Consider the following 72,089-nt stretch of genomic DNA (forward strand, 5'->3'; position numbering starts at 1 on the left):
TTTAATAAAAGGGGGTAGGGTGGGAGGTGTTGAGAATTTTAATAAAAAGTTGGATTGAATTTTTTTTCTTTTAAACTCTATATTTATTTCAATCAATTTGTAAAAACTTCCGATCGGATGCCATGTTACAAAATAAGTATTTTTTTTTTTAATTTTCAGTGTACAAATCCTAAATGATATTATTTAGAAAACGCGCGTAAAACTATTTAATTCTCGCGTGGCTAAGAGTCAAATGCTTGTTTTCAAACAGGTATTTTATCAAAAAATAAGTAGGGTTTAATATGGTGATGTAAGTTTTAAACTTAGGTGAGAAATAAACCAAAATTTTCGACGCATCGATATTTTTCATTTTCTTCATTTTTCAATTTCGACCTTTTTTTTCACATTTAATTTTTGACATATCGAGATTTATTTTATGTCGACGATTTTTAGAGCCTATTTACACTGAAAGTTTTTGACTTTATTGGTGACTCAAATAATTATTTTTAATATATATGATCGATTTTTAATATATAAGATTTAAGATATAAATTTTTTGTTGATAACAAGTAAAAAAAATAAGCGGGGAGGGGAGGGGGTATTAAAAAGCTTAAAGTGCGTAGAAAACTCAGAAGTTGGTAGTTTGCTAGTCTAATGAGCAACATTAGTATGGAAGAAGACGTAAACTTATAGTTAAATGCTCTTTTAACGTGCTTTGTGATAAGACTATAAGGGAGCACCTAAGTAACCACAAAAAAAAAAAAAAAAAAAAATACTTGTACGTGTGAACTTTTTAATATTATTGCAGCACAGAATACTGACAAATTTAATAAACAGCTTCAGAAACCAATACCGCTTTGTAAGAAACCAATGTCGCTTTCTTAACTGATTAAAAAGAGTGCTCCTGGATGATATTTTATTATTGTTAAATGCTGTTCTAAGAGTTGTTTCACAAGGATCATTACTCGGATCTTTACTTAAAGGTCCGAGTGCAACAATTAATAGTAATTACTATTCATTGTTTATATTAACGATTTGGTACAATAAAGTTTATCTGGTACAATAAAGAATAATTGTAAACTATATGCCAATGACATTAAAATCATATTAAATTTGGATTCCTCAAATAATGGTTCACTATTACAAAATAATTTAAAAAATGTTTAATTGGTCTAAAAAATGGCTGCACAGTGGGCCAGGTATATGGGAAGTGGTGGACAAAACCTAATTATTACCCAATTGGTCCACAAACCTATTTAGATATATAAATAATCATTATATATGAAATAATATTTATTTTTAACAAGAATATTTTAATTTTTAATAAAATAAAAGACATTTAATTGGCTTAGGTAGTAAAAAAATATTTTTTTCAATATCAACCTTTTTTAAAAATCAAACAACAAATTGTGTTTAGCTACAAAGAAAAAGAAGAAGGTGGAGCTGATTCCCTCAGCAAAGCCAAAACTTCACTGGGGTATTTTTTTAAACTCTTACCATTTTTTTTTATGACACTTTCTTAATGATGTTATGACAGGATCACTAGATACAAGTAGCCTGTTAACTAGGTCACGATTTGTGTCAATTCTGGAAGTCTTTCTACTGAAATCTTCCCTAAACTTTTTAAAATCCTTGTTACAGGCCTCTTGGGCCTCCTCTGACATCAGTCCAATTGGCAAGTACAGTCTAGCAATGATGGCATGGCCATGAACTAAAATTTTGTGTACTGATTGTGCCATGTAATACCAGGAATACTTAGATATGTAAAGTTTAAGAGCAGTAATACAGAACTCTTTAAATTTGACAGTGTCAATTTCAAATCCAGATGATAAAGTGACTAGTATGATGTAAAAATAAAATAAAAGAGTTTCATCTACTTTCAAAATTTTGGCAGTTGATTGATAGTTTGCAAGGGCTCGTCGGGCAGTGTTACCATCATTACTGGTACCTACAAATTGTATATATGTGATAGTAACCTGATGATTTATATAAAAGTATTTATGTAATTTCACTTACCAGATCCTCCACTTTTTGGGAAATCCACAACTAGTCCCATTTGGTTCATAAATTCTGTCTGTATACGTTTCTTCACTTGCATAACATTTTCTTTATCTTCTATAGCTCTAGACTGCCACTTTTGAGTTTCTAGTTTATATCCAATATGCAATACCATCTCAAAAAACCTAATCCAGGCATGCAGGCTAGAAAGACCATATTTCAATTCTAAATTATTAGAATTGTCCAATTTCAGCACCATTTCTAAGTTATTCATGTTTTTTGGAGACACACCACACACAGAGCAACATTGAGTTGAGTTAGTCACATGAGACAGAATAGTTTGAATTTTGCCATCAATCATGGTCAGTTCAATAATACTTTTGACAACCAGTTCCTTTCCATTAAAAGTAAAATTAAAAACACCACATTTTTTGATTTCAGATTCTAAATATTTTGCTTCTTCTATAACAACTGCTTTGCTTTCATTTTGAAAAGAAAATCTTATTGGACGACAATATGCAGTAGATGATGGCTTTTCATTTCGCCATAATAGTACTTTTTTGTTATTACAGAACCCACTGAGTTCTAGTGGTGCTAAGCAGGTAATGAACAGAGATTCTTCTTTTTTTAAGTTACGATCTCCAGCTTCCTCACTACTAATTTGCTTGTACATGCTTTGCCCAGTAGCCCCATCAAACCCAGCCTTGCAACGCAAAGTCAACCGGGTCAAACCATCTAGCATTGTGCTGATCACAGGAGCTTGCACCTCACAAAGTCTTTTTACTGTATGTTTTAATAATTCTTGTAGTGGTACATGTGCTGAATAATCATCAACAAAGATGTTCTCTGGATAGCACTTAGCTTTGGACAATCTTATGTTGTTGTATGAAGGATATATATGGCAGTCACGTTCTTCAGCTCCATTTCTCATAAGTTGGTAGATTGATTTTGACATGCCACCATCTATAATTAATGCCAGACCTTCATCAGGTGTATACTTTTTAAATTGACTAGAAGGTTCTGATATCTCAGCAACTTGCTTGGCAGCCTCATAATTATACTCATTTCTTAATTTAAGCCTTGCTGAGTGGAGCAACTCATCACTAGAAAAATTATTTATAATATCATTAAGTCTTCTCCTTTTGGTTTTGTCAGAAGCAACTTTAAAGGAACAAGTTGGTCTTCCACCAATCTTATGTAATTGACTAGAATTATCAGGCTTAGATATATTATTACTGTATGTAGATTTAAAGTCCTGAGTCAACCAATTTTTATTTTTACTCTCAAACTTTATGTTTCCTCGGTTTGTATCCTTCCATTTCTTTTGATAAAGTTTTAAAAATGCAGCACACCCAGTAGAACCCAAATTCATAGAGACTAAAATAGCTTCTACAGACAAAGAAAATGATTTATCACTCGGATTTAGTTGGTCATGCCGTATACGGTTATGGACATCACTTATCTTCATATCAACTACAAAAAAATTAATTTAAAATTATTAGTGCAACCACTATAAACTAATATAACATGAATATGGCCATTATTTTTATTTCAGATATATTTAATTAGGCCAGTACAATAAGCACAACACCTAATAATGACAACAAACCAAAAAATAGGTTTGTCGCGAATAGCATTTTACAACAATATATATTTTTTAAATGTTTACCAAACCTAAAGGGGCAGCTATGAGCAGAATAAAACAGCACCAACAGGCTGTACATATATTGTATTAACTTATTCTAACATTAATATGCTGTTCCAGCAGGTTCTAAACTATATGAGCCACTTTTAACATAATATTTTTATACTATAAACAAGAATCTTACCTTTATATTTCAAAATAAAACTGTGACTTTAATACAAGACCTTGGAATTTGTTATGGTATTTTTTGAAAAGCTATCAAATTAAATTTTAATAATATGTCAATTAATTTCGCATATGTTAAATAATTTAAAAGTTATTTGTTGTTATAGTTATGTTGTTATGGTATATTAAAAAAAAAAAAAAAATTAATTCATCATTATATTCAATTGTAAATAATAATTGTACATTTATGATGTACAATTAAACTACAAATAATGTTTTAAACCATACATTATGCTCTTATAAATATAATGTACTAAGTAGTTGGAAGTTTTCGAAATTTTTTTTTTGAGGTTTTGTCTACCACCTGGCCCACTGTGGGCTGAGTTAAGTATAATAAAATATTTTGTAATGCATTACGGTTTAAACACCGTAAGCAATTATTTTATTAACAATATTCAGTTAAATGTAAAAGTGAGCGAACGAGATTTGGGTGTGGTTTTTACAAATGACCTAAAATGGAAATAACAATTAATTGCATGCATCTTTAAAGCGAACTCTATGTTTGGTATGATTAAACATGTTTTTAGTTTTTGAAGTATTTGGAAATTTTGTACTATATATATTAAAACTCTAATCAAGTTCTCTGTTTTAGTTTGGTATATATTTATAAAAGCAGTGTAACAGGCATGATTTCCGTTTTCATAGCAACGTTGGGATAAAGGCAAAAAAGAGGGAACTGATGTTCATAGTTGATTCAGATGTTCAAAGTTTTTATAGATATTATCTGTGTTAAACTGGGAAATTGACTAGTTTTTAAATCTAATGCCACAACAAGTGGTCACAGTATGAATAATTCAAGAGGAATATGTAAATATGAACCCCAAAATAAGTTTATTACGAATAGAGCAGCGAACGATTGGAATAATTTACCTAGTAAATTAGTAAAGTCGACTTCAGCAATTGAATTTAAAAATAAATTGAACAACTTTTTATTAAATTATATACCGTTGATGTTATGAAATGGGTGTCATAGAGTTAATGAAAACACAGCAAGTATTGTACTGATATTTTCAACGTTTTCTGTTTTGCACAAAATTGAATTTAAACCTAAAGTATATACTCTTCCTTGTTTGCATTTAGCAATTGCTCCGTACAATTTTCACATAAGGACATACTAAATTCAATATTAAGTTCACACTATTGCGGTAATTTTTAATTCTATATACAATTAAAAATTACCGCAAAATAATTTGTAAGAAGAAATATTGTAAGGTTTTTTTATCCAATAACTTTCTAGTTTTATCAATTTTAAATTTTTGGAAAACATTTTGTTCAGTTAGCAGTCATATGGCGCCTTGCGCTGCTCATTTTTAGAGGTTTTAAGTTAAAGTTACTTTTACTTCAGATTTTTTATAACAACTCTTTCGAGCAGGTTGGCAGAAATAAAAACCGTTGAAAACCTATTAAAAACCGCAGCTTTTTTGATTTTTTGACCATTTTTCTAAATGATTAAAACCTTCGAAAATGACTTATGTGGCTAGACTTTATGTGGCTGTATCATTTGAGCGTCAAAAGGCATTTTGATAAAATTTAAAACCTAATTATAATTTATGTTTGAGTTCAAGATAAAGAATTTTTGTTTTTCAAAAATTAATTTCACTCAACCAGGGGGATGCAGGGGTCATTTTTCAAGGGAATTCCTACCCCTGTGATCTGACTGCCGTGAATTTTAGCAAAAACATATTCATTTTAATAAATAATAGCAAAATAATAGTTGCAATTATCTTCTTGTTAAAAATCTATTAGGAATGCAACAAATTTTCACACGCAAAACATGAATAAATCTCCGATATCTCAAATCAGACAAGTGAAATACCACAAACAGTATTTTAAAGATTATAATATTTTACAAAAATGAAAAAGAAATAATAATTTTTCAATATAAATATATTCTTGAAAAGTCTTCTTACATTCTCGTTGAACTGTATTCAACAACCTTTAGGGTATATCATACTTGAGCCAAAAATTAAATTTTCAGAATTTTGACTAACACGCTTGGATTCCTATGTATTTGGGTACGGGAAATTCAAATATAATAATATTTTTGAAAAATATTGATGTCTAGCTACCGGGAAACTAGTTTTAAAATTAACTTTTTTTTTAAAAAGATAGTCTTTTACTAAAGCTTATTTTTTAAATGTTTTTAGTCAATTAATAATAGAAATTAAAATAATATTAGGTAAAAAATAAACCATTTCTTATAAAACACAAAATTATCATTTAGCTTCCAGGATTCTTGAGCCAGAATGCACGGCTAGGACTTCCGCCCCCGTCCCTTCTATCAATATTAGATAGTTTTATTATGATTATAAGATCAAGATATATTACAATTAGTATATATATATTTATACACGCACTGGTAGGAGATAGAGTAGGTAGAGTAGGAGCAAGGGGCTTAGTTGCAAAAGCCCCCTCTCCTTACACTTACTCAAAATACTAATTCAAATTATAAATCTGGCTGCCTTAATTTTTGTTTCAGCTCCCCAAAGTTCTTATAAAATCAACATTAAAACCAAGTATTTATTTAACATTTAATGTTATGCACAACAAAGTATAAATAAAAACCAAAAATACTAAATTAGTAATTAAATAAATTACTTAAAGTCTTTTCTTGATTTAAACAAAGGCATTAGTTTACGATTTTGCAATTGAGTTCTTATAAAACCATCTCTTTTATCCCAACCACAGAATGACTGAGCTGCTTTTGTGACTAATTTGACTGCTCTCTCACAACTTTGGGTATGTAATGAGTATAGAGGTAGCTGCAGGGGAGAAACTATTAATGCATTGAGTTGGACTAACGACATATTTGCAGTGAAAATTGGTTCAGTGATGACCTCTTTTTCCCAGTCGATAAGTTCTTTGATGTCACAAGCATTAAGATTTATTGTTTGTGGAACTTTAAATGGTCTAACATCAGTTGAGCCAAGTTCACTTCCCGCCCTAACTGCCAATATGTCGACGGCAAATAACCTTTGTTCTGAGTTATCAGAACAGAGAAGTGAGACAAGTATATTCTCAGGATGAGCCCACCAAGATTCACTTTTGAGATAAAGTTTAGATGCTTCTTTAATCCTATCATCTTGCTTCTGCCAAAGTTAAAACAGCTTTAAAAGATGACAAGAACCATATTTAATGTCATGCTTAACTTTAATCTCAAAGAACTTTGAAAAATAAACCTGAGTCACCCATGTTGCAAGCAGTCTTAAGATTTCTGCATTATCAGGATTAAGATCATGTTTACTCATATAGAGAAGCAGGCATCTCATGCCACAAGTAAGCCATCGACTGTGAGACAATTTACCACATTTAAGAGCTGCTACTTCAGGATCGAGCTTTTCTTTCAATATTGCATTTAAATACTTCCATGCGACCAAACTGTCAGTGCTCATTTGCTTTAAGAAATCTTCACTTATAGTAACAAGAGGCTCCAGAAGCGGAATTGGCGTAATTTTAGTAATTCTTTCAAGATTTTCTACTTTGGAAAACAGTTTACCTACTGCTCCACTCCATCCTTTATCTGAAGAAGTTGGTCCATCAAGTTTTTCCATAATATGACGGAATGGAAGCTCATTAATGAGAAGCCAGCAAAAAGACCTAAAAAGATTTCGATTGAGAAGTTCTTCCACAAAATGAAGCATTCCACCTTTCCATCCAGACATTTCATTTGTAGTATCACTGCCAATTAGTTGGAGATTAGAATCTTTACCTCTTTCCATTAACCAGTCGAATAATCCAATAGCACATTGCTTGGCTGGTTTAGATATTTCTGACTTAGGTTTTGTTAGGTCACAGTTATATGGTTTTCTTTGATAATTTGTTTTCTTAAGGTGCCTGTTGTTTTATCATGGATAAGAACTAAAGTTTTATCTTTTCTACCATCAACAAAAATTCCAGTAATTATATTTTTTTCACAGTCGAAATTTTCTTCTACTCTGGAATACTTCATAGCACACTCTTTGGCACGAAAAACTTTCATACTATCACATATGAGACTTTTTTTATCTTCAACAAGTTTCCCTGCCTTCATAATATCTTTCAGTAGACCATTAATGATAGCAGCAGTAGCAGTCGTAGCAGTAGCATTACTAATATCAAGGTAGTTTCGTTTGACATAACTCTCTTGATTTTCAATTGTCGAGTCCTCTTCGCTATCACTGACTTTATCGCTATCACTGACTATCACATCATTGGAATTATTATTAATTTCTATTGCAACACCCGTACTTTCATCATCAAATCTAACATCAGTTGGATAAATAGAGAATGATGATTCTAACTTATACTTTGAAACTTCTTCACGTTGTCGCGTGAGTCTTGCTTGATCAGTTGACGTAAGCGTTTTAGCCTAAGTTTGGCAGTCTCTTTAAGAGACTGCCAAACTTAGGCTACGCTTATTTGGATAAAAACGCTGGGTTTTTATCCAAATAAGTTCTTTTTTAGGAATTCTTAAATTAAAGTCACATTTGCAAAAGCAATGAGCACCGTCATCACAAGATTCGTTGCAAGTGGCATCATTATCACTGCAGTAAACGATTCTGCATTTGCAAAAAGCAATATCTAAAAGTTTATCAAGTTTAGGTTCCCAGCGTTTTTTGTTTGCCTTTTGAGATTTGTGTCGAGCTATCTTAGAGAACGCAGACCAACTTCTATTAATTCTTAGTGCTATTTCCAACACAGAATTTAAAGAACTCATAGTTCGTTCCACGAACTATGAGTTCTTTAAATTCTGTGTTGGAAATAAGCCACCGTTCTGTAACTTCATTAGCAACATTAGAAAAAATTTCTTGCATTGATATGTTACGCGGATTTTTTCACAGACTAGTATTCTGTTTGCTGCAGATCTAGACATTGCTGCTAACAATCACGTAGTGTTGGAGATTCAGTTTGGAGAAACTTTTTAGGACCTCTAAGATACTCACTTAGTTTGGTGTTAATCGATTTTCTGGTTTTCTTGCTAACTGATAATGCCATTTTTCTTTTTTTAATATATTATGAATCTGGAAGATATAAATACAGCAAGTATAGCAATTAATTTGAAATGAAATATAAAATGGTAATTATAATATTTTCAAAGTATATTTGAATATTAACTGATACTTATACACAAAATAATATTGTTAAAACTCAAAGCATATTATAAAAATTAAGCATAAGGTTAAACAATATTTTAAATAATTATTATGTACATTTATAACATAAACAGTCATCATTTAGTAAAAAAACACAATATTTTTGAAAATTAAAAACGTTTTCCCGGTAGCTAGACTTGTTTTTTCCACCTAAATAAATTATACCATTTAACTCAGGGTTTATGAATACATAGGAAAAGTGACATACTGAATGAAAATTAAAACATGCAAAAGTATGATATGCCCTAACAACCATAGCTCTTAGATTTTCACCGAGATGGACGTTTTTTTAGACACAACGAAACTTTTCAATGTCTTCTTTAAGTTTTTATGTAATGCTTCAGACGTTTGTTCTGATGTAATACCAAGAGGGATTTTCTGCCTATCGAGATACTCCTTGAGATGGAACCTGATTATGTGAAACTTCCATCCAAGTGAAATTTTCATTGCGAATACATCATGGACATATACTTTTAAGTGAAGCATGAACTCCACAAATTATTCTATTACTTCTTTGTAGGATATATCGAGTTTTTTTTTTTTTTTTTTACCTCTCCATTTTTGCCGCATAAAAATATAAATACAACCAATATTTCCAATATACAGATGGCGGGGGCAAGAAGAAGACACAATTTGTCTTATCGCCAAGCCCCGAGATTAATTCCTTAAAAAATAAGTAATTTCGTATAGAGTATATAAATGTTACCAATATATATAAAATAAGACTATATTTTAAAAAGATGAAACAAAAACAAAAAGTTAGAGGATCATAAAGGAATTTTTTTCTAAAAAAAAAATAAGAAAAAAAAAGTTTTTAAAGTAATAAAATAATCAATAAAGAGTAAAATAAAAAATTCTTTGAAATAAATATTAAATAAATAAGTATATAAAGACTAAAATAAATTTGCACAAAGTAAAACTTGCAATAAAATAAAAAAAAAAAAAAAAAGGTTTTTGACAACTTTTTTTTTTTTTTTAATTAATTAAGATTAAATACTAAAATTATTAATAAAACACAGAATTGAGAAGAAATTGAACTTTTCCATTTAAAAAATATATATATATATTTATATGTATTTAAGCATGCTTCAACCAAATCCATAAAAGGGTTGACACAGATAAACTTTAAACTAAATCGAAAAAACTTATCTGTGTCACCCGAAAAAGTCAAGCACTCCATCACTAACTAGGAGCATTTGCTTCAATTTTACTTTAAATTCGTCAAGAGTTTCAAGAGTTTTAAGTTTATTAGATAGGATTTTATTCCATACTTTTGGTCCTCTAATGAATAATGAATACTCAGTTGCGGCAAAAAAACTTTTGGGTTGAATATAGGTGTTGTTTGAGTATCTAGTTAAGTATCTATGTTTATTTATTTTGAATAACGAATTGAAAATGTTTAGTGTTGTTCTTTTATTAACTTTATGCATGAAAATTAAAAGATGGAAAATATTAATTTGGTAGAAATTGAGTATATTCAGCTTTATAAATAGTTCTTTGGAGTGAGTAAAACGGCCAACATTAGATATTATTCTCATTGCATGTTTTTGTTTATTAAAAAGTTTTTTAATTTTGTTTTGATTTGTGCTACACCAAACAATGTTTGAGCAATTCAGATAACTATGACGAAGGAGAAATATTACAATTTTAAACTAGATTGATTTAAAAATGGCCTTGCTTTATATAGTAGGCCAATACTTCTTGAGATTTTACTTTTAAGATAATATATATGTTTTGTCCAAGTAACGTTTTCGTCAAGGAGTACTCCTAAAAATTTCAGTGATTGTTCTCTTTTTATAAATTGACTGCCAATATAAAGTTTTGGAAGTTTTAAAGGGATTTTATCGCGTTCATGAAAGCGATGGAAAAAAGAATACTTTGTTTTATCTAAATTAATTGATAATTTATTTGCACTAAGCCATTCTGTGAGTTTTATGAGTTCCATGTTAACTGAATTAAACAACATTTTAATATCATGACAAGCGTGAAACAAATTTGTATCATCCGCAAACAAAAATGTGTCTAGTAACTTACAAGATTTGATTTAATTCATTAATACGAATTAAAAATAAGAGTGGTCCTAAAATTGACCCTTGTGGAACACCACATTTTATATTCATATGATCAGTTTTTCCGAAGCTTAATGAAATGTATTGTTTCCTATTTGACAAATAGCTTTGAAACCATTTAAAATTTGAGTGCTTAATCCCGTAATTTTATAGTTTATTTAATAGAATATAATGATCAACAGCGTCGAACGCTTTGCTAAGATCAATAAATACACCTAGCGTATATTTATTTTCATCAAATGCCTGAAAAATATTTTGAACAAGATGAATATTTGCTTGATCTGTGGAGTGATTTTTTTAAATCCAAATTGTTTGTTATAAAGAATATTGTTATTTTCTAGAAAGGTAAATAGTTTATGATACATAATGTATTCTAATAGTTTTAAAAGGCATGGTAGTATTGAGATTGTAATTGGAAACGCTGGTATCATCTCCAAATTTAAAGACAGATACCACCCTTGCAAGTTTAAGCTTATTAGGAAAGATTCCTTGTTGAAGAGACAAAGTAAAAATATGCATGAGCGGAGATTTTAAATAAATTAAAAAAATCGATTTTAATATTACATTACTGCAAACATCGTCTTTCATCCCAGCACAGAATTCAGCTACTAGATCAAACAAAATTTAACCAAAATTAACTTGCTAAAAATATTAGTATTAACGTATTTGTGTCTCCTAACTTTATTAACATTGGTAGGTCAATGGTCCCCTATCTGTACTAATTGAATTAAAAACGTTCTAAGAAGTGTTAAAAAATTTAAAATGCGATGGAGTACCTTCTTTAAATCTCCTCAGGGTTTCAATTGGAGAATAAAGTGTCATTTCGTCCAATAATGTTAAAACTTTGGCAAAGTTAGGTCCATCAAAACCACCACCTTTATAGCCATGCCTGATAACCTTTTTCTTTTCAAGTATCACCATCAAATTTTTATCAGTGAAGAGAAGATCAATAATTTTACTAACATGGTGTTCATAAATATCATAATCAGGTGGTGTAATTATGTTGATAATTTTTTTAGTCAATTTCTCATCCAACAAACATGCATAAGTAACATTTTTATAATATTGCATCTGTATACAAGGTTTGTTATCAAATTGGTATTTTTCGAATTCATCTGCTAGTAATCCGAAAGTCCTTTGAACTCCTTTTTCATCGTCGGCCCACCACAATAACAACACGAGTATTTTCCACCTTGACCCTTCATTATAGAAAATAACTTATAGGTATTGCTTACTTAAAATATAAAATAAAAGTAAAATAAGATACTTACTGATAATCCAATGATTATGTTGATCAATTTGAGGTCAAAAGCCAAGGTAAACTTCAATTGATTGAGTTGAAGGAGTTGAAAAAGTGTTTTCAGATTGTGATGATTGTGAAAAGTGTTTTCAGATTGTGATGATAAGTAATTAAGGCGTCAAGATTTTGAACAGTTTTTTTTTGGGTCATTTTGAACTTCTTTTTTTTTTTTTGATCATTATTCTCCAAAGATAGACAATTTTTGTCTTTACCAACACAACAGAAACATTTCCATTTCCTATTTTCTGAATGAAATCTTGCTTTTTGCAGACTCATTTTGTACAAAAACGTTTTTAATTAGTATTTTCCGTAGTAGATATTTTAAATCTTGTAAATCAATACTCTTACAAATAGTTTAATTTAAACAAATTATCAGACGATCGACGTAATTTATTGAGACTAATTATCGTGTTTATGCCATTAATTTGATATTAGATCATTTGTAATTAGTAATATTAAAAATATATTTTGACGCTTAAAAGACATAGCTATATAAAGTTAGGACCCCCTCATTTTTTGAAGGTTTTTAATATTTAGAAAAATGGTCAAAAAATTAAAAATGATGCGGTTTTTAATTCGTTTTCAACGGTTTCTATTTCATGTCACTGCTCGAATGAGTGGTTAAAAAAAAATCTGAAGTAAAAATAACTTCAACTTAAAACCTTTATAAAAGAGCAGTGCGTACCATTGTCGGTATTTTCTAAACTATTTTTTTCATGTTCTAAAAATAAGTTCTCTAAAGGAAAGAGTGTCTATCTTGTTATTAAAATTCGATGATTTCAGATTAGCCATAAACAGCTGATTACAAATGGGTTGATATGACCCGTTGTTTTAAAAAAGATGGGAAATACTCAAGTTTTAGAGAAGTGGCTATTTCCTGAGATGACTCCCAATTTTAATTGGTTTAAAACTTATAATTACGTTTAGTCCGAAACAATTTCGTTTCGAATGCCGGTGTCACTTTAAATAAGTAGATCGTTAAATAAGTAGACAAAATGATATTCTGGGCATGCGTTAGTTTACGGATACTTATTTAACGTATTATTAAGTCAAGTTAAATAAGTAGATAGTTAAATAAGTAGAAAAATTGAACAATTAAGGCATTTTTCGCTAACTCAGACGAACAAATTAAAAAAAAAATACGTTAACCGAACTAAAAGCATTAACTTTGTAATGCGAATTGTTATTATTTTACGGCATTTTTGTTGTGATAATTTACTACTTTTAATAACATTTAACTCACGACGTATATTTTAGCAGTAATTTATATCTTTATAGTATAGTATGACAAGAAACATATTTTTTAAGGTAAGGTTTTTTTTAGGTCATTCACCCGTAATAATAATATCGAATAAAATAGTCATTTCACAAGGAAATTTATTGTATTCCTAAATAATTTAAATGTTCATTTTAGCAAAATGTTTCACGTTAAATTATTTTCTTTAACCCTTAAACCCAACAATTGTAAAATTTGTAATTGCTACGCAGATAAATAGTAAGGACAGTATTCTGATGTTATCGTAGAAAAAAGAAAAGAAGTGAATTTATTAATTCGTCTGGCTTTATTTTGTGTGTTAATTTACTTCCTCAAGGCCAAAAGTCACTACAGTCAAGAAGACTGTTTTAGTTGTAGTTACAGCCCTCTCTCAACTCTATAACTCCGAAACACAAACCCTGACGAACAAGACCGCTACGCGGAGAAACAAGATGAGCGCAGTACTATCGGCGAGATGGTGGTGATTGAACTCGGAATTTCTCGATTATGAGGCGAGCGCTCTACCACTACACCACTACTGCACTACCGTTGAATAACAACCTAGACTGGTATTATTCGACAATTTTAACGGTTTTAATGTATGTATAGCACAAGAATAGTTTACTATTTCTTATTATGTGAATGTCTTAAATAAAAATGACATTAAAGAAACGACACACTTCATGCTACACTAAAACTTTATTTTGAAAATAAGATCAAATAATCCTTACACAATATGAATAGCAAAACAACATGGCCTTTAAGTCTTTTTGAAAAAAGTTAACTTGGTTGAAACTTGGGCATTTTGGATGAAATTCGATCTTTCCACATGGAATTACAAGCCTATATAGTATAGAAATATAGTATAATATAAATAGTATCATAAAATTGCAATGAATAAAAAATAATAATAATAAAAATACCTACTTTTGTGCAGAAGAGTACTTAATAAATGCATTGTTCAATATATGTCATTGAATTGATTTACAAAATGAACTCTAATTGTGCCGGAAAGATTTGAACTTTTAAATTATATAAATGTTAAAAATGTTAAAACAGCCATGGTATCAACATGACAGAATAGTCTATACTTTCACAATATTCTATAAAAAATTGATCAAATATCTCATTATAATTAAAATTAGCCATAATTTTAAATACTACTTTTGGTGTAGCTGTAACAGTAGCTATAGTTAACTGCAACTGCAACAAATGTATGTAAATAAAGGACAGACTTTAATAACTGTACCTATTAACTATATCTTATATCGATAACCCTAGCTGATAAAATGAATAACTGATGACAGTAAGAAAAAAACAACTACAAAGTGAGCAAAACAAATCATCATGCCAATAACAAAATAAAAACAAGCATTAGTTAACCTAAATTAGCCAATTATATAACTTTATACATCTATAATACACTTAATATAATGTAAAATAAAATGTGTAATGAACATTTTAAATAACAACTAAAACATGAATTTTTAAAATATTAACTAAAATATATTTTTAAATATTAACTAAAACAAACCAACAATAAAAAACAAAAAAACATATTCATTTATATTGATTGAATTTAAATATCTAAATAAGTCATAAAAACAAAAATAATAGGCAGCAGAAATAATAGGATACATTCACAACCATGAGTACTAAAGGCACACCTTTTATGGCAGTATAAAACAGTAACAAAAGAAACATCTCTAAATTACCATTCCGAATACATTTCAGGTAATGTTACCTAATGTCATTATCTTTTTATATAATTAAACTTAAGTTAATACTGCTACAGAAAGCTATTGCATTTCATTTTAAAAAAAGATCACAATCATTTTCATGTGCAACTCTATGCTTTTTAAAAACCACCTAAATTAAAACAACTGAAAATGCAAAAATCCCAGATATTTTAAACTTGGAAACCTATATGTTTTAGAGAAATGACAAATGAGTCTCTTAAAATATCTAAGGCCTTGTCTTTAGACTGTATTGACAAACTTTAAAGAAAACTTTAGAAAAATTTCAACTTCGACATCCCCTTTTTACAATCATACTATAATTAACAAGCAGTTTTTTTCAAAGCTTTACCATTACCAGTTTAAATACTGAACCTTTTTCTTGTTGATTGGTTTGAGGAAAATAAGCAGACTTTATCTAATAAATAATTTTAGAGTTTTTTGAGTACCAAAAATTTATAACAAAAAGTAGTTACATAAATTGTTAATTTTTCAATATATTTACTTCACTGACCAGTAATTGCAATAATATATTTTTTTCGAAGTTTTGTTGAGGCAAGAGGTCCAATAAGATCTAGGGGAAGTTTGTGTACCTATGGCCAGATATTTTCAATGCCCAAATTCAAGGCCCCAGACTTGTCTAAAAATGAAAAAACTGATACGATCTCATCTCTATACTAATTACTTTGTATTAGTATAAGTATATTGACTATAAAATAAGTATAAAATTCCATTAAGTAGAAGAGGTTAAAAATTAGTGGCCCTAGGTACAAAAAGCTTTTTTTAAACTGTGCCAAGGGTCACTTTCTAAAAATTAGGTTCAAATCCATAATAAATTTACAGTTAATTTAATCTTAGATTGTTTTCAATAAATATTTCTAGTAATACTTAATAACAAAATTGACTAATAGTTCTGAGCAAAATTGACAAATAAGTCAATGCATAAAATGGATGTCCCAAAACTACTGTGGATTTTGAGATGCTGAGGCATAGTACAAAATTAACTTCAGAAACATAAAATAATATAAAATATACAATAATAATAAACTCTTATTCATAAATTGTATAAAAGTTTAACTTAATTAGTGGGTTATATATGCACATACCACAAAGTTGACATTTTTTTGTTAATGAGAGACATATTGCTAAACATCTTCAATAGAGTAATTATAGGCTGGCATTTTAGTTATGTAATTTTAAAAAATTTAAAAATATGATTACTTTTATTTTTTAGTTTATATCTAACGGAAACGGTTAGTGCTATATCCTGTCGTTCTAAAGTACAATTCCCAATTCACTAAAATCGCAGATCTCAAAAACGTTCACGCATGCGCTATTTTCGTGTAATTTAAAACGATAATAAACATAAAAATAGTGCGCCAACTTAAAGCTTAAGGTAAGGCTTAGCTTTGTCTTTAAACTTAGCTAAACAGATTAATAAAGATATAAAGTTATAATTTAAAACATATAGTTATATAATAATAAATATAGTTATATACTTACAATATAAAAAGAAAATAAGGCTTTTATTGTTTGTTGTTGTTAGAAAATGTCATCATCATCAGATTCTGTAACAATTTCCTCATCTGGTAAGAAATAGTAAACCATTTTTTGTTTTGTTTATCAATCATTTATTTAAATTGTAATGTTAATGTAAAGTTAGGATTAATAAAAACTTGTTTGACATAAACGTTTGTATGAAAATAAATAAAAGCATAAAAGTTATGATAACTCACAGAATTTTTATATGGTATTTTATATATATACATATATATATATATATACAATATATACATGTATATACAAATTTTGATTCATTTTTAGAAGATGATCAACCTTGATCTTCTAGATTATGATCTGGAAGATCATCCTGGAGATTAAGTATATCTTTTAATATATTTTATAAATATATATATATATATATATATATATATATATATATATATATATATATATATATATATATATATATATATATATATATATATATCAAAAAGTAAAAAATCGAAAAAAGGTATTTTTTCAAAAACTTAAATTTTGTATATTTAAAAGAGATATATTAGTTATTAATAATTGATATTGTTGATAATATTATATTATTAAGAAGTTTGTTTATGTATCATTAATTTCCAGTAGGAGAAAGGAAGGACTGACTTAAAGTTTTATGCTTGCTTTATTAGTATTGTTTTTTTACGCATGTTTTATTAGTTTAGTTTATTTTAATATCTTTAGTTTTTATTATTTCCAGTAATAGTTTACCAAAATGTATCTTTTCAATTGTAACTTATTCAATTATATATATATATATACATATATATATATATATATATATATATATATATATATATATATATATATATATATATATATATATATATATATATATATATATATATATATATATATATATATGTATGTATATATATATATATATATATGTGGTGTGTGTGTGTGTGTGTGTGTGTGTGTGTGTGTGTGTGTGTGTGTGTGTGTGTGTGTGTGTGTGTTTGTGTGTGTTGGTGTGTATGTGTGTGTATGTGTGTGTGTGCGTGTGTGTGTGTATATGTTTATATGTGTTTATATGTATACACATGTATATATTGTATATATATGTGTGTGTATATATATATGTGTGTGTGTATAATTTACTTTTATTCTTTTTTTATCGTTATGTTATTGAATTATTAAACCGTATTAGATATAATAATAAAATTTTATTTGTCTATTTGTAGATAAAGAAAAAATGCTGGAAAGTATAGTACAGGTGAGATTTTTTTGTTTGTTTAGATATCATATGTATGTTAGCCAATAATCAATGCCTGAAAAAATACAGGTATTATTAACCATTGTATTTTTGTATTTGAGCAATATAGCTTGTGTAGTTGAGATAGGATGAGCCAACAAGAGTGTGGTTGTATTAAATTTAGCTATTAAATGGTCGGTTTATAATATAGCACTGGTTGCAAAAAAGTGCAAGAGAGTGAAGGGCTCATTGTATATGAAGACTTTATTGGAAATGCTTGTGCATTCTGATTGAATATAAAATTTTAAAGGAGAAAGTATACATTGCAGTCAGTAATGTATATTTTATGATCAAAGGTTAACATCAAATTCTTTATTCGATTCCAAGTGCAGTACATCTTAATCATTGAGAAAAACGCTTAACTTGGAAAATAGGTGGTTAAATAAGATTTAGAAAGCCTTGCGCATGTTTATATTAGCTTATATGCATAACTGGTTGTATGATGTCAATTAACACAGTACAATTTTTCTAACTCGAATCTTATGGGCAAAAATTAATGTTCAAATTAGAGAGATTTTCGAATTATAAAGTTTTTTTCACATAAGGGCATTTCACGGTGACTTTGCATTTATTCGAGTTATGGAGGTTTTTGAATTAAGGAGATTAAAATTAGAGAGATTGTACGACAGGGATGCGAAGTTCCATCGAATTTTCGGGACTCCGGGACTCCGGACACCGTGCTCAAAAATTACGGACTCCTTGGACTCCGACTCCGGACTCCAGAATTAATGTTTTTTTCTTTTTTTAAATTAAATAAGGATTTTTATTATCTGGAGTTTTTATGTATAAATGCTGAAAAAAAGTGATAGGTTACCAATAATATTTTTATTATGAATAACATGTGTATATATATTTTAGGTGCCCTAAGTAGTGCCCTAACCGATGTCACAAAACTTGCCCAAAGGTGGGTTTGAACTACTGATCTCTTACTTTTTAGGAAAAATAAGGGATCCTCAGGTTTATGTAGCCGAGTGCAACCACTGCTTAAATGCAAAAGTCGATTTGTCCCGCTTTTGCTGGATAACAATTAATAAGAATAATACAACTCCAAAGATAACTTTTATTTATTTTGTATTGTTGCATGCACAGAATTCTCAATTTCTCAGTTCATTTGAAAACATATGTTCATAAAATTATAAAATGATTTTAATGTTTATTTACATTAACTACACTCTAAATTATACAGTTGCAAGAAAAAAATATTATAATATCTACATTGTCAAAAAATATTCAAATAAAAAACTCGTTTGTTCGTAAAAAAAGCATATCGTCAATTTTCTCAGATGTAAATCGACTACGATGATCTGGGGTCATGTGCTTTGAAACTGAAAACAGTCGCTCAATACTGACTTGAGATATGGGTAGCGACAAAGCGACTCGGCAAGCATCCCGTAAAACCTCAGGGAACTGTTTGATTGCTTTTAATGGGTTGAGTTTTAAAAATTCGTCTGAGTTGGAGGGGGTATCTTTAAACATTGATCGAATTTCAGGAATTGTTTTTAGAGCTTGTCGAAACTCCGTTTCAATTACGTCTAGTTGAACCTGCATTTGTTCATTTGAACAATTCTTTTTAATCTCCTGTTCACACAGCATAAATAAATTTGGTCGTCACTTTGCGACTGGTGAAGCATCCTCTTCGTTTTCTGAATTAGAGTCGGCAACATGAGCTGAAAAAGAGTTGCGCGCTACTACGTTTTTAAATTTGTCGAGTTCATCATTCAAAATTTTATTAACCAGTTGAATCAGTTTGTAATTAATTTTCCAAAGTCCATCAGCTGCAGCTATCTATAGAAATATTAATAAGTTTTTGAATATGAATTTTTAAAGTTAAATTTTCAAAACTATATATATATAAATACAATTTGATTAAAAAAGACAACTTTATTTTCAGTCGCTGTTAGGATACAGCCATGCCTAATATCGAACTAAGCTGCTGCAAAAAACAAAGAATTTTCGCGTAGTGCGCTTTCTCTATTATTCATTCCTATTTAGAAATCTCAGGCTAAGTCACTGTCTTTCCCGTCTAGTTCACACTTTATTGAATTCCAATCAAAAAGAAACTCGCCTGCGGTAATATTTTCACGCTGAAGACGAATAGTTAGATCGCGTGCCATATGCAATACATCTCTCAATTCTTCCCACATCCCCCAAAAATATGGTTGCACATTAAATTTTTCAGAAGCTTCTTTTTGCATAATCAGGTTTTGAATTACTGGTCGAATCTAGAAGAACAGAAGAATTCATTAAATATATGTACTACGTTATCAACTAGCTAAGTTAAGAGGATTATTAAAACTTAGAAGTTATAAATTATAACTTACTTGAAATAGCCTCTCGATCATATTGAACTGGCTAGACCAACGGGTAGCCTGATCTAGTATTGGAGCGAGATGTGGAGCTTGGTCTTTGAAAAAGTCAATCTACTTAGAATTTCCTGCAGTTTTGACAACTTCTCTTGCATGGCTGAGGAATTTTTTTATTGTGGGCATCTTCAATGCATTATTCACGGCTAGCTGTAAAGTGTGGAAAGCACATGTTTGAAGATATATAACGTTCATACTGCCGGCAACTCCACTTGCCAAGACTGTTGCCGCATTGTCTGCTTTATTTTGGGCATCTTCGTCAAACTCATCAGTTTCAACTGAAAGATCGCCATCGTCATCTTCGATTTCCCCAATGGCGCTGATGCCGAAGTCGCGCGCCAACTTTATATTCACCTAAATATATTAATTATGATTTCAATAGTTACCTGAAAATTTAGTGAATATACAGTTTTATCAAAAAAGTTTATTTTTTAAATATTTTTATTTGAAATATTAATTTTAATATAAATTTAACTTACAGTTTTCTTCATTTAAAAAAAATATAGATGAATTTAAAAACATGTGTTACTCTCCGCTGCGTTGTCAACACTGAGGCCTAAAATATTAATTTTATTGATTCCAAACTTATCTAAACACTTCTAAATAATTTTTTTAGTGTATTACGCCGTTTGTTTTTCCTTCTTTTCCTTAAAAAATGGCAAAAAAACATATTTTTTTATATTTTTTTTGAAATTAATTAATAAATATTAACGAAAAAATAATTTGAACCTGGAATGAAAGACCTCCAATCAAAACCAGCTGGGTTAAGGCTTCTAAAAACTCATCTTTTGATATATGCAAATTAATTTGCTGCGGTACAAAACACTTTAATATGGTTTGCTGTGAAGTGCTGTCTTTGATGGCTGTATGTTTTTGCTTCTTATTCTTTTCTTCAAATTGTTTTTCAAACTTTTCTTTTTCTAACGAAATGACGAGCTCCGCGTGTTTTCTAGATAAATGTCGTATAAGGTTGCTAATGCGAGCTTTTGCGGCACATGTAATTTCTTTACCGCATAACACATTAATTTTACTTTTCGGGTACAAGACATTTAAAGCATACTATTTTAAATCCATTGTACATTTTATTTGTACAATGAAAATGTCTGTAGATCGTATCTGATGCATAGTTAGCGGCCATTGCTAGTCAAGATTGTTGCTAACGAGTTAACAGCAAATATTATTATAATAAAAACATTGTTATTGCAAGTTATTGTAAACATGCAAAGTATTTGCTCTCTGTTATATATGCTTCACCAAATTAATTATTTGTAACACAAACCTCGAAAACATCGTTAGGAAAGTTGTTAACATGACTAGTTACGAATTGATGACTTTAGTAGTTTTTCCGTCAAAGGAATTGTTGCGCAAAATAATTTTTATTTATTTGTTGAGGTATTTTTATAAGCCATTTTTTGGCTTCTTTCTGATTTAGATGGTAGGTTTTTTAACATTAGTCTAGATCAGGGATGGCCAGACTTTTTAGGACCAGAGCCGCATTTAAATACTAACGTGAGCCGAAGAACCGCATTAAAAATTTCGTTAAGATAATTATTATGCATTCTTTTTTTAAAGTTTTTTTGCAAAAAATTTAGATAAATAATAAGTGTTTTAAAATACTTCATGAAGTTGAAAATTAAATCTTTTATGAAAAGAAATAAATTTTTCTGAAGAACTTTTTTTAAAAAACTTTTTGTGTACAAATTTTATATTAACTACTAGTTTTTATGTCTAAATTAAAAAAAAAAAATTTCAAAGACAAAAACTTTACTTTAAATGTAAGCTTGTTTAAAGTTTCAAATTATCTTGAGTGTTTCGAAAAATTCATTTCAATCAAGTTAAATAAAAATCTGGTTCCCTTTTTACTCAAACTAGAAAGCCATTTATAGAATTGTTAAAAGAAGCATATTTACATCATAAGTTTTTAAAAAAGTAAAAAAATTACAGTTATAAATTTTCCAATCAGGCACTAAGATTCTGAACTTTACTTGCAAGTCTCTAAGCTTGAATCTGTCTTTAAGCTTGTAGTTGCTGTTCTAAGTAACTCTGACAAATGCTCAGAGATTTGCACAATACTTTGATTTGACAAATTTCATAGTGGAAAATAAAGATTCACATGTGTATGTTGAACCAAAAATTGAAATAAATTTTATACTAATTTTTTTTAGTAAGGGATACTTAACCTCAGGCACTATCTTCCAAAATTCCAATAAAGTCAGTTTTTTATGCAGCATCACAAGATTTTGATCTTCTTGGAGATCTAATAGTTCTGTTTCAAATTGAGATACTTCTTCAACCATGTTTGATGGATTTGGACAACCATCTCTAATAATATCAATTAAAAAAGGAATTAATATAAATCCTAAAGATGATTTAAGTGCATGCAAATTCATAAACATTTTTTGAAAGTCTTCTAGTAAACTCTGTAATTTGTCCCTGTATGATTCGATCTTATGATCATCATACTGAAATAAAGGATTAGAAATAATCATATTTTTCATTTGAGGAAAGGTTTTTAAAGTAAGATCTTTCTAAAAAAGAATAATTTTTTTTTGAAAACTAAAAATAGTCTGATCAGATATAATTTTTTCTTTTCCCTGAAGAGACAATATCAGACTTAAAATGTTGCATTATATCAGTCAAAAAAAAAGGTCTTGCAAAAAATTAACTTGCTTCTGTTGTAATAATTGATACTTTATTGAAAGATGAAACATTTATTTGATTGTTAATTATCGTTTTGAGCAACTCAATTTTATTTTTCCTGTAATCTGAATTTAATGGATATTCCTTGGAAAAATTTATATGATTTGTTTCATAGTGGCGTTTAACGTGCCCTGACATGTTATGAGCAAGTTCTTTATTACAAATTATAAAAAAACATAATGGTTTATTTTCTTTTTCAATAAATGCAAATTTTTCTGTCCAACCTTCATAACATATTCTTTTCTCGTTCAATTTTTCTTTTCCTAATGCTGTTGCGAAGTAAATTAATGTTAGTATTTGCTTTATCCATTTCGAAAAATTAAGTTTTGTGATTAAATAAAGTAAATACGAAAAGAGCCCTTATGAAATTCCAAGAGCCGCATGCGGCTCGCGAGCCACGTTTTGGCTATCCCTGGTCTAGATCGTTAGTTTGACTCAATAGCGCAAACTTACAGACATTTGAATTTATTTTTTTTTATTGGGTATAATTAATTTGTGAGTTAAATGTGATAGCTTTTCGTATCTAAACCATATTGCTTTCATTGCAATTTTTCAGTAAGCGTTGTTAAAATAAAAAATTTCATTTTTTTAGGAGAGTAGACCGAAAAGCAACGTACATAATTATATTATCTCACAACATTTTGGGTTTAAAGTGAAAGAAACAATTTTTTTCTTAATAAAAGTAGTTACAAGTTTTATTTATTTATAATTATAGTTTCACACTACTTTACAATTTTAAACAGTACTTAAACAAAGCACAAACTCTATCGACAATTATTTTTAAAGAACTTTACTTTGGTAAAATATTCCTTTACTGCTCATAAACTAGTTCATTATTTCTAATCGACGTTCTGTCTATGATAAATCTATAAAGTTAATAATAACGGAATCACTTATGCAACAAAATAAACTTCTAAACTAAAATATCATTTAATCTTAAATTTGGTACATATTGAAAAAATTTGAACAAATAAATTCTCAAACATATTATTATTTATAGTCTAGCCATGGAGCGATTTTTTGAGTAAAACAAGGAGGGTGAGTCCTTCAAAAGTGACAAATGTTATATAAAAAATATTGAAATATAAGTCAAATGTTAACTCCCTCTCTTTTTAGGGGAGGGGGACACAACCCTCTTTCCATACAACCCGTGAAATCGCCCCTGGGTCTGGACAATTGATGACGAGGAAATACTTTAATAAACAGTTCATCATAAGTACTTTCTTAAATGGATAAAAAAAATTATTTTTTTTAAACTATAAATAAATAAACAAAAATCGTTACATATAAAATAAACATTGAGGGTTTCATTAAAAGTTTCATATTTAAGAAATATAAAACTTATAATGAAATATGATGAAAAGTTTAAACTTAAAACACTTTATTTTCTTGAACTAATTTTAACCAAAAAAAAATTTATTAAACAAACTGTTTCTTTAACAAAAAACCTATTACAATTGCGGTTAAATTCTACTTTATAATTTCTGAATAAACAATATCAAAACGTCACATAAACAATATCAAAAGATAATTTAAATATTCTAAACGATAAAAGTTTTGGTTTAACGTAAAACTACTGAACGGGTATAAAATTGAAAAAAAAGGAAGTTAGCTTCCCGGTCAAATGCTCTTTTTTAGTGGTTTTTTAAAAGATCGTCAGGTCTTTTTTAACCATATGAGTAACAAGTACCAAGTTTCATGCTGGTATCACATCTTGAACTATTTTGCTAAATATTTATACTTAGAGCCCCCACTATTATGAAAATTATTTTTCGATAAAAGTTAACTTAAAAGTAAAAGAGCCATCCCTATTTAAAAGTCTAAACTTAAAAATGAACTTTTCTAAAAAAGATTAAACGCATGGTTTTTTATTTAAAAAATAAAAATTCTCACTAGCTATAAAAAGCCATTTAACTACTTCCAACGTTTTTTACTGTGTTTTATCGTAACTTTTGCATAATCTTCGTTTTTAAAATAACCCTGTCACTATAAGGTTTTTTTCCATGGTTAATAATTTTTGTTATATCTTAAAAGTACACAATTCTAAATATTATCGCCCTTGGTACTTTATCTTCCTTTAGATTTCCAATACGATGTGTTTTTTAAATTTTATATTGACCTAATATGCCAAATTAAATTTTTTTAGCTTGGCGTTTCAGTCTGAATTTTTACAATTATTTCAGCTTTCATCTTTTATTTTCTTTACGCCAACGATCCTTAAGTTGTTTTTTTTAAGTGTGATTTTTTAACTAAAAAATTTATTTCATACTCCATTTTAACATAGTTATATCTATGATATAATATATTTGTATACGATACAAGATAAATTATTATAAAGTTACATTTTTGAAGAGTAACAAATTTATTTTGAAATATTTATCAAAAATATCTTTAGAGACTTTCCTTTGCTCCAATGAGTTCCAAAACACAAATGCAAAGCTTAACCTTTGAAAGTCTTTTTAGGAATTATATTTTATTTGTAGTCTATGCAACTTTTTCGCTACAGTTTCTTTTCGACCCAGAAAAAAAATTTAAGAGTTTCTCTAAACTTTTGAAACAAATAAATTGAAAACATATAAAAAGAGTCACATTTAAAAAGTTTTGAGAAAGTATATATTAATCATTTATAAAAGTCTTTGTATAAGGTTAGGAAAAAAAAATTTTTAATAAAAGCTACAAATATTTTATTGAAAATGTAAACTTCAGATAAATTAATCAAGAAATAATTTTTTCAAAGTTACTTCTATGCTTTATATGAAAACTTTTATAAATGATTAATATATACTCTCTCAAAAGTATTTAAATGTGACTCTGCCGTTTTTTCCCATCTACTCTTCATATGTCCTACAGAAGTTCTTAAGAATTTTTATAGAAATTCTATACAATATCTATTAATTTCTATAGAAATTGAAATTAAAGTTTTTTTCTACAGAAAAACAAGTAGAAAAAAATGTTCTATAGAAACTTTTATAGAAATTAACAGAGATCCTATAGAAATTCTATAAAATTTTATAGAAATTTATATAAGGCCATATGTTTCAAAAGTTTATAGAAATTCTATAGAATTCTCAGGAGTTGATAAAATTAGTGGCTGAAAAACGAACTCTAAGAAGCAACAATTTATCACCTAAGTACAAGAATTGCTATCTTAGTTGGGGAGAGTAGGGCAAAAGTGAACGCGAGGTAACTCCGAACATTGTCAAAATAGCACATTAGAAAAAGGTATTTGAAAGTTTCATTTTTACCTTTTGTGAGAGGGTCACATGCTCAGTTGCGGACGTGCAGTAGTGAAATAAAGCTGCAATTGATCCCGATAAATTGATCATAACTTTTTCTGATAACTTCATGCAACATATGACTTGAGAAATTCCTGTTGTAGCTATTATGGATATATAAAACCACTTTTTTTGTTGTTGTTGCATAGTATCATAATGAAGGATTGTAAAACACGTATTATATTTTAGGTATATCAATTAAACTTCAATCAATTAATCCATTTGTTGCCTCCATGGAGAAATAACAAACGACATTATTGGGGTAATTTCGATCGTCTAAAGTGTCGTGGACGTCTAAAGTTGAGGACATTAGGCGGCCTTAACATTAGTTTTTCTAACTTGTTTTCACATTTATTTTAACAGATAAATTGTTCAAGAATTATTTCTGTATTCCAAAAGAAAAAACTGTGAATATTTAACTTTTATTATTATCCACTAATATTATAAGTTTGTCGATAAAAAAAATTAAAAGAAGAAAGAAGAATTTTTTTTTTTAATTTTGCTTACATTAAAATGTCACAGTACAAATATGCGCCGTTTATATGGTGTTACAATTAAAAAAATTATAATACCAGCATAATTAAAATAAGAAAAATACTCACATATATAAATATAAGCATATAAACACTTACAAATGTACAGATGCGCATATGCATAAACTGCTAACAATTAAATATAAGCTATGATCTGAAAGAAGATCACAAGATCTTGTCGTCAGAACTTTATAAAATACAAGCAAGCAAAATAAAGACAAGTATAACATACAATAAAATAAAGACAAGTATAACATACAATAAAATTAAGACAAGTATAACATACAATTAAATAAAGTAAAATTTAAAATAAAAAACTTATAAAATCCAAGCAAATAACAATTTTCAAAATATTAGAAGTGTCTAAATATATTTTCAAGTGGAAAAATAATTTTTTTTAGATTGTGCTTGAAAAGATAAAAGTAAGTTGGTTGATCAAAATTACGCAAAACAATATTATCCCATAGGTGGGGCTCATGAAAAGCAATGTAAAATGGATTGAACTTTGTGTGACAAAAAGGCTCATTTAAAAAATTATGTTTCTCATATCGTATTTGTTTTTAGGTTGAATTTGAAAATATTATTAAAAGTGGTAGGGGATAAATTATTTCTCCATAAATATAAAAAACATAAAACTTTAAAAACATTGAGTTCAAATAAATTTAATAATCTCATTTCAGTAAAAATAGATTTTGTATGTGTAAAACGATCAGCATATTTAATTATGAGGATCATATTCTTTGGACGACGATATAGAAGTTTTAACTTTTTACAGTACTCCCCAAAACAGTGCAAGGATAATTTTTGGTACTGTGGATAAATGAGTAATAAAGTTGGCTTAAGCAATTTTTGTTAGAATAGTTACGAGCTTTATATAGAATCCTAACGTTTTTGGAAGTTTTAGTAGATACATAATTAATTTGTTGATTCCAGAAGATGTTTTCATCGAGATAAACGCCTAAGAATATTGTAACGGAATCATTTTTTATTTCAATTTCGTCTATATAAAGTTGTGGAAGCGGAGCAAGTCAATTACCGAAATTCGCAAGAATGGCGGCACATTGACGAGTGAACCTGATGAAATACTCAACTCCCTGGTTTTATATTATAAAAACATTTACATCAAAACTAATTTAAGCAAAGACAGCAAAAACTATGTCTTGTCCCACATCACTAAACGCTTAAGTGATGATGAAAAGCAAATTTTAAACACCCGCCTAATCGGCGCGGAACTAAAAGAAGCCCTTTTGAAATTTGAAAACGGAAAATCTCCAGGTTATGACAAACTTCCAGCTGAATTTTACAAAACTTTTTAGCATATTTTATAAAAAAAAGACTTTGGAGAACTAGCTTTTGAAATACTTTTTGAGACCTGAAAGCAAAAATTGGAGGCCCAAATCCTTAATCGGCACTGATTACAAAATAATCACAAAAGCGCTGGTTCTAAGACTTGCATAAGTAATAGGAAAAAGTATAGATCCAAATCAAACTTGCGGACTCCCAGGTAGAACAATTTTCTCAAATTTACATTTTGTCCGTGATCTTATAGATTACGCAGAATTTAAAAATCTACCTAGTTTCATTTTATCTGTAGACCAAGAAAAGGCGTTTGACAAAGTCGATCTTGCGTTTCTACTGCAAATTCTCCAAAAATTCAATCTCGGAGAGAATTTTGTATCTTTTGTTAACACCCTATATTTAGATGTTTTGGCACCTGTTCTATATAGCGGTTTTTTGTCGGTCTTCTTTCCTACTGAAAGAGGAGTCAGACAAGACGACCCTCTCTCTCTTCTGTTGTACTTTTTTGTTGCCGAAGCTCTTGCTTTGGTTGTTAGAGAGAATAACAGAATAGAGGATTTCCCACTACCAGGAACACCGAAACCCTTTAAAATACAGCAGTACGCAGACGATTTGAACTTTTTTGCCAGGGACATAAAATCTGTCCGCTTTTTTTTGAAAAAGTTAAACTGTTTGAAAAACCAGCAGTTTAGTTATCAATTCCTCAAAAACCAATGGTCTTGCTGTTGGGGGTTTTAATCTTAAGTTTGAACCTGAAATTGGATAACATAAAGTGGAACAATAACACCGGTTTCAAAATATTGGGTGTTACTTTTTACACCAGACTGAGTGATACTACCAATTTCTACTGGCTAGTAACTCTAAACAAAGTAAAGAAAAATCTCAAGTTTCTGGGACTTCGTACTTTGTCACTAAGGGAAAAAACTATGTTGATAAATACGCTAGCCATGTCAAAAATGTGGTTTCTAGCAAACGTGTTGCCAATTCCTGATTGAGTAATAGAACGTTTGCATAGAGCCGTTTTCGAAAGTTTGTGGCAAAAGACCAATTTCAATCCGGTCAAGAGAGAGACGCTTTTCTTACCCATCAAAAGCGGGGGTCTCGGAGTTTTATCTCCGAAGGAGCAAAGTCTTGCACTTCGTCTCACTCTTTCAACTTAAGGAAATCGTAGAGGATAAAACTCACGATTATTACTACTTTTCAAAGTATTGGTTGGCAAGTTCACTTATAAAATTTACGAACTAAAACGAATTAAAAAATTTTTACTTAGAAGTTGCAAAAACCAAAAAGACAGTTGCGCCAGCAAAATTTTTCTGGAACGGTTCAACAAAAACAATAATGCCGTGGACCGAAATTTGGAAAAAAAAAATTACTTCTCACACATGCAGACCGACACAAAATATCCTCTTTCGTTTTTTACACAACAGTCTACCTTCTGCGGCCTTTCTAGCCAAAAGCAAATAGCAACATATCGTTTAAAATAATAAATGCAAAACTTGTGGTAATATCTTTCATATCTTTGCCTACTGTCCTTCTTCTGTTAAAATATTTGAGTATTTTAAATATGTACATAATTCCTTGACATCCCAAAAAAATTTTTTATTAATAAATTCAATATTCTCGATAGAAACAGCGAATTTATTGGAGATAAACCCTACTTTGCTGCAGCTGTTGACACTCACTCAAACTATCATAAGTGCTATATGGAATAGTTTATGCCACCACATGTTTAGTAACATAAAAATTGACCCAACGGCAATGATCAGGGTAATAATCAAGAATATCAAAAATAGTATCACTTTAAAATATAATTATCATGTCCGCAGAAACACTATATTTTCTGTCATTTTTTTTGTATCAATAATGTATTTTGCCAAGTAGAGAACCGGAAGTTAAAACTACACGTTTGAGCTAAATTGATACACTTGCTCATAATTTAAAAATGAATGTTCAGTAAAGACCTCCTTCACTCTGGGAAGCTTTTTTCGACAACAAAATTATTGTTATTTTTGATTAGAAAAACACTGGTAGCCTTTATTTTATGATATATAATTTCAACATATAAGTGTTACATGCAGGGCCGTGCACAGATTTTGGGGGCCCCAAGCATCTTTCAATTTAGGGGCCCAACCCCCCATCCCTCCTCCGAAAAAAAAAAAGGCTTTTCAAACTTTTTGATTATATTTCTTACATATAATTGTAACTAAGTAGTCCAGCTTTTGTTTCTTACAATATTTTTTTTATCTTTTGTTTTGCAAACTCTTTAATCACATCATGGAAATCAAGATTTTGGAAAGTGGTTTTTCTCTAAAGCGAGCAGAATGACATTGTTTTATGGGAAACAATTTTTCTGTCAGTTCATTTTCAGTCATGTCACTCTTTATCAGTGCTTCATAAAGTTTTTGATATTCCCACAAAAAAGATAATATAGTAAAGATTTTTTGAATGGCTGGGAAACGAGCAGTGAGTCTACCAATCACAGAGTCAAGAATGTAATAAAAAGCCGCTTCGAAGTGTAGCTTCCTATCCTGACTCTGTTTCGGTTGATTCCATGAAACGTTCATCACCTTCAATTTGCTCCTAAGAAAAATCTTTGCACTTCACTTTTTGGTGGATTGGAAATTTAGAACTGATTTCTGCAGCATCTGCAGCTAATTTAGCTTTTTTCAAAACTGTTGGCCATTCCTCCAAAACAGATTTAGGGTGACTGATCAAATTTTTCACCTGAATACTTATATGAGTATTCAGGTGAAAAAAGTTTTCATGCCTTATATAAATAGTTGCCTTTTTTGCCTGAATAACCTAGTTTCAGCAATTAATCAATGTGCGGATTTTCATCAAAACTCCAGACATGATAGCACATTTGAAAGAGCTCAAATATTTCAAGGTACCTCTAATCTCAGTTTTTGTTTTAGGCGAATAATTACAAGCTCTGAACATTTTGTAAAGATTTAATGATTTAACTCAATTGATTAGAGAAAAGGCGAATTACATCAAGTCTTTTAACCCATCATGTTCCAGATTGCCTGTAAAAAATACACCATAGAGACTCTTTCCAGTATTTCCCTGCGTTGTGGACTGGAAAAGAAGATTTTATACAAGTTTTAATCAGTTCCAAAGAAAGTTTTAGCATCTGTACAGCTTGAGACAGCGTTCTGTTCAAACAAATTCAATTAATGACAACCACAGGTTGATAACAAAGACAATGCCTTCTTTATTTGTTAGATAGCTTGAACATCTTTGACATGTTGGCTCCATTGTCATAGCCTTGGCACGGCAGTTTTCAAAATAAATTTCTAAAGTTTTCTAAACTTCCAAAAATAATCCTGCGAAATCAGATCCATTCTTCTTTGGACAATCTGCAAAGATAAAAAACCGTTCTTCAATTGAAAATTTTCCAGGTTCTTCTTCATGTACATATCGAATGATAAACGTAGTATGTTCTGTAAGGGTTACATCAGGAGTAGGATCAACCATGATTGAAAAATACTTCTCAGAATTGCATTCTTTTACGATTAGCCTGCAAACCTCAGCTGCAAAAAGACCAATAAATTCATTTTTAAAACAATGACTGGTGCAATGCACCTGAAACCATTGACCCTTGTCCCGTGATAGTTTAACTTTTATCGTATGTCACTTGAGAATTTTGCGGTTGTGGCGCAGTGATTAGAGCGCATGCTTTATAAGCAGGAGATCCAGGATCGAAACGAGGTTTGGACATATTTTCGCGTTACGGTAAGGAAGGAGGCGTGAACTTCCTGGATAAATGCACTTCCGCGTTATTCTGTGACAAGACCATTAGGTCTTCTTGGGGCACCTAATTTACAACAAAAAAAAAAAAAAAAAGAATTGGTCACAAAAAGTTGGAATTTTCCACAAAAAGCCAATTTACGTTCACTAAGAAACAGTATCACATCCAAGACTTTTACTATAGTTTTTCTTCAGGTAGCTGCTTCGTTGAGGATTTAGTGATTCACAAAATCTGGAAATGTGAAACTTAATTTCCAGGTGAAAATAAGAATTAGAAAACAAAATACTGCTGTCTTTGCAGGGCTAAATACAAGCCAATCTCGCGAAAAAGATTCTTCATTTGGCATTCTGATTTTTAAAACAGACATTGGAAAGATATGATTTCAAGAATCTTTTGGCATATCCAGTGGAAAGGGAACGTAACCAGCCCTGACAAATCTATCCAGCTAAGTAAAAAAAAAATCGAAAAGAGGAAAAAATTTTAACTTTAAAGTTACAATGTCAAATGGCTTTAGCAAAGCAGCCATTTGTTATTGTTATATATTATATATATTATATCAGCATATTATATGTAATATATCAGTATTATATATTACATAAAACATTGTGTGTTTATCATTATTAATTTATAAATTAAATTAAATTATTTAATCAAGCGAATCGCCTGTAAAAACAACACTTTATAATACGTCCCTTTTAAAGTTTGTCTTGCACTAGATTTGATCGAATGACAACATTTTCTTAATATTCAAGATCAGCTTAGAAATAAAATTTAAACAATAGATTTTCAAGACCAGGATTATTTTTATTGACTATAATTAAACTTGCTTGCCCTATTGTTGGTGGCATTGAACATTTGTGCTGCATATTTGTGTGAAAAGTTGTAACTGATTTGCTTTGAGGCGTAAGTATAAAGGGATTGGAAAAAAAAAATCCTCGGAAGTTTATTGCATTTCTGCGAGTAAATTTTTTAAAGTCAACTACTTGTGGGGGCCCCATAGGAGCCGGGGCCCCGAGTAATTTGCTCGGATGACTCGCCCTCTGCACGGCCCTGGTTACATGTAGCGATTGTAAAGTGGTGATTGTGTAAAGGTCCTGTAATTTCTTAATTAATAAAAATCCTTCCTTACAAAACATTCTTAACTAATATTGAACACTATCTCTAAATATATAAAAAAAATTTTAAGCCCTACCTAATTCTCGATATCTTTCCGCACAATGGCTAGTAAAAAACACAAAAAATATAAAATCAAAAAACACAAAAAACTATAAAATCAAAAAACACAAAAAAATATATTTTTTTTAACAGTAGTAAAACGTATATATTGTAAAACCTTGTGATTATTATAACCTGAGTTAATGCAATATCATAAAATTGTAAATAATTATTGTTTTAAAGAAAAAAGAAAAATTTTAAAATTATTGTTAAAATCGTTTAATCATTAAATTATAGTCAAAAATTAATGATTTTTGACTATAATTTTATTATTCCTCATTTTAAATTTATTAAACTTTACATTAAACTTAAATGTAATGTTTTAGTTAAACAATGATATTAAAAAGATTTTTTGTTTCTTCTAAAAAATCTAAAAGTTTTTCAAAAACCCGATTTAAACTACTTATATTGAGATGGAGAATTCTAATTCGATTTGAACTTTTTAAAATTGCATTCTGAAAAAGAAAATCTTCTAAATTCTTTAGGATAAAAATAAGAACATTTCGTAAATGTATCGCAATAAAAATTATTATCTGGATCTATGTTTTCAAAGCCATGATTGTTAAAGTTAGTTTAAGTAAGGTTTCTTTTTAAGAATGCGTACTTCGACTAATTGTTTAGAACGTTTTTTAAAATATTATAAAAAAAAATAATAATTTTATCGTGACAAACCGAAACATTCTCACCATTTAAATGCCGTTCTTTCGCTTCCTCAAACAATTTTCTTCTGATTTCAACCGTTTCGCAACGGTTGCAATCAGAAGAAAAAAGTCTTATATAAATGTTTGTTCCTCTGAGACAAGTAAATTCTTTTAAAATTTTAGTTTTGTATTTGTATTGATGAAGTTTCAACACTATTACCCTCGGACGCCCAACTTTTTTGGCCCAGAACAATACGCACGTTGAATTTCAATGCCCTTTAAACCCAGTTTTTGAAGAAAAAATGAATGAACCTTTTCTTCGGTTGCTTGCATAGATTCGACTTCGTCCTCACATATAACATCAAATCTTAAGTTACCTCTTTGCGATCTATTTTTAAGGTTACGGATTTCTCTGTTTAAAAATTCATTATTAATTCTTTCTTTAATTGTTTGTTTTCAATTTTGTCAAACAAATGTTTTTTGTTACTTTCAATCTTTTTATCAACGTGTTCGTTGAAGTTTAAACATTCTTATCGCTTCAAGCTCTTTTTCAATTTTTTTTTAATCTTATTTGCGTTTGTAGTGATATTTGTCTCAAATTTATCAATCTTTTGTTGAGAATTGCACTAACAACAGCAATTACAGTTTTTTCTTGGTTTTAAAATATCACTTCAGTTTCCTTCTTAATATCATCCAGCCATTCTTTCATTAATTTTTTTTTTCTTGGAATGTTACCGCCATACTTAATATTGAAAAGTTTTTTTTAGTTAGTGGATTTGCAGGTTTTTTAAATGTTTATATATTATCTTTCAAATTATTTGACTTTATTTATTCACTTTTTCTATTCAAAAACTTTTTTTTATTTCAGAAAATTTTTTGATATTTTTGCACACGAAAGTGCTTGTTCTCTTCGAAAGCTTTTTTTTTTTTTAAAAAAAAAAAAAAAGATTTAATCAACTAAAGATAGTTTAACACAATCTATAGAAAAGAAAAATGCCCAAAGTGAAACAGAATTTTTTTATTTAAATTGCAAAGAAAAATATAAGGAACCGCCAAAGAACATTGGATCATGTAATATAAATCAAAGTCCTTGTTGCACAAGAACTGCACTATTGTTAAACGCATGTCACGGGGTTTTGATTTTGAAATTTGTTTGTAATCTTTTAAGATTTTAATAATAAAAAAAATGCAGAATATTTTTAAAAGAGTGTATAAAGTTGTAGTGTATTAGGTTGCGATGAAAAGTTCATCTCCCCCAAGAAAGACTCGATTATGTGTTACAATTGTGAGGCCTCGCAAAAGTGAATATATCCCTAGATTTTATTTGTGAATTTTGCAATTAACTATTACAATTATTATTTTATTTATTATTACACAACAATTTTTGGGATTACCCTACGGTGTGTTCAGAATTACCCCATGTACATAGAGTAGTTTCAAACGCCAATGGCTTTATTTTTGCCCTAAATTTTTATTTTAAAAAAGGGTTTACAAAACGTGCTTTTGAGGGTTTGTAACTGAATAGTTAGACTAAATGATAAGCAATAAATACAATCAGTTTTGAACAACTGATGTCTTTAAGTTACATTCCCGCTATGCTGTTTGCAAATACCCCACTCTCCCCTATATTCCAGATTAAAAACTTTTAGAGCAAAACAACAACGTAGAATTTAGACAACCAGTATTATTAGGTTAAGCAGCAGCCAATTTTTCAAAAGATCAAATTGAGGTTTTTTTATTAAAAAAGACGTGTAAGTTTTTTTGTGGAAATCAAATATTCATAGCTTTTTAACGGACTAAATGCTTTCACAAGTCTTAAAAAAACTAGCTTTAAACTAAATCCAGAACTTAAAAATGTTTTTGCTAAAAAATATTAACTCCATTGATTTTGAAAGAGAGACAAAAATATTAGTGTCACAAAAACTAAATAATTTTTAATTCAAAATTCTTTAAAATTCAATATATCATTTGTATTAATTTGAACGAATAACTGTCTGAGTCTGCAAAGCATTTATTTTTTCGGGTTTTAAAAGGATAAGTTTCCCACCAGAATTAAAGAGTTTTGTTTTAACATTTCATTTTCATTTTGCCAATATATCTATGCTAAGAAAACATATAAAATTTTTTGCATGTATCTATGTTATATATATCTACGTTTTGTTGATTGTCTAGGTGGTTGTAAAACAATTAATATTGTTACATTAAAAATTAATATTGTTAAGAGTTGTCTAAAAACTATTTATGAAAATGATCTAGAAATTATTTTGTTTGCATTTGTTGGAGCTACTTCAGACATTAGTATGGTAAATATTTATGATCCATTATTTCTATTGAAACATTAAGTTATGGTTTCCTTGTTCTATATTAAATTGACTGATACTCATTTTACTTAATCCTTATCACCTGGTGAAGGTCATGCGAAATTCACTAAACCAAAAATCTATGACGCTAATAAAAACCCTATCGATTGGTTATATTTATAGAATTTAGTAGATTTCCAAAATAGGGAATGTTTCTACATTCCTACGAAAATTAGAAATCAATATTGATTAAATCCAAAAAAAAATGAAAATGAAAATTGCAGCCCAGACTTTAAGTTTAAATAAGGAAAAAGTGTTGAAGTTTTTAAGACAAAAAACCCACCCTTTAAATTTTAAGAATAGTAAAACAAATGAAACTTTTGTTACTACCCAGCGAGCACAGGCATTAATCAGACGTCTTACGGTCGTCTTACTTAGGTCGCGATGTCTCAGACCAAAATAAGACGTCCTAAAGACGTTCTGTTTCACTATTTTATAAATAATTATTGTTGTCGTTCGAACTTATTCTCACTTGATTTGCCATTCAGCAAAGTCTCATTTTTTAATGTATCTGTTCCTGAATTTTATATTGGCTGCTTGCAGCTTTTTTGGAAGTGAAACTGAGTAGTGAAAAATTATGGCGTTTTTTCAACTTTATGTAGTTGCTACTGAGCAAGTATATTTAGTTCCTTATAAAAGGACAAATTAAAAATGACGCCGAAAATGAAAAAAATGAAAATAACGGCAATATATAATTTTATAGCGAATTCCATGGCTTCACTTGGCAGCAGAATTTTCTTAGATAATGCTTAGATCTAGAAAAACAAAAAAATAGCTTTGTCACAACATATCGCTAAGTAAACAATGTCAAGTTTTGGATTGGTAAATGGGAAAAAATATAAAAGATTAGCGTTCTTTAGGATGATTCAAAATAAAATTTTAAATACTTGATAAAAAGCAGACCAACAAAAATGTTATTTAAGTTTAAATTAATGTCAAAATGATAATTTTTCAAGTCTGCGTTTTATTAAAAATTTAAAATTTTATTTTAAAACACCCGAAAGAACGCTAACCAAAATGTAAAGTTTTAGAAACCTTTTCTGATTTTCACTTAATAAAGTTATAGTTCTATTTGTACACATACAAATAAAAATTGTACACATATAAATAAAAATTGTACACATACAAATAAAAATTGTACACATACAAATAAAAATTGTACACATATAAATAAAAATTGTACACATACAAATAAAAATTGTACACATACAAGCAAAAAAGCAAGACTATATTTCACAAACCATAAATTTTTGTATAATTTGTTGGTTTTGTTTGTTTGTTTTTCAATTACTTGTCATTTTATCTACGAGGACTTATTTAAAAATATTGTTATATTACTATTACTATATATAGTTTTATATTTTTTATTTTTAAGAGATTTATATAGTTAGGTTTTGAGTTATGGTCTTCAATTAGGTTTTAAATAGGTTTTGAGTTATGGTTAATAATGTGGTAAATGCAGTTTACTTTTCATATTATACAACAGACCTTTTTTTAATGGTTCGAACCATATACTAATGATATAATAAATAAAATTAGACAAAATAAAAAAAAGTTGAAGGTGTCGTAATCCATAAGTTATGGCAAAATATAATAAAACTTTATATACAAACAAACAAAATATTAAAAATATGCGTGACAGAAAATAAGCATTATTTAAAGTTATAATTTTACGACTCAAAAAGTATGAAAAGATCTTTTTGAACAAACTACATTGACAATATGGCCAATTATGTTAAAGTCGTGTTCATATCCTTATCGTTCACGGAAATAAAAAAAGGTTGAAGGTGTTGTAATCCATAAGTTATAGCAAATTATAATTAAACAAACAAACAAAATATTAAAAATATGTGTGACAGAAAATAAGCATTATTTAAAGTTTTAATTTTACAACTCAAAAAGTATGGAAAAAACTTTTTGAACAAACTACATTGACAATATGGCCAATTATGTTAAAGTCCTGTTCATATCCTTATATCCTTTAATAAAATCATCCACAAAATAGTTGAAGAGTACACGGGAAAAAACGGCGGTCTTATTTAAAAGGCTCATAAATACTTTTATAAATGATTCATAAATACTTTCTCAAAAACTTTTTTAATGCGACTATGCCGTTTTTTCCCGTGTTCTCTTCAGTTGTTAATGCAATGCACGGAAATATAGAAATCGACCGTAGTGCAACTAATTATTCATTTGACCCACAGAAACGAGTACGTTTTTTCAAAGTTTTGGTTTTTATCATTGTTTTTTCTATTAATTATTTTAGTTTTTTCATTCTTTTAATCATACATCTTTTAGGAATCTTTACAAAAATTCTTTAAAAATGGCTACGCATTTTTAAAAATAAACTGTCTGAAAAAAACATTGTTTCTTTACAGGAAACTCAAATGAACTTAATTGACACACCATATATTGATCCCTTTTGATTTTAAAATAAAAAGCATTCATTGTTTTTTTTCGGTTTTACATATAAACATAAAAAGCAGGGCCGTCTCGAAGAGGTCTCTCATGGGGGAGGAGAGATTTTGAGATGTCGTATGTTTTTTTTTGCCAACTAGAGACACAAAAGATAAAAAATAAAAAAGGTTCTTGATATTTAACATTTGCCAACGATACTTCAAAACTTTCCAACTGTAATGCTAAATGTGCAAGTGTGCTAACTCAAATTCACATTTAACAGCTTTTTACACCCCCCTACACTTCCCGTTCGGGACGGCCCTAGTTAGAAACATGCAGTAAAATTTTGAAATACTATAAGATTATTTAAATATTATAAACTACACGTCTTAGCTCTTTCAGAGACTTGGCATAATAGTGAAAGTTCTCTTGAGTTAAATTTTATTTATAACTTGCCATTTTATAAACTTATAAGTCTATCAAAAGAAAATAGAAAAAAAGGAGGAGGATTTGGGCTTTTTCTTTCAAAAAAGAATTTAAGATGAAATATGTTTCTCAAACACTAGTTATGAAAACCTGTTTATTGAAATTATAAATAAAAAATTTCAAAATATTTTATGATAGATTTGTTTATCGTAGACCGAAAATATATAACGAAAATAAAACCTTATATATTTTCGGAGACATGAACTGCAATGCTTTAAGCTATTCAAAAATTCTCAAAAATAATTTTTTAATATGTTTCTTTTTGTCAGCAATTAAAAATCCAACGCGTGTGTCAAAAACTTTGACAACAGCAAAAAACAATATTCTCGTTAAAAATTACCTGGAAATGGAATTTGAAACCGAAATTTTTATGACTGATATTAGCGATCATTTTCCAATACTTATAAAAATAAGAAATTCAAAAACCACGTCTGATTGTGAACAAAAAGCTATAAATTTGAAGAAACGCATTCTCAAAACAAGTAATACTACTTAATTATCAATTAGACCAAAACAGGAAACGTGTTGAGATGTCAGGACACTAACGAAACTTTCAAAAAAATTTTAAGTATATTTCTAGATTGCTTTAATGAAACCTGTCCTCAAGAAAACACTTAAAGACAAAAGCTGTAGCTAATCCATTGATGGATAAATAAAATGTTCAAAAAAAGAAGCAAACACTCAATAATAAATTTCTTAAAATTAAAAACACTGATAAATAAGCGTCTCGCAATTCACATGCTTTGCGTACAATATCTTTTTAAATCAAAACTTGTTGAGCTCAGCGGAATTGTTTTAGTTAAGCCCAATATTAGCAAAGAAGCTGACAAGATTCTGAGCAATTGAAGATTTTTGATAAACTAGCTTTTTACTAATAAGAAGTTTTTTTGCTAGAACATTTTTTATACTTTTGTTTTTTCCAATTAAAGAGTACACGGGAAACGGTATTCTTCAACGGCAGAGTCACATTCAAAAAGTTTTGAGGAAGTATATATTAATCATTTATAAAAGTTTTCATTTCTCTGAAATTCATTAATCTGAAGTTTACATTTTTAATAAAGCAATTGTAACTTTTATTAAAAATTTTATTTTCCTACCTTGAAACAAAGACTTTTATAAATGATTAATATATACTTTCTCAAAACTTTTTAAATGTGACTGCCGTTTTTTCGCGTGTACTCTTCAATTATTTTATTAATAACATGACATGTTTTTTTTCCGGTTTTCATTTGTTTTTCTAACAATTTTGTGTAACAAATTTTTTTATAGTGTTTTAGGTTTTTTAAATAGATTTTTATAATTTTTGTATGTTGTCTCATTTTTATACTTTTTTTTAAGAATTTTTGTTTAATTTTTCAGGATTTTGATAGGGCTTTGGACATCCAAGGAGTTAAAAGAGACTTGCAATTACTTAATATTTTTTAGGAAATGAAAAAAAACGTGTCATTAATAGCAAGTTTCTCTTTCGTACTGTTTGCAAAACTGCTTGAGAAATAAATCGTATGCATTATTAACATCTTGCGATTGTAAAACAAGATCTCAATCAATATTCTTTCTTACGAGATTTTAGGATTTTTGCACAGAGTTTTTGTTGATCAGTCGCCTAGAAATAGTCGTTTTAGAAGAATATCCGCTAAGTGTTATGTTATTAGAAACTAAAAAGTCTGAAATGATCCGAGAGGCCACTCTTAATTATACCAACACAAAACTGGTCATCACAAAAGTTATTTGTTATTATGTTATCAAGAAGTGTGGATGAGTTATTAGTTACTCTTGTTGGCATGTTTACTGTTGGAATTAAGATTTTTTGGAGTAGAGAACTTAAGAAATGCTTGACATTATTATTTTAATTTAATAAATTTAAGATCAGGTCCCCCGCAATGTAAACATGCTTCTGCGATTCACTCTGGTTTTGAAGGTTTTAAAATAATTTTTAAATTACCAGATTACCAGATAGTTTTCCATATATAGCATTAATAATTATGTTTTTTATTGTTTTGCTAATCGATTCAATGCATAAAGACTAACAATCTGTTTAATTCACGCAAAGATCATTACGTAAAACAAAGAATTGTGAACATAAATAGGAGGGGTGACATCTATATGCGTGAAGGTCTCTGAAGGCCTTCTGAGCTTACACTTAGACCCGCACGACCGCAAAGCAAAAACGGAAGACCTTCGCAGTTTTTTGAAAGAACCGCACGACCGCAATAAAAATATTTGGGCGTGCGGCAATTCTCCGTGTATTTACTAAATTAAAGAATGCGAAATCTTTAATAAGAAGCTTGTTATTCTGGAAATTAATATTAAATTTTAAATAATTTTATAAGAGACCAAAATTATGAAAAAAGTTTCATTCTTAATAACCTCGGATTTGCAAGTATACTTGAGGGCATTGTTTTTATTTTTATCATATAAGTTATTATAGTTTAAAGTTATAAGGTTTTTTAAAGTTGAAATAAATTAAAGGCTTTTTTAGTGTTAACAATTATATTGTTATATTATGTTGCATACAATAACTTTAAAGTTATAGGATTATAGGTTTTATTGTTGTTTTTATTTTGGTGAGTTTTTGTTGTAGGAGATATTTTGTGATAAATTTCGTTCTGGGAGATAATGCTAGAAGAATACTAAATATTCTGTTATAGGTTTTGAAACTTCAAACTTTTGTAACTGACGCAACGATAAGTCAAACCAGGGCACAGTGGGCCAGTAGGTGGACAAAATGGGAAAAATTTTAGTTGTCTAATCTTGAAAACCTATTTAATTTTAGTATCTACATATATTAGGAGAAATCTGTTGATAATTTATTTACATTAAATCCCTTAGTTACCAGGACTCTAAGCATTTGAATATTGAGATAAAATAAAAAGAAATAAAAATTATAAATAAGTAATTAACGGTGACATCAACGTTGTGTTATATTTCAATTACATCTACGTTTTTGAAACAAAAAATTAGTACATGTTATTCTAGAGTATTTAGAGATAAGAAAAACCAATGTGTGAAATAAATTTGTTATAGCATGTTATCTCAGTTATATTTTGAAAATAACAGATTAAAAAAAAAATTTCTTAAGAAACTTATTTTTTGCCGCACAATAACTAATAATTAGCACAATTTGCCATGTGTTGTCTTATATTTATTTGAGCTATATGATGCTTCAATCGAGTTTTAATTGATTGCTCGTCCCCTTAAATCCCCGTTCAGATTTTATGTATGTTTTAACTTGGTTGCTATGGTACTAAATTTTGCATAGCAACAACTCATTTTTACATTAACGTTGTTTTAACAGTATTTTACTTGCGCTAAATACACAATATTGGGGGTATGTATTAAAATGAGATTCAGAATTCTTATGAGGTTAACTTTTTTTGGTTACTATGGATACCTAACTTTGCATAACATAGCAACAACATATTTTCGGTAGTTGTTAGTAATTTAATTACTAACACTGACAGTAATTTAATTACTTTTAATTTTAATTACTAACACTTGTAGTAACTTAATTACTAACAAGTATTAGTAGTCCAGGCGGCATATATATTATAACATTTTACTTTTAAATACAAAATACTTGTTAGAATAATTATTTAGATATGGTTTTGTTAAACTTAGACATTCATAATTTTCTCCAAAAAAACAATCTTAGTATTTCAAAACAAAATATTACTGAAGATATATTAAAATTTATTCAGCCAAAATTTGCTGATTTTAAAGACGTTGATTTTAGACATGCTGTTCAACGATTTGTTTACTTGTATAAAAAAAAGTGGAAATCTGCAAACTATACTGTGAAAAATTTTGAAAAGAAGTTTGTGAACTGGCTTAATGAATATTTAATTGTCAGAAAAAAAGACAATGAACCAACTGCAAGTAGACGTGGTCGAAAACCAGTTGCATTTGATAATAGTTCTAATAAAACTAAAAAACGGCGTGTATCTTGTTTAATTGAATCTCATTCATCCAATGAATTGTTTTTTGCTGCTAATAAAAAATTTAGAGATGAATCTGTTGTTATTGCTGCCAAGAATGTTTTAAATATATCAAATACAGATAAAGCAACTAAATATTCAGCAGACGAAGCACTGGCTTTAATAATTGATGCAAGTCTGACAAAAGCTTCCTATCAATTGATTAGAAGCGGAGCCTTGGAGAAAGAATATAACATCTACCCCGCTTACAATGATGTCAGAGATGCAAAATTGAAATGTTATCCTGCAAACATAACAGTGGAGGACTATTCAGCTTCAGTTCCTTTAAAAGATTTAATGACTCATACTTTGCAAAGAATCTGTGCAGTTCAGGAACCTGTGCTAAGGCACTTGATATTGAACGACAAAGCAATAAAAACAATGACACTAACGTGTAAGGCTGGTTTTGATGGTGCTACTGGCCAAAGCATTTATAAACAAGTTTTATCAGAACCCGACATTAACAGAGATTTAAAGCGTAAAGAATCATTATTTATTACTTGTCTTGTCCCATTGGATTTGACTGGATTTAACAACAGCAACGAAAAGGTGCCTATTTGGAGAAATCAAAAGTCGTCCTCCACAGCCTATTGTAGACCCATAAGATTTGCATACAAAATGGAATCCAAGGAATCTGTGATTGAAGAAGATCAGTACATTAAAAGTGAGATAGAAAGCTTGGGTATGATTTTATTAGAGGTTTGCGGATCTTCTATTGAAGTGAATTGTATTATTGAACTTACAATGATTGATGGGAAGGTTCAAACAATATTATCTGAAAAAAATAACTCATACCAATGCTGTTCAGTGTGTGGTGTCTCTCCAAAAAATATGAATAGTCTTGATATCCTTAATATAGATTATACTAACAGAGAGTTCAAATATGGTTTTTCCAGTCTTCATGCATGGATTCGATTTTTTGAGATGTTATTGCACATTGCATATAAAAAAGAAACAAGAAAGTGGCAAGCAAGATCTAAAGAACACAAAGAAAAGGCATCTGTAGCTAAACAAAAGATTCAGACTGATTTTATGAACAAAATGGCACTTGTTGTTGATTTCCCTAAAAGTGGTGGTTCTGGAACAAGTAATGATGGCAATACCTCAAGGCGTGCTTTTGCAGCATATGAACAAACAGCTGAAATTCTGGGTATTGACCAAAACCTTATATTCAGATTTTACATTATCTTGGTAACGCTCTCTTCAGGATATGAAATAGACTGCTTAAAGTTCAAGGATTATTGTTTTGACACTTTTAGACTATATGTGTCCCTTTTATCCATGGTATTACATGGCTCAATCAGTTCACAAAGTGGTGATACATGGACATGACATAATTAAAAGCCTTACATTACCCATCGGACTTATGTCAGAGGAAGCTCAAGAGGCTAGAAATAAAGACTTTAAATCTTATCGCGAAAATTTCAGCCGAAAAACATCCAGAAAAGCAACAAATACTGATCTTATCAATAGACTCCTAGTTTCCAGTGATCCTGTTATTTCATCATTGCGTAAATCAACATCACACCAAACAAATCATAAAGCATTTCCTTCAGATGTTTTACAATTACTTAAACAATCTTCAAACGATATTATTGTTTTATAATTTTTTGATGTAATTTAAAATTGATACCGTTTTCTTGCACTATTTTTTGCTTTTATTATTCCTAAAACATTATTTACCTAAATACTCAATTTTTATTCAATATAGGTGGGTCAAAAATCCGATAAGATATTCAAATATCAATTTACCACTTTGTAACTAAGGAAAGTATCCGGTAACTAAGCAATGTAAGTATCCATAACAACTAAATTTAAAAAATTATCACTTTTGTAAGAAGTGTGATCTCATATTGGTACTCATGCCAAATTTAGTAAATATAGCACTTATAAAATATCTGCAGATAACAAAAGTAGATTGTTGCTAAGCAAAATAAAGGTATCCATAGCAACGAAATAAAAAAATATTACCTTCATAAAAAGCGCAGACATCATGTTAGTACTCATACTAATTTTAGTGAATATAGCTCTAATATTAAATTAGTTATGAATTTTGTCCAGTAAAAGTGCATTCTGGCCCACTGTGCAGGGGTCGGCAACCTAATTTAAGTAGAGAGCCATTTTTTAAATATTTTACAAAATCTTATAATAAGACGTAAGAATAGAGTTGTAATGTTTTAATGATTTAAAGTTTTGAAATGAAATATATAATTTGGGCAGCCCGAAGAGCCACGCAATTTAGGAGCAGCAGCGGTGCCGACCCCTTAGTTTATATTTTTATTTATTTATTATTACTAGTATTAGTACATTTATAAACTCAATTTACACTAAGCAGGGGCGGGTTTGGTCACTTACCAAGGGGGGGGGGGGGCTAAAGTTTAAAAAATTTACCTAGTCGTATTTTACGTCTATTTAGTCGTATTTGTCTCTAACATATTAATTCACATAAAGGGTCGTCTTTAAACTACGGATCTTGTTACAAAAGCATTACGATGGGGGTAAAATTTGTTAAAGTTGGTTGACGTAAATTATGGACTACTCTTAATGGTTCTACTCATTCTCTCGCGTGCTTAATATAGGAGAGAACCTAATGCGTGCTTAATAACTTTTCTTACCCATGCCAAGCTTTTTAAAACCGCTTGTTTATTAATTTCTTATTTGTTACCAACTAAAGTTTAATTGATGTCAATTTTTACCGGAAACCATTTTTAAAAAGAAACATAAGTAATAACTAAAACGTTTTTCTGAACATTACAATATAAATTCAATGTTTCTTTTTTTCACTTTTGAAAACCGTTCAATAACGCTGTCTGTTAACACTTCTTTGTCCCGATGAACATAAAGTAAAGCTAAACCATTCAATCTATCTTGACTCATTCGGGATCGTAACCAATCTTTTAATCTAGATTTAAATCATTTTAGTTAAAAACAAGATTATTTGGTTATTAATTTGATATTTTAATTTTGAATGTAGATATACCTTCGCAAAGAAGAAAAACTTCTTTCAGCTGATGCAATGCTAATGGGCAGACAACCAATAATTAAAAGTATTGTTTTAATACTTGGGAACAATATATCTGGACAACAATCCAAACCATCAATGACTGTAGATGGTAAATAACCTCCTTGAAATTAAGAGATTAAATTCTTATAATTTAGATAATTTAGCCTGAAATAAATTATTAATAGATTTAATATTTACCTTCATTTTTAACTCTGGTCCATTTTGTAATCCACAAATCAAGTTCAGAAGAAAACTGTCGTTTTTCTATGCAAATAAATGAGTATTCTTTAGCAACAATGTCTGCAATATTATTCATATCATGCAACTTGATAGCAACAACGAGGCTTGGTATAAGAAGTAATAATTTATAAACAGTTAAATTTTTCTTACGTAAATATCTATCTTTTAAATCAGCAAGGACATGATCATACAGTGGATTATAAACAGAAATTCTAAAGTATTCTTCTACGGTTAAAGTATTTATATTTGGTCTGTGTATTTGATGCTTAGTAATACGAGGTAACTTTACTTCCACATCCAATTTTTCCATAAGTTGTTTACTTTCTATAAATATTGTTTTAAAATTTATATAACAAGTAGACCGCCTATTTTCCATAATATTTATAATATCCTTAAAGCAATCTTCTGCAAAATGCAGGTCTTTTTGAACACTTTGAAGTAGTTTACTTGCAGGTGACGTTAAGTTGAGTAAATCTGATAGTATAAATAATGATATTATAAATTGACATGTAGTTAATGAATTTAAAAGAGAATAAGCTTTTACTGATGAATCATTATCTTGCCATTCAGTTATAAGGTTCAGAGATTTAATGATATAGTGTAGAGAATTCTTAAATATTAAAACACTATCGTGTCTTTCAATCCATCTTGTTTCACATAAACTCATTAAATTTTTTTCTTTACCAAAAACTATTTTAAGAACATGATTTCTTTTGGCTGACATATTAAAAAACTTAACAGTTTCTTAATAATAATCACTGTAATATTACTAAACACATGACATACAACACATAAAACTTAAAAATATCCCTTAAAATTTAAAAAATTAAATTTAAAACTAAAAAACAAAAATAAAAGCACGGCTATAAACAAATACAGAAGAATAAACTACAATGCAAACTATATGACACCGCTTTATAATAACAATCTAAGTTGCAATGCATTATGGTTAAGAAACTTATTAACTTAAAAATGCAAGAAGCATTCAAGCGTTTTTCCAATAAAACTAAAACGAAGTTATGTTGCATAACTTATGTATATGCATTTATGCATAACTTTTGCATATAAAGATCTTTGATATATTTTATTATTCGTTTTAAAAAATATATAACATTGTCCCAAGGGGGGGGGCTACTACCCCCTTAGCCCCCCCCCCCCCCTTAAACCCGCCCCTGACACTAAGCTAGGAATGTCGCCAAAAAATTTGAATTATATTTTAGTAAAGTCAGTCATAATTACCCTACAATATTCTCAGAAAACAACTTTGTTGTCCCAAACTACAATTTGAAATTGAGCTCATACTCAATTAGGTTCCCCATTATTAGGCTCCACATTTGTCACCTTTTTTACAGATTAGTGTTAAATTTGTTGACTTAAATTGAATTAGGAGTTGTATTGTTCTATGATAATGCCTTAAATGAGTTGGTGGCCAATGAATTAATGAGCTTGCTAACGGTATAGTAAAACTCTTAAGGACTGCAAAAAAATCCTTATTAGCTCTTGAGTTTTTTTCATTGTGAAAATTTTAGTATAAATAAAACCCAAAACTAATATCAGCTTCAAACTGATTTTGCACTTAGCATAAAGGGAAGTAATTATATATTATATGTATTAAAAATATAATTATTTTTATATAGTTTTTATATAGTTTCGCTTCTTTTGAGTACCAGGTTGACCTACTTTAGAAGAACTTCTTTTTTATTCAAAGTTTTAGGGGCCTGTCATATTTTTAAGGGTCTATCTATATATTTTAAAGGTCTACATATATTTTTAAGGGTCTTGAGCTAAAAATATTTTTTATTTAAAAAAAATTAAAATCAGTATTCCATTATTATATTCTACATATTTAGATATTTTTCAAAAATCTTATTATAAGGGTCACCATATTGTATATTACTATATATGTATATATTTATATTTATATTTATATATATATATATATATATATAGATATATATATATATATATATATATATATATATATATATATATATATATATATAGATATATATATATATATATATATATATATATATATATATATATATATATATATATATATATATATATATTTGTGTGTGTGTGTGTGTGTGTGTGTGTGTGTGTGTGTGTGTGTGTGTGTGTGTGTGTGTGTGTGTGTGATATAGATCAGTGAAGTTAAGAACTTAATCTTTTCACTTATCATTCTAAAAAATATATATATATATCTTTGCTATATAGTTATGAAATAAATATATACAAAATCAATATCGTCAGCATTTGTTGAAATAAGAAAAAGTCTGAGAAATACTAATGTTAAAGAAAGTATGTACTGTGATTGCTTTGAAATTGCATGACTGTTAAAATCTGCTTCTATAATCTTTTTTATTAATTTAGGGTTACAAATTCCCAACACTAAAGCATCAGATGCAAAGTCTTTAACTTCATATAAATCTTTAGATATATTTAAACTCGCATATGCAAATATTCCAGGTTGAATCAGATACGATCCAATTATTTTTAATTCAGTCCCAGACAAAATTTGGTTTCTTATGGCTTTTGCAACATGATTATCATCTATAAAAGCAACTTCATTTGTTTTTTCATCCAGAAATGATAATAAAGTCTTTGTTATCCATTTACTTTCATATGATACACCATCTGTGCAATATGAAACAACATTTGGATGTCTTATTAAAACATCATAAATGTGATTATTGAATTTATGATTACTTTCATTTGTACTTTGGGGATGAATACATAGAAGTTTCATTGGTGTCATTCCTTCAGGACAGTTGTGAATCATTATAACAACTGCTTTAACTTCTGTTGCTAGATCTATTGCACTGTCAATACCACTAAGTGTTTCATCATTTATTGTCAGTATATGATTTGGTGCAACCTTTCCGACAATACAATTAAACTTTACACAAGTTAGAAGGGCTGGTATTACTTTGGTAGCATCCATAGATAAAGACACAATTAGTTTATTCATTCCAGGCATTATGTCATAAATTTTATCTAACCTTTTGTTAAGGCCATCTACAGAAACATCAAGAATAAAACTATTTGATGTTTTTGCAGTGACGCGTTGTATGTGTCTCAAGGAAACATTTGCAACAACAAATCTATAAACACATTTACCAAATGTTCGAAGCATTAAAAAAAAATCTAACATCACAATTTGAAATTTTTTATTCGTTTTACCACTTGCTTTTGAAATTAGACAAGACTGCATTGCATGTAGTAGAGTTCCATTTTGTTTAGGATTTTCTTTATAAAGTTTATGAAATGATCGGAAAAAGGAATCATATCCTGAAATTTGATTGGTTTCTGAAACAGTAATTCCAATTGCCAAAAGTTCTTTTTTCAGATTTAATAATGAAGTAATACCTTCAATTTTTAAAGTGACCTTTGCAGCTAACAATTTTCGTTTTTCATTACACCGTGCATGATTAGGTTTACAGCTTTTTACAAATTTTTTAAGAGCCTTAAAGTCTGCATCACGAATTTCAGACGATTCTATAATTTCAAAAACATTTCTTATTATCTGCATTGCTTCTAATCGGCTAGTGAATGATCGATTTCTACATAAATTAATGCAGTGATCACATTTTTGATGTGATTTCTAGTACATCGAATACTATGAATATAAATTTTATCATCTATTTTAACAAATTTTGAATTATCAGTTATCATACTATCCATAATGCCATATGAGTTAAAAAGGATTACAAGTTCTCTTCTCTTATTAAATACACTGTCGCATGGTTTAGTTAATTTTATTTTAGCTTCAGGAATAATACTAAAATCAATTTCAGAATTAGCCACAATTTCTAATTTCGAATCTTTGGGAAAAACAACTGGAAAAAACTGATGTATATTCGTTTGGGAATGCCCGGCTTCATTTTCTTTACGAACACATAGCTCGTGTGAAATGGATTTACAATGTTGATCGTACTCATGTGTAGTAAAAGATCTCCCCTTTCTGACTTTGATTTCAACATTGCATAGCAAGCATTGTATATTGTTACCATATTGATCCAGCTTAACGTATTTCTTTGATTCTAATTGTACTGCTTTATCAGACCATTCAGCTTTCCTTTTAGAAGCCATATTTTATTTTGCTTTGAATTATTTAAATAAAGCGCGGGTCTTAAAATTCTAACGCCGTAAATACATTATGCGAGTCCTTCCGTTGTAGGCCTTCTAAAATGGAAAAATGACCCGCATACCCGCAACCGAAGGCCTTTGGTCGATAATTGAGACCCGCACGCCGACAAACGGAAGGCCTTATTTTTTACTAATGTCACCCCTCCTACATAAATACTCGCGACTCCACCGGTAAGTTTCTGTGATGCAAAGTAATTTTAAAAACGTTTTAAAAGTTCATCTATCAATATTTTAAAATTTTCAAAGATTTTGTTGAGACTTTTGATATTAATATTCAAAACTGAAAATTTATTATTATTTTGTTGAAGAATTTGAGAGCATTCTTAAATTATGTCTGGTGAATAAAAACGAGCAATTGCTTTTACTCAGTTATTGGTCAGCTTTACGTGAGTAAAAACGTTAACAGTTTTGCTCTAATTTTTATTCACGTAAAATTAACAAACAATTTACTCAGTAACTGTTCAGCTTTACGTGAATAAAAACTTATACAAAATAGTTTTTATTCACGTAAAGCTATCTAATAATATTTTAAAATTTTTAAAGTTTTTGTTGAGACTTGATATTAATATTCTAAACTGAAAATTTATTTTTATTTTGTTGAAGAAGTTGAGCGCATTCTTAGATTGTTTAATATGTGTATGATCGCTTTGATTTAAATAACCAGTGTTTATATCAATATCACAAAGGCCACCATTTTCTACAAAAAATTTAGTAATGAAATTTTATCTCTATTTGTTATTAACTTTTAGTTGGTAGGATTTGTTCAAAAAAATAAGTTTAGTAATGAAATATTGCTCCATTTTTTATAAATATGATAAGGTGAAAAAAATAAATAAAAGTATTATTAAAACAAAGATTAAAAACTAAATAAGCTGAAAGAAAAGATTCTTGAAAGTTAGTTTTTAGGATTGTTAACTAAAGTTTTCCAGTCCCGCATAATCAATCTGTCGTTCGATATTATCGAATATTTGCAAGACTCTCTTTCTTTCTTCATTTTTTCCTTAATTCCGTTCCTTATATGTATTGTGTCCGCACAAATATCTTCATTTATGAATATGTTTTTGCCTTTTAGTTGGTAGGATTTGTTCATAATCTCGATTTTATCTTTGTAGACTAATAATCTTAAACCAATTTTTCGATTCTTTTTACCATGTTTTTGACAAACTCGATGTGCTCGTTCAATATGGACATTCTTATCAAAGCCAAGGCATTCATTCAAAAATTTGTGGACCTTATTTTAATTTTCACGCTAGCTTTTGTTCATACTTTCCTTAACACCGTCTGTTCTTAAATCATTTCTGCGGGATCTGTCTTCCATTTACTTTAGCTTTTTTTTTATTTTATGCATTTCACTTTTGTCTTTTGTTGCAGTGCTAATCTTTTTAGTTTTTTCTTTCACAACTTCGATTTTTTTTGATGTTGTTTTGTCGTTTACGTTTATAATTTTTTTTAATTCTTTATACTTGGTTTCTAGTAAAATGACTTTTTGTAGAGAAATATCATATTGGTTTGCGATTTTATTAATTTTTAACATGTTGTTGCTGTTTTCTTGTTCGATGTTATCCAGTCTTTCCGATAACAGTCTTCAAATTTGACGCGGTTAAAATAGCAAAGTTTTTTTTCCTGTTCTTTAAAGAGTCTTCCAGTTTCAATAACTATATTTTTTTTGTATCTCTATGGGGTTCTTAATATCATTCAATAAAAAATCCGATTTTGAATATATATGAATAAGTACTTTTATTAAATTTTTAAATTATGCTCAAGTTATAAAAATCACGTCCGCGCGTGTTGCAGTTTGTTTAATTGCAAAGATTGACGTGTTGTCGTCTTCATTTTCTTCGAGCCTTTTTTGTATTGTATATACAAAAAAGGTGCTCGTTGACAAGGTTTTACTGTCTTCTTCGTTCTGCGGACATTTTTTTTTTCTTGTATAAATGTATGTTGATTATTTTTGTTAAACAGCAAAAAAAAAAAAGTAAATAAAAAAAAACAAAATCTACGGCCATTGTGAGAAGAAATAAAAAAAAAAAAATATATTGCTTCAGGTACTTTGTTAATGAATAGTCTCCAATTTATAAAATGTATAGCTTAATAGCACGATTATTTTTCATTGTTTTACATGACTCTCTACTTGTGTATTTTTATACTGACTCAGCAGTTTAAAATTGTTTTATTTATTATTTATAAATGTTTTTTCATACAACTTTATTAATTTAAAAAAGAAATCAAAAATAAAAATATCAAACATTTTAGTTTTTCTATCATAAATCCACCAGTAGGTTGTTAGCATTACTTTTACTGGAACTTTTTTGTTAAGTTTCAAATAGATGATAAATAGGTTAATTTTCAAATCTATTAAAATACTAAATAAAAAAAAAATTTAATTTTTTTTAGCTTATTAAACTATACATGACTAATAAGAAAATTAAAAAAAAAAAGATTAGTCAGCACATCTGTCCTTCTTTGTTTCAAGAAGACCTATTTTTACACAATATTATTACAACTACATTATCTATTATGTATAAAAATTATACATTCTGGAGCAAAAACACAAAACAAAATATACGAATTAACTCATTTTGATTTTAATTAGTAAAACTGTCTCTAAATTTTTTATCAAATTCTCAACCGGTAAATTTTTGAAATCAAGTTTAACTTTAAGGGCCATAGCATGGCTTTTTCTCTGCCTAAAAGTGACAAAATTCAGTTCCAAAAAACATGACTAACGAATCCTTGTATTAAATGTAATTCAGGAAGAGGGCATTTAGCTATAACCATACATTGGAACGAAGAAAAATCTGCGTTTTGCTTTTGCGTTCCAAAATAAAAACTCACACTCAAACTCAAACGCATTTGACGCAATTTATTGCGTTTACTTACGATAACGTAAACGCAATTTACGCAAATAACTGCGTTTACGCACGCATTTAATACGCAACTTACGCATATAAAATGCGTTTATAAACGTAACTCAAACGCAACTTACGCGTATAAATGCGTTTACTAACGTAACTGAAACGGAACATACGCATACTATATATATATATATATATATATATATATATATATATATATATATATATATATATATATATGTATATATATATATATATATATATATATATATATATATATATATATATATAAACACACACACACACACACACACACACACACACACACACACACACACACACACACACACACACACACACATATATATATATATATATATATATATATATATTCCCTTTCCTTTGCCGTATCATAAAATTTATAATAAGAAAGATCGTGTATATATGGCATATATATATTGTATATATATATCGTGTATATATAGCATATACTTTGACTCAGCCTTCTCCCCCTTCATTCGTTGCACCTTAAAGCCTAATTTTTTTAATTTCATTTTTTTTTTAACAATTGTTTTTATTCTCTTCTTTTGCTTTCTTATATTTTCAAGTTTAGGATAGGGTGGGGCAAGATGTCCATAAAGTCAACATTATTAATTTACCTAGGTCTCACAAATACACAAAGGACTTGACTTTAGGAACATCTTGCTCCACTAAAAGTTACAGAAAATTAGTTGTATTGTTTGTGTGATTATAATAAAGAAATATTTGCTTTGTGGGTAATTTATTGCACAATATTCAAAGTATAAAAATTTTAAAACTCAATCAATAAAACTAGTTTATTTGCCATTAGCTAGTTTTGGATGAAGAAAAATGCCCTTTTATGTGGGGGGGGGGGGCAAAACGTCCTGTAATTATTTAGTGTTAAAAACTTTTAGGTAAGTTTATTTCTTTTGAAACAAAACATAAATATTAAAACTAAATATATACAGGGCGTTTTACCTGACACATAAAAGGCCATTTTCCTCTTTTTACTAAATACTATGTTATTCTATTTGTAAAATTTTTTATTACATCATAATTTTTGTTTTGTTTTGCAGATCTTTTCCCAGCCATGGGCAATTAATTTCTTTGAATAATTGTTCCATTGTATGTTTTTTTATTTTATACATAAAAAAGATCACTTAAAACGGGCAATCAACCACAAAAACATTATGTGATTGGTCAGCGCACGCGCACACTTTAAAAATTGCTTAAAACAAAGGAAAACTCATTTTCCGCTCACAAATTGAACACAATAATACTCTGTTGTATACGGTACTATTATTTTAACCAAAACTATTTTTAGAAAAAAGTTTAGCTTAATACCTTTAACTAGTAAGCTCATTTCAATTATTATAAAAATCTGGCTATATTCACTCCATTTAAAAACATAAAACGACGAAATCTACTATGCAGACAACAAGTGCTGCGTTGACATCATTATCGGAAAAGTCTTCGAATAATACTTCAGTTTCCAATGTTTCTATTCCTCCTATTCAGCAAGACCCCAGATTAAGGTTTCAGGGTTATAGTCTTTTGGCAAATTTATCTGAAGACTCATATAATTTGATAAACAAAATGCTAGATTTTGGTCAAAGAAACATTTTTCCGAAAAAGAAGTTTATTGTAAATTTAACTGAACGAGTATTTTAATTACTTTTTCTTAGATCTAAAATGTTTTTAAGAACAATGTAGCGCATGATTTTTATATATTTTATGAGTATACTTAGTATCTTTATTTCCCTACATCTGATACTCAAATAAATAAATCACAAAATGATGTTGAATTTTTCTGCATATTGTGTAATTAGGAGTTTACAGCTCGTATTGGTCGAACATCCAACATTAAGGTGGTAGTATAGTAATTAGCAAAAAAAAAAAAAAAATCAATTTTTTCAAATAAAAAAAAATTCTACAATGTGTAATATAACATCAATAAGCAAAATAAAAAAAAATAAAAATTATGACAAATCTTCTTCAGCATAATTATCGCTGAAGGCCCATAAATGGGGTAAACTGCGACAGAGATTTTTTAAGAACCCTTATATATTTTTTATTGAAAATTTGGCTGGTGATATATTACATGTGGCATTGCAACATAGACTAGAAGATTTTGATATGGTCAAAAAAATCAAAAAATATTTGCATTTGTGTAAAATTTTGCAATTTTGGGGGTAATTCATGAAAAAAAATGATTAAAAATTACTGAACGAGAGAAGCAATAAAAATTATCCTAGTGTATGTTGTAGATACTAATGTAGTGAGTATGTGTGCCAAATTTCAAGTAAATCTGATAATTGTTTTTTTAAAAAATCTACGTCGCAAACCCCAAATACATGATTTTGAGAAAAACGCAATTAAAAAAAAAAGAAGAATAAAATAGTTCAAAATTCACCACTTTTATAAGTTACACCTTCCAGTTCTTCATTTTGGTCACAAAAACCTTTTTTTATTGCTCTTAACGTTTTTCTTCTTGATTTTGCTTTAGTACTACATTGTTTTTCTGCTTTAATGATTCTTTTATTGTCTTTACGTAAACAGTAATTTTGCGCATTTACACCAAATTCCACTCCAAGCTCATTAAACAACTTATTTAAGAACTGCTGCCCTTCATTAAAATTTAGTACAGCTGAGGCTACTCCTATACTAAGAGCAGTTCTTTCAATAAATATATCTTTTGGGCATCGCTTCCATATCAACTGGTTTAAAGACTCATTGGGATTCTGCGTTTTTCCATGCAAACATTTTTCAAGAAGTTTATCGGAACCAAGGTCTATAAATATTGGTTTGATGGTGTTGCAGACAGCAGCGGGAATACAGATATTTTCTTTATATGAAATTTTGCCAGTCAGTTTGTCAAACTGGAATTTGCACCAAGAATCTTTGGTACGCAAACAAAACTGATGACGCGTTTCGCCATCACAACTTTCAGAACAGTGAAAAAGTACAGCTGCAACACTCTTTTTCATTCCATATAAATTTCCAACGTTTTGCCTTATTGCCTTACCATAATAATTTTGCAATGTATTTTTAACATGTTCTGTTAAGCGACCTGCTCCTCCTAACTTTTTGCCATCACATAAAGTTTCTTTATTTTGTTTTTTTAAGTTTCTTAATCTAGTACCAACACGTTTTTGAATATGCCCAATGCACTCTGCTTTTTTATTTCAAAATCTCCATAAGGTTTTGCAGAAACGACATTAACATATGAACTGCTATCTCCATCTCCTAGAAACGTTGTATATCTCAAATTATTTTTTTTTCCAGAACGCAAAAATATTTTTATTGTACCACTTGATTCCATAAAGGAGGCTGAACCGGTATGACTTATTTTGCACTTTTTATAATGTAAGGAGTGAAAATCATTATGTTCTTCATGATGTGTGTATTTTTTTAACTCCCATATAGAACACAACTTACAAGTTTTTGTTTCTATTTCGTAATCAACACACTTATCATTTTCTACAGCAACAGCTGTTACTAATCCATTGTTTGAGGTGTATCCACGTTTCTGACATGAGCCATCAAACCCACAAATAATATCTTTAGATGTTTCATTGATTGATAGTAACTCATTTGCTGCATTTGACATGCTTTTGTCAACCAAACTTTGATAGACATCCAACATTATGTGCAATGTGTCATTATAGCAGTTTTTATTCATTGGAGGGTTCATGTTCATAATTCCAAAAATGTTTCTATTGCTGAAAATCCCTTACCCATTTCACGAAATGCAATTACTGTACGAGTGTTTATGTCAAAGCGTTTTCGTCCAACACAATTTATTTTTTTATCCATTTTAGCAGATGAAAAAAAAATCGTTTCCCATTCACAATCACTGCAACAAATTTTTAGTCCAATACTTAGGCCATATTTTTTTGAAGAATCAAACTGCAAATTTACTAACTTGTTACATTCTGGGCATTTAAGGACCATTATTGCTTTTTTAAGTAAACCAAAGTTCATAATAAAGTTAAAGTCTTCATTTATCTGTTGAGGTTCATTTACAACTTTTTTGTTGAACAACTTCTTGTAGGATGAGGAACATGGTATGTTTTCAACTGAAGGTATGGCTACGGTTTCATTATTTTTGCAGACATTTGTATGTCTGTTTCCATAAAACTTTCCTTTCTTATTTTGGTATACTCTTTTAGAAGATTGTTTTCTTTTCGTTCGACCCATTACACTTTTATTAAAATAAGATATTTTAAAAATTGACTGATGTATACTACACTATAGACTATTGGTGAACTTATAAAGAGCATAAAATTGCAATAAAGCGTGCTCACTCGCGTATACATCGAGTCAATAAACAAGAAGTAACTGCTGATTAACAATTTTCATTATAAAAGTTTAGCGTGAAACTGTTTTTATCGCTTATTTTATATAACTTTGATTGCAAAAACCCGTAGCAACCTGGTAAATAAAGCGTTGCTATGGATAAAAGTTGATATTGAACAATTTAAAAGCAATTTCAGAGGTATATACTGATTTTTTTATTATAAAGCAAGATAAGATTTTCACTCTACAATAGATATATTAGCTAAAAAATGTATTTTTGAAAAAATGAATTTTTCAATGTTAATTACTATACTACCATCTTAAGAAGCATTTACAAAAAAACATTACGACATTTTGGGTAAGTGGTTTGACTTAAACGACACACTAAACAAATCAAATAAAAAGCGAAACGTGCTAGATGCCGAAACTTTGAACGCTATCAAGTTCTTTATTACATCAAACTGCTCGATTAATGCATTTAATAATCCTTTTTTGAGGAAACTAGTCAAAGTTCCACTTCCTTTTGCAAAAAGTTTTAGAGAAAACTTGATGCCAGAAACGATGGCAAAATTATCAAACCTTATTATCGAAAAATTAGACGATGCCCTGGTTGTTACTTTATTTAGTGATATATGGACATCTCCTGAAATGTTGGACTTTATTGCAGTTGGTGCAACATTAACGAACAGTGATTTAAAAAAAGATATCATCATTATTGGTATAGAACAGATGACATAACGTCACAATGCAGAAAATATTAAATCAAGGATTGAAAAGAATATAAATACCTTTAGCTTCAATAAATCAAAAATAATTGGTAATTTTTTAAAAATTTTATAGCTTTAATTACGGTAAACACAATGAATTTATTGATTACTTAAGTTATATTTATTTAACAGCTATTACATGTGATGAAGGGAGCTCATTTGTCAGACTATTTAAGCAACTATTTGAAAAGTTTTAAGAAGTTAGAGCTGAAGAGACGAAAGGTGGCGATAGTGCATATGAAGATGATCGATTGCTGAACCCAGAGGTTGCCCTTTATATTGAAGAAGCAGAAAATGAGCATCAAAAATATGTGAAGATGAAGTCTTAAATATTGAAATTCAAATCTCTGATGAACTTCTTGAAGTGCTATTAACTGAATCAAGGAAGCTTACTTTTGGAAATGTTATTCAGTTAGCCAAAACAGCTGAGGAAGTAAACATCACTTATGACTTTAACGAAGATAACGAATACGATCTTCATAGTGCTGAGCTAATTAAAGATCTTGAAATTGAATTGGGAACATCGAAACTACCGCGGTTTTCCTGCGCAGTTCATAAAACAAACATCGCTGTACGAATCGCTATTAAGAAACAAAAATATGTGTGTTGTTTACTTGCGACGCTTTCAAAGTACGCAAGAAGCATAAACCAATCTATAAATAGCGTTCAATACCACATAAAAAATGAAGCTAAATTACAAACAAGTTGTGATTGAGTTTGTTGGTCAGCTGCTTTCCTAATGTTACAGAGTTTTCAAAGTGCTTATAAAAGAAATGCATTCGATCCGGAAAATCAATACCCAATCGAATTAGATAAGATTGAACTATACCTTCAAATCCTTCTTCCCGCATACCAGTTAACTTAATTGTACATAAGAATCTTTCATCGATTGCTGATGAATTGGCTTTTATGGTTTCAAAATGGAGTAGAATGGAATTACAAGGAAATGGAAAAGATTTTGCTAACTTGTTAATTTCTTCTTTTAAATTAAAGTTTCAGTACGAACTTAACTCAGGAATTTATCAAGTAGCATCACTGTTGAATATTTCAAAGCTTAAATTATGGTACTTCAGACCTGATTGCCAATTTATTGTTAAAGGTATTTAGTTATTAGGTTATATTATTTAATTAAGACAAATAAAAAGTTTTAAAATTTAGTTTAAAAAATAGTTCTTCAAAACCTAGTTTATAAATTTAACTACTTTTATATATTAACTTATTATATTAAAGTTTGTATCACAACCCAAAATTGTTTAGGAGCAGTAGAAAAGCTATACGAAGTTCTGAAATTCTTTACGCCACGTAATATTTATCAAAGTGCTTTAGAATCCCAACCAGGATGTGAGCTTACACAAGCGAAAGAACGATTGAGTTCAAATGATCAGCAAACTGATTCGCTCTGCGGATTTATGTTAGGTGATAACTATTGCCCAGAAGCTCGGCAGCCTAATTTTCAACTTTATTTACTTGAAATCGAAAAAGAAAAACTTTACTTTTTTAAGCAAATCGAAGAGAAAGGACTTCCTGTATCTGTGCATCCTTTTTATGATTTTTGGTTTAAAAATTCTAAAATACCAATGTTACAAAAGCTATTTGTCATCTTACTAAATATTGCATCATCAGCAGCTTTTATAGAGAGATATTTTAGTGCTTCTGGTTTTGTATGTGAAAAGAAACGAGGCAACATGACTGCTATTCTGATTATCAGTCGCTCATTGTTAAAAGTAAACTTAAAACTTCTTGAAAGTTTAAATAATTTTTCGGACGACGATGACTCAGATAGTGAAATGTAAACTTATCATATAAAGAAAAAAATATTTTTTGAACTTGAAAAGCACAAAAATAAAATGAATATATAATGCAATAGTTTCAATAATAACATTAATTTTAATAATAACACAACGGTTTAAATAAAAAGTTATATTATATCTTTGAATTAAAATATAAAAAGGATCTACTTAATAATTCGCGTTTTCTTAAAAAGACACAATTTAAAAAATAGATTAGGTAAGTCGCGTTTGAGTCAAGTTTGCAAACCCATTTATACGCGTAAGTTGCGTTTGAGTTACGTTCGTAAACGCATTTTATATGCATGAGTTCGTATGAAATGCGTGCGTAAACGCAGTTATTTGCGTGAATTGCGTTTACGTTTGCGTAAGTAAACGCAATAAATTGCTTCAAATGCGTTTACGTTTGCGCGAAAGTTTTTATTTCGGAACGCGAACGCAAAGCGCATTTTTTTTTGCGTTCCAATGTATGGCTATAACCAACATAAAATCTGGTTCGCTTAAAAGCGGAAGGTTCACTGTGCTCATAGTGTTTGGGGCATCTCTTTTTTTATTTCTCCTAATAGCTGAAACCTAATAAAATATATATTAAACATATATTAAATGTTTATTATTAAACAGGTGAAAATACATTGATAACAGAAAATTATTTAAAACATAATGTTGTTAAATTTTACCTGTCGTAGCATTTTCTCAGAACACTATATGTTCGCAAACCTGCACAGCTATTGTTCAAAGATTTCAAAAACATATTTAAAATGCAGTTTACATTGCATATATCTTCTTCCTCTTGTGTAATTAATCCTCGGAGTCCGTAATTTAACATAGCAATATGGACAAAGATTTTTCGAAGTGGTTGTCTGCAGACCATTGACAACCAAAATTGTTTTAAAATCAGCTACAAAAACAAAAGGAAGATTAAGCAGCAGTTTCATGTTTTCATAAAATTCTTTAATTTGAGGCACTATACAAAACATTACTAATCTGTGAACACCTTTTAATTTCCCTTTTTTTCTAGATGTACCTTCTTCAGAATGCAAGGATCTTTTTATTTTTTAGGAAAGCTCAGTTTCTCGTAAAATTGTTGCACTAATTTTTAGAAAACCCTGGCCTCCATCAGCCACTACCTAAACTAAACAAATTTATATATATATATATATATATATATATATATATATATATATATATATATATATATATATATATATATATATATATATATACATTATAAAACAAAAAAACATTCAAAGTCATCATAGACTGCTCTACTTGATAGAATCCCACGTTGGACATGTTAGAACAATTAGTGAAGCTACGTTGGGTGATTGGAGCCGTGCTGTCTGCCCAAAATTTTACAACAAGAAGAAACGCATCGACTCTACAAATGACGGATGAAAACTGATTGCTTACGCAAGCCATTATACCCATTCTGAAACTATTAAAGCAGGTAACAGCTATATCATCTGGTCAGAAATATCCTTCGTAGTCATTAGTTTATCCACTACTGTCTATTGTTCTAAAAACTGTTCGAGCAGCAAAACCAGACGAATGCACTGCTGCCAATGATTGCAGAAATGTCACGGGATCATTTAGAACCGGACTTACCAAACAATAATGTTTTTGATGACCTAGCATTGCTCTGCACAGCCAACGAAGAGTTTGGACAAATGGATGAATTTGCGTCTTACCTTTCGGAAACGCCATTGACTGTCAGCGGAAATATCTTAGAGTTTTGGCAAAATAACACCAAACGTTACTCAAAGCTTTCTATTTTGGCTCGCAAGTACATGTGCGTACCTGCGACTTCGGTGCAGAATGCGCTTTTTCAACTTTTACCACAAATTGACGTACATTTCTTTTAAAATTGGCGTGACTTTCGATTTCTTCTACATATCTGGAACTACTGGAGTTGCAATTAAGGAAATGAAGATAAGTGTTAAGGGTAGTGCAAAAGTGTCCGTTTAATTTTTAGGACTTTAAGATGTATTCCATTAAATTCTTTTGATTTAGTTATTTTTTATTTTTTTATTTTTTTTTTTATTCTATTTTATTTTGCTGTTTAACAAATTTGACATTTAACAAAATTTCCATAAATTTACAATTAAGTTAATGGCCGGAGCAAGAAGAAGGCATAATTTGCCTTATCGCCAAGCACCGTGTTACAATTTATAATTTTTACAAAGTTGCTTCGAGAATATATAACATAAAAGAAAAATTAAATGAATGTTTACAAAAGATATATAATAAATAAAGTAAAATATCGTTTAAAACATAATATCATAAATAGATTGAGTAAAAGTAAGAGTTAATATATAAAACTTTATATATATTATAAGTAAAATATATAAAAGATAAAGTAAAATATCATAACTAGATTAGATAAAAGTAAAAGTGAATATATAATAACTTTATATATATAAATACGCACAAAAAATAAAATAAAAAGCGAAAAAATGTGATTTTTGATAATGATTATTGCCAAAAAATTTTAACCTTTTTTTTTTTTTTTTTTTTTTTTTTTCTTTCGAATAATTACGAAAATACGAATAATTAACTTGTTTTTCAGTTTTTAAATTATATATCTGATCCATTTTTAAAAGAAAGACTTATAATAATATAAGTCAAAATCTGCGTTTAAAAAAAACTGTTTTGAATCAGTTTTAAACTGATGAAAAGATTTTTTTTTCCGGAAACAATGTTTGGAAATCTTTTCCACAAAAGTGGTCCGCAATTCTGAATTGAATAAGAAACTTGTTTAGAATAAGATTTTGGTATAACAAAGTTGTTAGCGGAAAATCTTGTAGCATATTTATGGTGTATTACTTTAAAATAAGTTTCAAATATTTTGGGGGACAGTCCATATTTTGTTTTATACATGAACAGTAGAACAAGATGGATATTAAGTTTGAAAATATTCAGGGCACCAATTACACGTAAAAGAGGTTCACAAGGAACCGCTCTACCAGATCCAAATATGATTCTAACAGCATGTTTTTGCTTGCTATAAAGTTTTTTTAGCTTAGTGTAATTAGTACTTGCCCACATGATGTTGCCGTAAGTTAAGTAACTATGTATAAAGGAAAAATATAAACTTTTTAGGGACTTAAAATTTAAAAGTGGCTTAACTCTATAGATCAAGCCAATGCTTTTTGAAATTTTTTTTCTATAGAATTTATATGTACTTTCCAAGATAGCTTTTCATCAAAGTTCACACCTAAAAAATTTACAGATATTTGCCTTTTGATGTTAGTTTTATTCATCAAAAGATTGGGAAGAATAAATGGTATTTCCTTTGTTTTGCTTGGTTTGTGGAAAAGAGAAAATTTAGTTTTTTGAATATTCAAAGACAATTTGTTGCATATAAACCATTCATTTACTTTTTTTAATTCTTCATTTACTACTGTAAAAAGTGTTTCAATATTTTTGTGAGAATAAAAAAGATTTTAGTCATCTGCGAATAAAATAAAATTTAATAGGTTTGATGTTGAAGACAAATCATTTATGTATAGTAAAAAAATGTATAGTTACATCAAGGTTCATCAGTCTGGTCTTTACTTTTTCTTAATTCATAATCACTTCTCTTTTGGTACATTCAATATAGGTTCGATTGTTGTAATTTAGTATACTTTATGGCTTTAATTCAAATACCAGTTGAAAATATTAGTTTACAGACAAACATATTATCTGCTGGTCTTATTTAATTGTGTCTCGATCAAGATTGAGTGAGCCATTTATTTGCGTTTTATAAATTACATAGGCATGTAGGTTCTTGAGGTCAACAAAGACTCAAGAGATGTTATATTCATCTTTTAAAACCTCTCGCTTGCATGTTGTTTTTACTTTATCACATGCCGCTTTACACAAACTGCGAACAAGTTTTTTAGTTTCTCTAAATACCAATATGTCAACACATATTGGCAGGGAAAGTTTATGTTTTTTGGATAACGCTCCTTTGAATTTATCTTTAACCCAGGTGTCTTCTTTCTCTAGAAATTAAGTGCTTGTCTAAGAATTGTATAGCATAACTGCTTCATTGTTTTCATTTACAAACAAAATGAATTTTTCTGGCTCAGAAAGCCCGTTAATATTTCTTAACCAGTAACATTGTCAAGTAAAATGCCTTATATTGGTCTCGCTCAATATGTAGCGTGTTGTTTGTTCGGTATAAAACAGTTTTGTATGATTTAAACAATCTCTTTCAATGCGAATGTTCCAGTTAACAGGCAGTGTATTTGTCCTGTTGGGGTGTTTCCGAGCAGAACTTATACGTTAAACTCAAATACACGATGCAAGGCGTTTGTTTAATTGTTTTTTAGTATAAAGGTGCTTTAACTAGATCTAACAAGACGGTTTTGTCGTAGAGCTGCGCGGAAGAGCATTTAAAGAGAAATTTCACGCGGCCTTATATACCAAGACAAGGCATCAAACCATAAACATCTCAGTTATAAACCAGCGCTCCACGGCTGATTAAATTCAACTCTGATTCACATCAACAACAAATAAAATTCATACCAGAAAAGACGTAGTTATAAAGTCGATCGAAAAAACAGTAGGTCGAAAATACAGTAGGTTAAAAATTTAATAGGTTGAGAATTCAATAGATTGAAAATTCAGTAGGTTGAAAATTCAGTATGTTGAAAATGTAGTCGGCTTAAAAATTAGTAGTACATATTTTAATTAGTTGTAAGCATGAAAAATCAAAAGTTGAAGGTTGAAAATCAAAACTGTCAAATTCTATGATTTTAGAAATTCCAATGTTAGGTTCAGTTATGGGCCACTAAAAATTGTCTGTTGAAAATCAAAAATGTCAAAATCTACGATTTACGACTTTCAAAATTAGGTTGAGTTAGAGGTCACCAAATAAATTGTTTGTAATAAATATGAAATCCTAATTATAAACAAATAGCTTAATAACATTTCATATTTTATAAAAATATAGTTATGCTTTTATTGTGAATAAAAAAATAAAATCTGAACTTTTGTGCTTAACAGAAAACTTTGAAAACATCAACATAATATTTGCTGTGTTTTCATTAACACTATGACACCCATTTCATAATAACTACGAGCCAAAATTTTATAAAAAGTTTTCTAATTTATTTTTAAATTCAATTGTTGATGTCGATTTTATTAATTTACTAAATAAATTATTTAATTCGTTCGCTGCTTAATTCGTAGTAAATTTATTTTGGGTTTCATATTTACAAGAAAGAAACTAAATGAATATATAGAGTAACAAAAAAAGAAATAAAAAATCAATGATTATTTAGCAGCCCCTATTAGCACTTACGCGGCAGGGCACACCACTGGTATACAGGAATGTTGACTATATTTGCCCCTAATTATAATAGAGTTACCCTTTCTTATATACGTGAAAAAAAAACCCTTTCCCGATGCCCACCACAAACACTGCCCACATACATAAAAGTATTGCCAAGAAGTGCCCTCAAACAGGCAATGGGTTTTAATACGCTACCTCAAAATTTATGTTAAATCCGAATGAAATGACTGTTCTTCGAGAAAGTAAATAATTTAGCTTACATTTTACTTACAAAGTAAAGTATAAAATTTCAAAGAAAATTTTTTTTTCAAATTACTTTTATATAAGTTGTTTTTGCTAATTAGTCGCTAATTAGTTGCTAATTAATAAAATATTATGACTCATTTTTATAAAGTTCGATATAGAATAATGAAAAATTTAAAATTTAGAATCATTTTCCTATTTATTCTCAAAGAATACAATTACTTCCTTCATACTTAGTTTGCTAAATCTATTAGACACGATATATCGTGTCCAATAATTTAGCAAACTATCGATAGATATTAGTTTTTTATGAGTTTTTTTTTGCCATTTTAAACATTCTTTACGATTTATTTTCGTAATGTTTAGCACTGCAACGGACCTTTTATGCTTAGCAGCTAAATTTACCATTGATTTAAATACAATTTTTATTATAATTATTAAATTTTAAACTTTTTTGTAATAAAAACATTAAGTTCTATTTTACTTTGTTATAATTATACTAAAAAATAGTTGTGACTTCTTAATTAGATCGCAAGATACCAACCTCACTCTCGTATAGTTTTAAGTTGCCACGACTGGTTTTCAGATCAAATAAATTTCAACTTAACCCCCGGGTTAAGTTGAAATTTATTACACACTAATTGGGTGTTATTGCAGATAACCAGTCATTAATTATATACTACCTGATGACGGTCACCCTGCTGGCCTACTTATATTGAATGTTTGTTTTTTTGAATTAAATTTTATATTAAGTTTGCTTTATTGAAAAAATTCAATACGTGAGCTATTGAAGTTCTGTTGAATTATTTGCCTATTAATAACTCCTTTTTTGAAACACGAGTATTTGGTCTTGGTATATGTAGAGAGCACGGTATCGATTTAGCTTCATCGACCTCATTATCCGGTAACTGAATAATTTTCTTTCGGTAGTTTTTATACTTTTGGTAGTTGTTTATACATATATATATAAATATATATATATATATATATATATATATATATATATATATATATATATATATATATATATATATATATATACATATATATTGTTGGTTAAGTTTCTTTTTTAATTTTTATTTTGTTTATTTATTTATTTTTTTCCTTCAAAGGCGAGTTGGTAAGTTAGGCATACTGTTCTTAATTTAGTTTGCAATTTAGTATAAACTATACATATTTTAATAAAGTCATTTTTTACATTTGATACATTTATCGATTTTGCTCAAATTTGTATTCACGTAAAGCGTAACAGTTTCTTCAAAAATATTCATTTATCAAAACATTCGCACAATCATACCCTTTGTATATGTATTTGTATAAATATTTAACAGCCTTTACAGACATGCAAGCTTCAACATTAATAAGGGCTTGATATTTTTTAGATAACCAAGGATTGTAAGGTACCACCCAACGGTTATCTACATTTTTGCCTTTAATTTTGATAACCAACCCATTATCACGACGTCTATATTGTGGATAAATATTGTAAACGGCTAATGTGTTGGCGTTAAATTCTTTAGGATAATTTTTGCTGCACACTCCATCTTTTATGCAGGGAGAATTAGGATTCAGTATCCCACATGGGCCGTGAGTCATGCAAGTTTTAATAATATCATAAAGTTCACGATTAACAACCGGATCTGGAATTTCTGCACATATTAAATTAATGATATCCTGTGCTGTTTCAAGTTTATAATCATTGGCTAAATGAAGTAAAATGTGGGCATGCAGCAAACCACGCTTTTGAAACTCAATAACCTGAACATGCGTTACAACTTTGCCTAATACACCATGTTTGAATATATCATTGAGGAGGTTATTTAACTTGAGTTTAAATACTCGAGTGATCAAATCAGGTCTATCATTTGCAGTCTGACCTGGATATAAATTTTCTGTTATTTCACGCCATTTTGGGTTGCAAGTAAAAGTCATAAAAAGATCTGGTTTACCATACTTTTTAATAATTGCAATTGTATCTTCAAAATTTTCATTTAAAGCTCTAGAACTTCCTACATAAGATGATGGCAAAATAACTACTCGCCCTGGTCTAACATTACGTTCGTTCGCAATGTTGTTAACATGTTTATTTATGGCATCATACTGCTCGCTTCTCAGTTTATTTTGATTAATTCTGATAAAAGCAAGACGCTGGCCTTCAATTTTTACATATGCATCTACAGCTTATTGCTGAAATAGTTACTTGCCATAAAATAATGAACAGAAAAATTGCCGAACAGAAAGTCTATAATTGTAGAACTGAGATAATGTAACATGATTTCTAACCAGTGTGGCACGCTCAGGGTTATGCACTAACTGATTATGCCAACCAGCATCACCTCTTGGGAAAAAGAGAAGATAAATCATAGAATCTTAGTTGGCTGACATACTTGATACAATTTTTAAAGGATGACCTCTTGGGTAAATAAAAACTTCCCTGGAAGTTGGGCGAGCACCATCTTTGCCAACAAATACAACTGCAACTTCATCGTGTGAACGTATATTATATCACCCCTATCAAGTAAAGACATTTTTACAACAGAAGATTGGCAACCTTCTATAGCCGCTTGACGAATTTCTTCATCTTCTACTTCAGCCATATTTTTAAATGCAAGAGCAATTGAACTTTGTTCAGTAATTATAGTTTGCAATTGAAACATTAAATTACGTAAACAAACGTAAACATTACCACGTTGTTGCATTCTAAAATTTACTGCTGCAAGTGGATCATATATATATAGTTGAGAATACATTGGTCGAATATCTTGATCTGGCATAAGATTACCTACACGATGATAAATCTGGCCACATATTTTAAAACACGGGGGCCGATGATTTATTGGTTGAACTACAGTTGCTTTAAAAGAAGCGAAAGAAAGAAAGGCATTATAATTTCGAATATGTTTTAAAAAATTAACATTAGCATTACAATCTACATAATTCCCTGTACAATCTAAATAAATCATGTAAAACTTGTGTAAATGGTGAAAGTGGAGGTAAAGCTATCAACGCGCCTTATAGCACTTACATCGTCTTGTAAATACATAACTTCATCTATCCTATCATCCATTTCAATCTAGCCTATCAATCCATTTCAAATTTCATTAAACATATTTATCAAAGCAACACTAATAATTTCTTTGTTTTACTCTAAAGTTAACAATAAAAAAAAAAAACTTAATAAATAACTAGAAAAATCTTATTCGAAAAATTATAAAATAAAGAAACCAAATAAATGCAAAATAAAATTAATTTGCCATCATCAAAAGTAATACACCTGTATTACTTTTTCTTAAGTTTATTTAATTAAAGTTAAGAAAAATCTGCAACCATATTAGCAAAGACTTATAAAAAATAGTAAAAATTTATTTTGTTTCTAATAAAAAAAATTTAGAAACAAACAAATATCCTTTTTTACTAAAACAGTAAAGTGCTTCTCATAAAATATATATATATATATATATATATATATATATATATATATATATATATATATATATATATATATACATACATACATATATATACATATATAACCTTGGAGTCGCGGACAGCGTCATAGTTCATGTATTGGGAGAAAACATTGAACAAAACTCATAATAAAACTTATAAATGCGTTACGTACAAAACAGGCTATTAAGGCGGGTTTGTAAATTGCCCCCCCCCCCCCTTCAAAACACAAACTATGACGTTCTTGAACTATTTATTAGTGAAAACATATGAAATCCAAAATTTTCTATATAGCATATATAGTACATTTTATAAATAAACCCCTACAATTTCCTTGGTACAGCAACTCGATTATGATTAATAACAACTCTGTAAACATGAATTTTTCAATAATCTAAATCTTAATAAATTATAAACAATTAAACTTAAATAAAAATATATGAAAATGATTAATGCTTTATTAAATACATAAAATTAAACATATAATAACACAATTATATTCTAAACCACAATTCATTCATGCAAGAGAAATTATTAAACACTTATTGAAATGTTGTCTTTTATCCCAATTATCAAAAGCATGTGAAAGCATGATACTACCCATAAATATCTTTTAACGGAAGACCCCATCTAAGAATTATTGTTACTTATATTTTCAATATTAACATCTATAACACGAAGCTTCAACCTTAAAAGTACAATTTAAAAAAAGATTACAATAAACTAATTACTTAATAAAATTTTAAAAAGATTTTATATTAACTATCATTTCAAGCTACTAAACATTATCTACCTAATGTCAACTTAAATATTTTTAACTCGTTCCATAAAAAGTCATGACTTCTTTAAGAAAACGCTTGATTAAGAAAATTCTAAAAACTACTTAAAAACTAAGAAATGGTGTATTTTACAGAATAAACAATTGTAACTAATATCGAACAATAGGTATAACTATGTGCACCAATAATAATAATAATAATAATATTCACTGTTCTATTTCAGATAAAAGTCACTAATTTATGTTTCTGCCTGAAGAAATTATATTAATGTATATATTAAGAAACAAAAGCAGTGAGTTTTAGTAATGAAACTACCTATTAATCATTTTTAACAACAGACACTAACATAAAGATAAGTCAAAGGTAACAACATTACACAAAACATTTTTAAAGATAATGTTATGTATTCAGAATAGTTATAATGAAGGCTAGACTACATTCGACCTAAAGCAGTAACACCGCTTGACTAGTAAGGTTGGCGAATCTTGCTCTAGATCTATATCTTAAATATATTGTGTTTTATAGTTATACTAACTATAAAACATAATATTTTTTTTAATGTTATATAACGTATAAAAACACCTCATTTAACAATCATGTACGCATCAGATAAAATACATTTCATAATATTATAAAAACACATTTATATAAACACATTTATAAAACAACTATACAACATATATCACCACATACACCTATTTATCAAAAAATTTTTAACTTTGAGCATAATACAACATTTATTAGCATCAATTATTTTTAATGTAACAAAGAATACAGACTACAATTCACAACATTGTAGTCTGTATTCTTTGTTACATTAAAAAGATGAAAAAGATGAAACCATTTAAGAACAAAATCAAAAATTTCTAATAAACAAAAATACAGATACCTTAAAATGAAGCATAACACAACATTCTTTTCACAAATTCCAAAATAATTTTTTTTAATTTTTCTATTTCTTCTTATTTTTCCTAAGAATATGAAATATACATATAGATATAGAGAAATATAAAATAGATTGAAATAAACACAAACTTTTGTATATAAACTTACATGACCACAAACAGCAGTCTTATTTTATTTAACTTTTCATATTAAATACATAAATAAAATTTTATTCTTATTATTCTTTCTACAAAAAATCTTAATCTATAAATAATCTAATAATCTTAATCTATATACAATCTAACTTCTTCTAAAAAATGAAAACAGGCTATAAAAATTAGAGAAATAAAAACAACCAACAACAAACAAATGATTATTTACATTTTTTTTTTAAACAATGAACAACATCAATTCTTCTTGAGAATAAAAGAATATCAGCTCTAATTCGCTTGCTGACCTTACTCGAAAGACCGCATGGAACATATAATCGCGCATAAAAAAAAGTCTAAAAACTACTTAAAAACTAAGAAATGGTGTATTTTACACAATACAGAACCGTAAGTAACAAAACGAACAAAAGGCGTAACTATGCGTAACTATTCGCACTAATAATTATAATATTCATTAGCGTATTCACAATTAGATGTTATTAGGTTGAATAATATTTAATAATAATAAAATATATTTAATATATAATAGAATTACAACAATATGTTTATTTCATAATGGAATATATTAAAACAAGCTATATAAAGTATATTTTAAAACGACGATATGTGTATATCATATATATGGCCAATTCCATAGTTCAGTGACGCATCATGCGGAGAGATTTTTTTTAATAGAAATTGTTTTATAACTCAAAAATAATTTTTATTACTCTAAATCAATCTTGAATTAAAATTTTATAATATAAACTAAACACAATTGTATTAACATAACACTGCTACATAGGAAAAATTAAATCATGAGTTCAGTGACGCAACGCGGAAAAAAGTGTTTTTTATCAGCATACTTTTAAATAGAGTTTTCGCTGAAATTTTAATTCTTGCTTGACTTATTAGATTTTTTTGTTGTAATTTATTCATTTGGCAATAACGTAGTCATAAAAAAAGCCACAAACAATAAAGTTTTCATATCGTTTTATTTTACAGAAAAAAAACTCAGTTCAGTGATGCAACGTTCAGTGACGA

General features: G+C 28.8%; 3 protein-coding genes and 1 long non-coding RNA gene across 4 annotated transcripts; 1 reads left to right on the top strand and 3 right to left on the bottom strand.

The window, feature by feature from the left end:
• Positions 1-1,332: 1,332 nt before the first annotated feature.
• Positions 1,333-3,279, bottom strand: LOC136075010 (uncharacterized). Its single transcript, XM_065787203.1, has 2 exons — positions 1,996-3,279; positions 1,333-1,927 (listed from the first exon to the last, which is right to left on the bottom strand). The coding sequence occupies exons 1-2, from the start codon at positions 2,930-2,932 to the stop codon at positions 1,473-1,475; spliced, it is 1,392 nt and encodes a 463-aa protein (XP_065643275.1). The 5' UTR covers positions 2,933-3,279; the 3' UTR covers positions 1,333-1,472.
• A 13,398-nt stretch (positions 3,280-16,677) lies between these two features.
• LOC136074725 (uncharacterized) lies at positions 16,678-17,258 on the top strand. Its single transcript, XR_010635375.1, has 3 exons — positions 16,678-16,735; positions 16,886-16,928; positions 17,164-17,258. It is a non-coding gene; the product is annotated as an uncharacterized LOC136074725 (long non-coding RNA).
• Positions 17,259-45,861: 28,603 nt separating this feature from the next.
• On the bottom strand, positions 45,862-47,121 carry LOC136075011 (uncharacterized). Its single transcript, XM_065787206.1, has 3 exons — positions 46,339-47,121; positions 46,117-46,261; positions 45,862-46,038 (listed from the first exon to the last, which is right to left on the bottom strand). Exons 1-3 carry the CDS (start codon positions 47,102-47,104, stop codon positions 45,888-45,890), a joined length of 1,062 nt encoding a protein of 353 aa, XP_065643278.1. The 5' UTR covers positions 47,105-47,121; the 3' UTR covers positions 45,862-45,887.
• Positions 47,122-67,042: 19,921 nt separating this feature from the next.
• On the bottom strand, positions 67,043-68,559 carry LOC136073954 (uncharacterized). Its single transcript, XM_065786254.1, has 3 exons — positions 68,216-68,559; positions 67,990-68,123; positions 67,043-67,938 (listed from the first exon to the last, which is right to left on the bottom strand). Exons 1-3 carry the CDS (start codon positions 68,557-68,559, stop codon positions 67,043-67,045), a joined length of 1,374 nt encoding a protein of 457 aa, XP_065642326.1.
• Between the last annotated feature and the right edge of the window lie 3,530 nt (positions 68,560-72,089).

The sequence above is a fragment of the Hydra vulgaris genome, chromosome 01, assembly GCF_038396675.1.
Source record: "Hydra vulgaris chromosome 01, alternate assembly HydraT2T_AEP".
NCBI lineage: Eukaryota > Metazoa > Cnidaria > Hydrozoa > Anthoathecata > Hydridae > Hydra > Hydra vulgaris.

Excerpts from the sequence above, each read along its gene's own strand:
- LOC136075010 (XM_065787203.1), bottom strand. The coding sequence starts at position 2,932 with ATGTCAAAATCAATCTACCAACTTATGAGAAATGGAGCTGAAGAACGT. Across the intron at positions 1,928-1,995 it reads CCCAAAAAGTGGAGGATCTG|GTACCAGTAATGATGGTAAC; the intron begins GTAAGTGAAATT and ends TACAATTTGTAG.
- LOC136075011 (XM_065787206.1), bottom strand. The coding sequence starts at position 47,104 with ATGTCAGCCAAAAGAAATCATGTTCTTAAAATAGTTTTTGGTAAAGAA. Across the intron at positions 46,262-46,338 it reads GACCAGAGTTAAAAATGAAG|GAGGTTATTTACCATCTACA; the intron begins GTAAATATTAAA and ends CTTAATTTCAAG. Across the intron at positions 46,039-46,116 it reads AGTTTTTCTTCTTTGCGAAG|ATTAAAAGATTGGTTACGAT; the intron begins GTATATCTACAT and ends ATTTAAATCTAG.
- LOC136073954 (XM_065786254.1), bottom strand. The coding sequence starts at position 68,559 with ATGCCAGATCAAGATATTCGACCAATGTATTCTCAACTATATATATAT. Across the intron at positions 68,124-68,215 it reads CTCGCCCAACTTCCAGGGAA|AGGTGATGCTGGTTGGCATA; the intron begins GTTTTTATTTAC and ends CTTTTTCCCAAG. Across the intron at positions 67,939-67,989 it reads TTTCTGTTCATTATTTTATG|GCCAGCGTCTTGCTTTTATC; the intron begins GCAAGTAACTAT and ends TAAAAATTGAAG.